Source organism: Nicotiana sylvestris, chromosome 7 (assembly GCF_000393655.2).
Source record: "Nicotiana sylvestris chromosome 7, ASM39365v2, whole genome shotgun sequence".
Lineage (NCBI taxonomy): Eukaryota > Viridiplantae > Streptophyta > Magnoliopsida > Solanales > Solanaceae > Nicotiana > Nicotiana sylvestris.
In genome coordinates this window covers 49340998-49413086 of record NC_091063.1, presented here as the reverse complement: position 1 = coordinate 49413086, position 72089 = coordinate 49340998, and the positions used below count along the sequence as shown (strand labels likewise).

Below are 72089 nucleotides of genomic sequence, written 5' to 3'. Positions count from 1 at the left end.
CAATCTCACAGACTATCTAAGAATACTACAAACAGGGTCCGAACAAAATAGATACATGTCTTTCTCTGAAGTAATAAAGAATAGAAGAAAAACTAGAAAGGAAGGGGATGCCAAGGCCTGCGGATGCCTGCAGGACTACCTCGGGTCACCTGATGAACTGAAGGCAGCAACCTCACTATGGTCCAAAAGCTACAGCACGGGATCTGCACACTGTGCAGAGTGTAGTATCAGTACAACCGATCCCATGTGCTGGTAAGTACCCAGACTAACCTCGGCGAAGTAGTGACGAGGCTAGGACAAGTCTACAAAATAAACATGTGTAGTTAAATCATATACAGTGGACAAATAAAGGCAGAAATTTACAATTAAAGATAGGAGAGGGAAAACATGTTGCGGGGAATATCAGGTAACAACAGAAAACCAATAGAAAAATGTAAAAAAAGCACTAATTCAATTATCAACAAGAATCAAGAACTCAATAACACGTGCACGGCATTACCCTTTGTGCTTTTACACTCTTCCTCACCATAAAAATCAATAGAATCGGCACGGCATCACCCTTCATGCTTTTACCTTACATAATCATGGCACAGAATTATCCTTCGTGCATTATCACTCATATCATGGAACGACATTGTACATCGTGCGGTACGGCATCACCCTTCGATCTTTTACCTCACAATATCAGCACGACATCATCCTTCGTGCATTAACACTCTCAAATCATGCACGACATCACCCTTTATGCTTTACACTCTTCCTCACCCAAGCAATAACCACAAAGCAATTTGGGAAAGGGAATCAATAATATCACAATAAAATTCTGGCAAAGGAACAATAGCATAACAACAATATCCCAGCAAGGAAAATAATATCATGAGTAATAACATCCCGGCAAGGGAGATTGTAAGGCCCCATAAAATTTCTACTCAAAAACCCGAATCTTGTGGATTAAAGAGTTAAGAAATTATGTTTTCTAGAAAAGTGCGTTTCTGCAGTCCGTTATGTGGTCGCATAATAGATATGTGAACCGCATAGTCGCCGCAGAGTCAGACAGTGTGACGGTTAATTTGACGTCAACTATGCAGCCAATTATGAGATCGCATAATCGATATGCAAGACGCATAGTAATTGTATAATCCCCTTGGAAATTTTGGTGAGAAGTAGTTCTGCGGTGTTTTATACGACCGCAGAACAGGTATGCGGACCGCATTTCTGTTGCACACCCAGACAATTTGTTCAGGTTTTTGGGACCATTTTTGTGGTCCATTTCGTGGGCCGCATGTCCATTATGAGGTCGTAGATTTTGTCGGAGCTCCTATTTTCTAACTTTTAAAACATGACCCCATCCCATTAAAAACACCCCCATTAGACCCTTTTTATGTTATTTTGTTGCAAATAGAGTGAGAGAGGGAGTTCTAGAGAGAGAGAGGGTGATCTTCATCAAGTCCCCACTCAATCCTTGCCTAAACCCTTGAAGATTATCAAGTAAAACTGCTAGACCTTCACCCCAAGAGGTAAGAACTTGAGCCCTAACCCTCGGTTTCGAAATTCACACTAGAATGAGTAATTATCTTGGGGGTTCATGGGTATAAGAATGGATTTTCTTGCATGCATAAAAGATAATAGGGTATGGGGAGGTTATGAACTAAAAAGATAGCAATTAGGGTGTAAAATGATAGATATCTCTCACAAAAGGGTCTTATAATCACAATGCACACCTAGTACTTGATAATGTGCTCAAATGAGCTAGAATCTTAATCATGTCTCTAATTCTTGGTTCAATTTGTAATTTTCATAAAATAGATTAAAGTTTCTAAGAGTCCCGGAATTTAGTAAGAAATTAAGGAAAGCTTTATTAAGGTATGTATGGCTAAAAACCCCACCTATTAGAAATTGAGCTTTGTTGGCCTGTGTATGTGCGAATGCGGTAAGACCGAAAACTTGACTGGTGTATTGATTGTTATTTTACATGGATTGGTTTTGAAATTGTATATATATATACATGAAAGGTGTGCCTCATTGTGTGCAAAGTACTATTCTAGATATTTAAGGATATTCAAAGAATATGAGCCACGTGTTGAAATTGCCTAGACTTCACGTCAAGATTTAAAACTGAGATTGTCATGCTAATTATGTGAAATCTTACCTATGCTTATAGCTTGAGTTGTTTTTGTATGTGCCTATGATCATAAATTGTAAGATTGACATTGAAAGTGGAAATGATGTGATAATTGTGGCCGGCGCTGAATTGGTATGACATATGTGAAATAAAGATTCAAATGAGATGATTAATGAGAAAGGAACAATGCCTAGGTAAGGCGGACTAACCAATCGGGCCATGATCGGACACCATGCCGCACACATGGTGGTAATGTACTGATATTGAATTCCGGAAAAGGGAAATGAGACGGTGGTTGAGGTATATGTCTCAAATGAGGCAACCTAGCCGATCGGGTCATGATCGGACTCCGCTCAAGATAGTGGTGGTATTGAGAACAATGATGAACATATGAAATGCCCCAAACTAAAGTTACGGAAATCACGTGAAAGTTGTTTGATTCATTATTTGATGATATGGTGTTCGGTTAAAGCTTTGATTGTCTCTTGTGATTTTCTTAAATTCTTGTATGATAGTTCTTTCTAATAAGATGGTGTTTAATTATACATACTAGTACTGTTCCATGGTACTAACGTCCCTTTTTGCTGGGGGCGCTACATTTTTAAATGAATGTAGGTGGCTTCATAGCGGACAGTGCCGATCGCGCGTAGCGGGGTATTCTCCTCTCATAGTCTTGGTGAGCCCCTTTTTCCTTCAAGAGGTTATGTTGCACATCTTTTGTTGTAGATTTTCACTTTGAGGTATAGTCGGGGCCTTGTTGCCGACGTTATCGTAATTGTATTTTGTATCCTTAGAGGCTCTGTAGACGTTTGTGTGGGTTATGTATGGGTGTTGGGTGGGTCTATAAACTAAGCTGTAATCTCAAACTATTGTTTCTCCAAATGGTGACTGTATGTAATCTTGGAACTTAACTATGATTTAAGGTTGTAATATGAAATGATCTATCAATGTTGAATGTACAATCTTTCCTATTGTCTAAGTAAATGAAAGCATGGTTCCCTTAATCATATTGAGTTGGGTAGAAAGTGTTAAAAAGGCTTGCTCAGTTGGGATCACTCGATTGAGCGCCGGTCGCGCCTTCCGAGGTTGGGGCGTGATAGAGATAATATCAAAAACAATAATATCCCGGCAAGGGAGACAATATCATAAACCTCTTCTCTTTTCCACAATTACTTCATAACTCAATTTTCAACTTGAGCCAACGCTCTACAATGTTCAATTACCAATAATACTTTCACAAGCCTTGTTCAACAATAGAAATCATCATATAAAGTATGAACAATATGAAACGGAGTCACATTGATCATAGGATAAGACTCACGGGCATGATTGACACCGATATATAGATACTCATCACCGTGCCTATACGTCGTACTCAACAATTAACACATAGCAAATATGACACAACTCCTAATCCCTCAAGCTAAGGTTAGACCAAACACTTACCTCGATGCTACGAACACAATTCAAGCCTCAACTACCGCTTTACCTCTTGTTTCCACCACCAATTCGCTTGTATCTAGCCACAATTTGCTTAACGATATCAATAAATTCTAAATGAATCAATTCTAATGCATGAAAATAGGTTTTCTAATGATTTCCCCAAAAAGTCAAAAATTGACCCCGGGTCCACATGGTCAAAACCCGAGGTTCAAACCAGAACCCGATTACCCATTCACCCATGAACTCAAATATATAATTTGTTTTGAAATCAGACCTCAAATCAAGGTCCAAATTCCCAAAATCTAAAAATTCTAAGTTCTACCCAAAACACCCAATTTTCCACATGAAAACCCTTGATTTTGAATTGAAATTATGTGAAAAGATGTTATAGATTAAAGAAAATGATTTAGAAATGACTTACAATTGATTTGGAGAAGAACTTTTCTTTGGAAAATTACCCAAGAGAGCTTAGGGTTTGAGGGAGTTTGAAAAATAAAGAATTTGTGGCTAAGTTATAATTTGCACAGGCGCAGATATCGCATTTGCGATGCCAGGATCGCAAATGCAAATCCGCAATTGTGGCCAAAGCTTTGCGAAGGAAGGCCTGCCTCTGCTTTCTTCGCAAATGCTAATAACTGTTTGCAATTGCGATGCCTGCTAAGGTCGCATTTGCGACGTAAGCCTCGAAAATGCGAAGGTTCCCTACCCCAGCCCATCATCGCAATTGCGATTGTTCTTCGCAAATGCGAGCTTACATTTGCGAGCCAGGCTTCGCATGCAGACCTGCAACACAACAGCAGTTTTCCTAAGTTCAATTTCACTTCGTGGCCTATCCAAAACTCACCTGAGCCCTCGGGGCTCCAAACCAAACATGCACGCAAGTTCAAAAATATCATACGGACTTGTTCGTGCAATCAAATCATCAAAATAACATCAACAACTATGAATTAAACCCCAAATTCATGAAATCACTCAAGAACATTGAAATTACTATTTTCTCAAATAAATGTTTGATTTATACCAAACAAACTCCAATTCTTACCAAACTTCACAAATTAAACTTAATTATTATTTCAAACTTGTACCAGGCTCCGGAACCAAGATACGGGCCCGATAACATCAAAAATTACATCAATTCACTTCGCCTTTCTATTTTCCAGAAAATAATTTTCTTTAAAAATTCATTACTCGGGCTTGGGACCTCGGAATTCGATTCCGAGCATACGTCCAAGTCTCATATTTTACTACGGACCCTACGAGACCGTCAGATCACGAGTCTGGGTCCGTTTACCAAGAATGTTGACCAAAGTCAATTTTATTCAATTTTAAAAGTCAATTTTCTTATTTTACTTAGTTTTCACATAAAAGCTTTTCGGAAATGCGCCCGGACTGCGCATGCAAATCGAAGTGAAACAAAAATAGGTTTTTAAGGCCTCAGAACACTAAATTTACTTTCAAAACGAGTGATGACAAAAGGTCATCACACAAATCAATTAGCACAGCAACACCCTTCTTTCGTTTAACTCATCCTCCCAAATTTACGAGTAACAGAACCAAACAGATGACAAAAATATCGATAACAGGAATTTCAAAGTAGGAAATATACAATTAACAACAACGGACAAGGATACATATATGGGCACAGTATAAGACTAAGCAGAAAGCACGTGAATAATAACAACAATTGGAAAACAAGGAATATCAACTTCAATTAACTAGCATATTGGAGGCCTAAGTACAAATATAAAAAATAAAAAGTAAACACATAATCTTTACAAGTTGACAAATAATAGCATAAATGGCTAGCATGGTGGAAGGCTTATACTAAAGTGCAACAGAATAGATACCACATGAATATAATTATAAAAGTAGGAAATAGACATGGTATTTACAAGTTAAGTGAGTAAAAGGTATGAGCAATACAACAACAATTGAGATAGAGATCAATGACAGGACAATCGCAACAAGTCACATCAGATCTATAATTATAACAATAACAGTTCAAAGTAAAGACATGAACGTATACGCCGAAAACTAATATCAAACATAATGCATGTCCCTCATCCTTGCCTGCACGAAAACACCCATCGTACCATGACCTCATGATAACATACAAGCATAACAATATAAATGAAATGGCACGACATCACTCTTCGTGCTTTTACTCTCAAATGATATGGAACACTATCACCCTTCGTGCTTTTACTCTCAAATGATATGGCACGACATCACCCTTCGTTCTTTTACTCTCAATAATATTGTACGGCATCACCCTTCGTGCTTTACACTCTTTCTCACATGATAATGTATATAAAATGGCACAGCATCACCCTTCGTACTTTACACTTTTCCTCACATGATAATATATATAAAATAGCACGGCATCACCCTTCATGCTTTACACTCTTTCTTACCAAGCATATCAATATCAATAAAATGACAAGGCATGAAGTATAAATAACATCAAGGAGAGTGTTTTAACGGATATTCCAAACAAATTCCAAGTCACATCTTTTCAATTCAGCAATGATTCAAAACCCTTTAAGAATCATATTATTCAAATACTTCCACAAATCTCACAAATGATCCATTACTTAATAGAGTATAGTATTTCAAGAATATCGGCCGTAGTAATGTAATAGTTATTTCGCATAGAGATGACCGAATTAGACACATTAATGTATTCTCAGAATTTCCGTAACGTTTGATCAAGTTATAATAAGCTAAGTCTTGATTTCTATCATCTAATATTATGTTCTTAGCATTTAAGAGTCAAGTAAGGCAAGAAGCAGGAAGGTCACGAAGTTATACAAACACAAATGTAACATAATTTACCCCCGAGTATGATTAACCTTGGCACATACTTATACGCTCATCACCTTATACATGCATCACCCCCGCATGTAGTAAACAATATCAAATAGGAGGAAAAATTCCCTCAACAAAGTTAGGCAAGACACTTACCTCGAACAAGCCAATTACAATATCGAGCAAGCCAAGCGATGCTCTAAAAATGCCATCACGCACGTAGTAACCTCCGAACGGCTCAAAACTAGCCAAAAGAAACTCAAACACATCAAATAAAGCCCAAGGAAACAATTTCAAATGATAAAGATCGAATCCTAAATCAAATCCCAAATCTGACCAAAAATCACACCCGGGCCCATGCCTCAAAACCCAATAAAACTCATAAAATCCGACAACAATTTAATTACGAGTCCAACCATACTAGTTTCACTCAATTCCGACTCCAAATCGATGTTCTAAACTCAAAAATTCATATTATGAACCTTTACGCAAAACCCCCAATTTTTCTGTAAAATTCATCAATCAAAAGCTAAAATTGAAGATAGATTCATGGAGTATAACTAAAACCGAGTAGAGAATACTTACCCCAATTCATACGGTGAAAATCGCCTCAACTATTGCCCAATTCCGAGCTCCCCAACGCAAAATATGTTAAATGAACAAAACCCTTATTTTAACATTGGTCTGCCTCGTTTCTTGTGCCAAATAATCTTGCAACTCTCTTTTGATGCCTCCAATGGATTCCCTGTGAAATTCTAGTTAATTTAGGCTCTTGAATCACTCCATTTGACCTTATATTGAAGGAGATATGTTGGTTTCAATAATTGGAAATAGAGCAGATTTTTAAATACGAAGTCAGTGACAATTTCGTAATTAATCTGAAAATCTGGCAATCCAATTCTTAGTAAAATAACCATAAACTCCGCATACCATATCCAAATTCGACGATTCTTTTTGCTATGGCTCCATAATTACGATACAGATCTAATGCTTCAATAAAAACAGAAATTGGAGCTCATTTGCTTAATGTAGTACCATTTATGTTTGAAAAAACAACGTCAAAACATAAAAAACACGAGCGCAATACAACCCAAACATATCTGAAACTCACCCGAGCCCCTCGGGATCACGTCCAAACATACCAATAAGTCCTATAACATAACACGGGCTTACTCGAGGCCTCAAAACACACATAACAACATTGAAACGACGAATCACACCTCAATCCAAAAATCAATGAATTTGAAGCTTCAAACTTTCACAACAGATGCTGAAACCTATCAAATCACGTCTGATTGCCCTCGAATTTTGCATACAAGTCACATTTGACATTATCGAGCTTGCTCCAACTTCCGAAACTAAAATCCGACCCTGATATCAAAAAGTCCACTCTCGGTCAAACTTTCCAAAAAATCCAACTTTCGCCATTTCAAGCCAAATGCAACTACAGACCTCCACATCACAATCGGACGCGCCCCTAAGTCCAAATCACCCAACGGAGCTAGCAAAACCATCAAAATTCCAATCCGAGGTCAAATATTAAAAAGTCAAACTCGGTTAACTCTTTTAAATTTAAAGCTCCCTAGTTGAGAATCATTCTTCCAAGTTAGTCCTGAATAACCTGAAAACCAAAACTGACGATTCACAAAAGTCAAAATATATCATACGGAGCTACTCACGCCCGTAAACTACCGAGCAAAGTGCAAATGCTCAAAATGACCAGTCAGGTCGTCACATCCTCCACCACTTAAACATACATTCGTCCTCGAACGTGCCAGGAGTCGTTCCATAGATGTCAAATCATGGTGTAACCTACTAAGCATAAACCTGGTGGTGATTCCATGTCACCCTGCTCCATATAAGCCCGCCAACACAACATAACTAGAGATATTTACTTCAACCTTGCTCCTTAAAACTTAGAACCCAATCTCTATCATCTAGAATTCAATACGAGACCCGAATCCCTCATCTACACATTGTATAAGCCTGGACAAGCTGTATTAAGTCATAACCATAACCCAAGATGTAATCACATGATATACCCCATCACTTCGGCACTCACAGTAGGAACTGATGGCCACCATTACTGCCCAAAAACAAATCTGGTGCCGGTAGCAAACCTCACATCGGTTAGAACCTCGTTCAAAACCTTCATACCCTATCGATGATGAAAGAAACACGCATAACCCCTTAACCATTCATCTAATCAATAAGCCTGGAAACTCACTCACCCGACCAGGGCCATTGTCCAAATCCTTAACAACATATAGTGTTATTCTTCCAAACCTTCCTTATCCCAATACAATAGCACAAATCTCAGGCCTAGAAACCTCATCTCAGCCAATACAAGTGATAACTTAGGGATTCTAGTATATTTTATACTCCTTTTTGCTTGGGTTTTGGACTAAAAATGTATATAAGTAATCCCAAAAGCTTACATGTTGTGCTTGTTTGCAGTGTTTGGTCAAAAAGTGACAAGGAAGTCAAAACCAGCTCAAAAAGGAGTGAAACCTGCTCAAGTACCAAGAACAAGTCTAAGCACTACTACAACAGTAAATCCACCACTGCAGCAGTAGCCCCACCACGACCGCAGTGCATTTGTTGCAGTCCGCGATGGAAAAGATCAAAGAGATGCAATTTTGGAAGCTCAAGCAATGCGGTCCGTGGTAGATTTTTCGCGGCCGCAGTAGCCTCTTCACAGCCGCAATCCATTTAATGCGGTCCGCAAAGAGGGGATTCAGAGAGCTGGGAGTTTGGAAGTTGGAAGCCACTGCGGTCCGCAGTGAAGCCACCGTGGCCGCGGTGCATTTTGTGCAGTCCGCGGTGGCCAGAATCAAATACTTATAAATGAAGCCAAAAAGACTCACCGCGGCCGCGATGTATTTTTTGTGGTACCTTCGTCAGAGGTATTTTTGTCAAGAAAATTCAGCCTTGTATAAATACTTCTTTTTCACATTTTAGGGTATCTTAATCTGAGCAGAGCACGTGAATGGCGGTTTTAGTCCATTTTCAGTAATTTATAGCTAGTAACACTGAATCTTCAATTCTTAGTTTGTAATCACATTATATGGGTTATTCTTCATCTAAAAATCTAATTTCTTCCATTATTATAAGTAGCTAGACCCATTAGCTAGGGTTGTTGCCCAACCCCAGTGTGGGTATTTGATGGGTCTTTTGTTTTAAGGCTTAGATGTTTATGGGTGATTGATATTTGGACTGATTTGTGTTTTCCATGCTGAATTAGTGGTTGCAAACACTAATTTGTGCCTTTTTGACTTGGGTTCTTCTTGAGAAAGAGAGCTTGAGTCTAGAAAAATTAGTCCAACAAGGAATTGGGGTGTATTCAAGAGATTGGTAACCCCAATTAAAGGGTTAAACTTAGAGATAGTAACACCCAACTTGAGCCTATATTGCTTGCACAATTTTAACACCCAATTGGTCTTGAGAAAGTCAATTAGGGCAAAGTCACTCAAGCTACCGAGAGGTATAGAGTGAGTAGTTTCGTGCATTGGCTATATCGCAATCCCCAACATAACAACTTTGACTTAGGCTTTAAACCCCGTTAATTATTCACCTAGGAGAAAGTCACTTCCCTAGTGCCTCTTTAACCATTTAGAAAACCTTACAAGCATTCATACTTAGTTTAATTTTGCATCTCATTAGCATAAAATTAGAAGTAACAAACAAACAAATATGATTGGATGTGTAATTAAGAGCACTACGCACTGCTAGTTTAGATAGGAATCCAAATCCTAAGCATTCTAGCTCCCTGTGGATTCGATCTCGACCTTCTCGGGTAAAAGCTGCATCGACCACTCTTGCCACTTTGTAGTGGTGTAGGGTTGGACCCGATCACTTTTTGGCACCGTTGCCGGGGAGTTAACGGTTTTGGCTATCTATCTAAATAGTTTTGTGTATTTTTTTTTCTTTCCTTCTGTGTTACTAATTTGTGAGTATCGCAAATTCAGGTATAAAATGGCAGCAAACAACACACCTCTTTGAGATCTTCCATCGGGGGAGGAGGTAGATTACAATATTGATGATGAGGTTCCTATAGTGCCTCAAGCTCAAAGGAGAGGCCGTTAGGCCAATGATAATGTTCTAGACCCTCCCCCGCCACCTCCAAGAGTGGCTCCTCGGTGCTTCCAAACCAAGGATATGCTTGTTAATACCCAATTTTTCCCTATATATATATATATTTATATACATATATACCTTCAAAATAGCACATATATGCATATATAAGCATGCACAAGGTTTTTATAATTTTCCTATATTTTTAAAGGCTTTAAATTGATTTAATTCTTCCCCTTTTACTTATAAAATTTCCAATAATTGTACATCAAATTATTGTTGTGGTAATTTAGCCATCTAAATCCTATATTTATGCCAAAATAGTTCTTAATTATTTTTGGTGCATTTTTTACAATTGCATTTGCATTTTTAAAATTAATTTGCATATATTTGCAATACTAGCCCTATTAACGCATAATTACATTTATATACATAAAATGATCTTCTATATTTTTAAAATATTAAATATCTATTTTAAATCATTTTAGTACACGAAATTATTTTTTAGAAATGATCTATTTTTTATTATAAATTATATAGGGTTAAATTGGCTATTTAAAACTTAGCCAAATTATATTTCAATTTTATCCTCAATTCAACCCAATACCCAGACCAATTTTAGATCTAATTACCCGACCCAGGCGGTAAATACACCTACCCGGCCCAAAACCCATCAGATCATGGCCGTTGATCTTTCAGATCAACGACCCATATTTGTTCTTTCCTTTTTTATTCCAAACGACCCCCTATCCCTAACCATTTCACCATATCCGCCGCCATAAAATCCACTCTGCCCTCAAAACACTCTCAACCTAACCCTAATCTTCAACCGCCGTCCTCCGATCTCCGGCCATCTTCGGTGACCTCTCATCGTCTCTTAAGCCTCTAATGGCTTCTCTCATGCCATGCTTGCCTTCTCTAAGGTCTTCAAGGGCACAGGGCCATGCCGACTTGCATCTAGGATTCATCCCATGCCTGTTCTTGGCTATTCCAGTTTGATTTCAAGAAAAATCATTCTATATTTGCTACGATCCTTGGAATTCTGGATAGGTTTCTTCATCTCTATATGGGTTCTTTCGAAAGCCTAATTTCTTTTCTATACCTCCTATATCTGTACAAATCTAGGATGATTTGAGTTTGTTTCTTGAATGTTTTACACTATCCTCGAGGTTCTTTACAAAAATCATGTGATTTCAAGTGTTTTTTCGTCTTCTTCTAAAATTAGAGTTTTCAGAACTTCTTTTTAAAACCTTGTTTAACTGATTCTTTCTGTTTAAATTTCTATTTCTTGCATATCTTGACTGATTCTATGAGTTTACTATATCTTTAACTCATCTATGGTGAAAGTCCTAATCTTTAGGGGTTATTCATTTGGTTTTGTGTATCAGCATGACTGACCGATTCTCATTTTTGAGTTTCTGTGATTTCTCGTGACTATATTACCTTGATATGTTTTTACTGAGTTTCTTAGCCTAAATTTACACTGATTCTATATGCTTGTGTCCATCTTGACTGTTCAAGACTTGCCTCTTTCTCATTGAATCAGTATTGTTTAACTTTCATGCTTGTTAGAGTTGTATGTCGACTCTTGACTATCCATGTCTTATTTTATTTATACGCCAACTCTGTTCACAACTCTCTCTCTCTCTAACTGATTCTGAATTCCCTGTTTCTTGGTTTGGTTTGAAAACTTTCCTTTAAACCTTCGATTCTTTCTGTTTAAACTTGACCTGTTTGCTTATTCATGCAAACCTATGTTATTTTCCTCAAATCAGTGTTATTTCGAGTCCTTGATTCACTATGCTGATTCTCAATTATTTCCATATTTTGCAACCTTATTTAGTTTTCTTACCTTATTTGATTAACCGTGTTATTTACTGATTCTTCATCAACAGTTTCCTTAATTGAACCCTTGTGTATTTACCCCTAATTGTCTACTCTGTACCTAAGACGCACTTGATTTTCTTTCCTTAAATATGTCCTGCTCTTTACCGTTGGTTAATTACCCCTTAATTAAGGGAAGACTTGCTGATTTTGTGCCAGACTGATTCTGTGGCTTCCTTAATTGTTGAAGACTAATTTCCTTTACCTTATTTTACTCTGCTCTCAACTATTATATATACTCTCCTCTATTCTTACTCCCAGACACGGACACTAGTTCAATAACTCTCTCTTACACTTATAAGCTCTCTGCTCTTTCTTGTTACTTGCTACTTTTACTAAACTAGTTGGCTGTAAGCCAAGGCTAGTTATTGCACTACACCTACTCTATACTCCGTGTTTGTTCTCCTTAACTGGTATGTCTTAGTTCAATTTCAAGTCCAAAACCCTATGTGTTCTGCTACTGCTTCAGTTCATTGATTTCCAGTCTTGTTCCTGCTTGCTATTTGGCTATTCAACGTGTAACTAGCATGTCTGAATCATTGTTTCACCTAGCATGCCTAAATTACACTACTTAATCACTAGCATGTATGAATTCTGTCTTGTTCAACTTGTAATTAGTATGTCTAAGGATCTGCCTATTGCTTTATCTAGCAAGCCTCAACCTAAGTTGTCTTATGTATGTCAGTATGTTTTGATCAATCTGTTTACTTAGGTTTTGGTTTAATCTGTTTTGCTAAGTATCTCTAGGTAACCCTGTTTCTATGTTTAATTTGTCCAAGTGTAATATGTTTCCACATGGTTGTTCTGTGATTCATCCTCTATGTCTCTACTTCCAGTTGTATGACTAATTCCTTAATCCTATAAAACTCTAGAAAAGCTTCTGTGCTCCTGTTGTTATTGTCACACCCCGAACCTGGGCCTGGACGTAACACGACACTCAGTGCCTGACTGCATGTGACCGAGCGAACCAACTGGCTGGCTGAATCAACATGTGGTATCATAACATACTGAATGCGGAAGATAAACTAACACATGCTGATATACTGAGAGTCTGAATGATATAAATCAAAGTAGGAAAATACTAATACAATTTCTGAAACATATTTGTAGCAAATATAGCTTAACATGAAAAACTTGAGACTCTGTCTAACTGTTACTCTAGTCTATGAAGCCTCTAATGAAATACTAAAAACACTAACTATCTAAAAATACTGAAGACTGTAAGGTAATGATAATGTCTCGAAAGAACTGGGAATCACCAAATAGCTAGTACGAGAATCCTACCGCTTTGAGTCATCAACTTGTAAATCATTACCTGCATCTTGAGATGCAGGCCCCGGGAAAAAGGGACGTCAGTACATTTGAATTGCACTGGTATGTAAAGCAACTGAAAGAAAGAATTGTAAATGCTGAAACTGAAACTAAGCTGATAATTGAGAATTGATAATTAATAACTGAAATGATAAATATTGAAACTGAAACTGAAACGATAACTGATAACTGAACTGATAAGTGAACTAAACAAAGGAAGCAATGATATGAATACTCCCTCTTCTGAATGATGAACAACATGTTTATCTGAAAATTAAATTGCGGCCTCATGCCCAATATATATATATATGCACAACTGCGGTCTCGGGCCCAAGTATACATATACATAACTGCGACCTTAGGTCCAAAATGCATAAAACATAAACTGCGGCCTCAGGACCAAAGATGCATAAAACATAAACTGCGGCCTCGGGCCCAAAGATGCATAAAGCATAAACTGCTACTTAGGCCCAAATACAGGTGTTCAACATTCAGGAATTTAAAATTAGGAACTGAGAATCATACTGCAATACATGATAGTGAAATACTGAAGCACGTTGAGTTACATGATACTGGAATACTGGATCACACTAAGTTACATAATACTGGAAAAATGAATCATTCTGAGTTACATAATACTGGAATACTAAATAGGACTAGAATGAGACATGTATACTTGAACTGATTATGAACACTGAAACTTCAACTATTTATGACATGTTGAGTAAGCTATACTAAGACTTAGGGACTTCAAACCCAAGTCTATATTGAATACAAACTGAGCTCACAAGTTCAGAATGAAAGTCATGAACGAGTTATAAAGCTAGAGAATAGAAGTTCTACAACTATTCAAGGAACTAGGCTTAACTATATTTCTGAGGCAATTGATACGTCGTAAAAGAAATGTAGTGTAGGGAGAATCATTAGCATTCCTAAATATAGAAAGTTAGTCTGACATACCTTAACTTCCTGCTCTTGAGCGTAATACAACATTCACCAACAAAGTGGCAAAAGGTACAAAATGAAGAAAAGGAAAGGCACAAAGAAAAAGAAAGAAAATAAAAAGTCAAAAAGAATGAACAATGTAGAAGAAATAAAGGAATTCAATAAAAATAAAGAGATGAAAGGTGTGGAAAGTTTAGAAAGAGGAAAAAGATTTGAAATGAACAAAAAATAGTGACAACGTATCTCTCTAACCCCTAAGAAAGAAGTAAATTACTCAAAAATGTCAAGAGAATGTGTGCCAAAATGAAGGAAATGAAGTGATTAAGGGAAGATGGAACCTACTTAGACCAAATATTTCCTACCCTGAACCAAAAGCCTTCACTATATCTCCACAAAAGCCTTATATGATCTTGAGTTGAATGAAGCTTACATTAGTGGTAACTCACATAAGGGGCAAGCTTATGGTACTTAGAATCAGACTTGTGACCTTTCTTTGAGAGAGATGAGTGTGTTTTCCACAATCCTCGTTCTGAGTGCTACAACCTAAAAGTGAGGTTTGCTTATGGAGAGTTGAGGAGTATGAGTTTGGTTCCACAATGACCAAAGTAGTAGAAAGAGTTTCCTTGATGAGTTGAGTCAACTCTTGATGATTTTGTGTCACACTAAAACCATGATGCTTAAAAGGTTGAATGTTATTAATGATTCATTTGATTTGGGGGCAATTGTTAGTCCTAATTAATGCTAGATGAGGTCACTTTAAGTCAGCTGAATTTCTTGGTTTTATTCTTAAGGAGGTGGGAATTACTTTGTTTGCTTGAGGACAAGCAAAAACTTAAGTTTGGGCGAGTTGATAACTAGGGATTCTAGTCTATTTTATACTCCTTTTTGCTTGAGTTTGGACTAAAAATGTATACAAGTAATTCAAAAAGCTTACATGTTGTGCTTGTTTGCAGTGTTTGGTCAAAAAGTGACAAGGAAGTCAAAACCAGCTCAAAAGGAATGAAACCTGCTCAAGTACCAAGAACAAGTCAAAGCACTGCTACATCAGTAAATCCCCCATTGCAGCAATAGACCCACCGCGACCGCAATGCATTTGCTGCGGTCCGCGGTGGAAAAGATCAGAGAGATGCAATTTTGGAAGCTCAAGCATTGCGGTCCGCGGTAGATTCTTTGCGGCCACAGTAGCCTCTTCACAACCGCAATTCATTTTATGCGGTCCACGGAGAGGGGAATTAGAGAGCTGGGAGTTTGGAAGTTGGAAGCCACTGCAGTCCGCGGTCCATTTTGTGTGGTCTGCAGTGAAGCCACAGCGGCCGCGGTGCATTTTGTGTGGTCCGCGATGGCCAGATTCAGAGACTTATAAATGAAGCCAAAAGGCCTCACCACGGCCGCGATGCATTTTCCGCGGTCCGCGGTACCTCTGTTAGGGGTATTTTTGTCCAGAAAATTTGGCTTCGTATAAATACTTCTTTTTCACATTTTTAGGGTATCTTTATCTGAGCAGAGCACGTGAACGGCGGTTTTAGTCCATTTTGAGTAATTTATAGATAGTTTAATATTGAATCTTCAATTCTTAGTTTGTAATCATATTATATGGGCTATTATTCATCTAAATATCTGATTTCTTCCATTATTATGAGTATCTAGACTCATTATCTAGGGTTGTTTTTCAACCATAGTGTGGGTATTTGATGGGTCTTTTGTTTTAAGGCTTAGATGTTTATGGGTGGTTGGTATTTGGACTGATTTGTGTTTTCCATGCTGAATTAGTGGTTGCAAATACTAATTTATGCCTTTTGACTTGGGTTCTTCTTGAGAAAGAGAGCTTGAGTCTAGGAAAATCAGTCCAACAAGAAATTGGGGTGTATTCAAGAGATTGATAGCCCCAATTAAAGTGTTAAACCTAGAGATAGTAACACCCAACTTGAGTCTATATTGCTTGCACAATTTTGACACCCAATTGGTCTTAAGAAAGTCAATTAGGGCAAAGTCACTCAAGCTACCGAGAGGTATAGAGTGAGTAGTTTCGTGCATTGGCTATATCGCAATCCCCAACATAACAACTTTGACTTAGGCTTTAGAACCCGTCAAGTATTCACCTAGGAGAAAGTCACTTCCCTAGTGCCTTTTTAACCATTTATAAAACCTTACAAGCATTCATACTTAGTTTAATTTCACATCTCATTAGCACAAAATTAGAAGTAACAAACAAACAAATATAATTGGAAGTGTAATTATGAGCTCTACACACTGCTAGTTTAGATAGGAATCTAAATCCCAAACATTCTAGTTCCATTTGGATTCGATCCTGACCTTCTCAGGTAAAAGCTACATCGAGCACTCTTGCCACTTTGTAGTGGTGTAGGGTTGGACCTGATCAACAAATAGCCCTACCGACAAGTGCCAACAATAATCATATGGAGTCCCACGCAACCCGATTTTGTGCACCAATAATTAATAATTCAGACATGACAGATAACAGTAAAAAAATTAAATAAGAAGACTACTAAGCAAGTTAAGCAGGCAGGGAAATTTTAGCATTTTACTATGAACTATTTTCAACAAGGTGAAAACAAAATACACGAAATAGGAATAAAGAGTCACATTTCATCACTGTACCATTGCGGCGTGCAACCCGATCCCATCACATCAATCCACATAGGATACCCATCGAGCCATAATACTCGGGCTCAGTGATCATATGTGTGTCAATATCAAGCACAACTGAGTGCACAAAATATAACTGTGGGAAATTTTTTTAGGAACAAACAATACTGAGAAGGACAAGCACAACTATGGTGCAATAAGCAAATCAACATCACAAAGGTCACCTTGCCTATAATTCCATGAGTCCTAAACTGAATCACAATATGCGTGCGAAGAATCATGTAACCCTCACATCCCGACATAGTATAAGAGAGAAACATATAACATAAACCAAGGCGCGAATAACATCCATTCTGCCCGATGATATACATATGGTAATAACTGCACAAGAACATACAGGTCCGATCTGATACTGAATACACATTCTCATTAGGCTCAAAAGCAACCCCCAAAACCAATTTTCGGTCATCCCCCAAACATGCAATTAACCTTCCAAAAGTCCATAGCAACTTTTCCATAACACCTACTATCCATCATCCAATCCTTGACATTCTTCACAACTCGCAATCAAGGAATAGTATGCCAACAAGAACATCCAGTCTCTGAGCCTCACGAATACCATAATCTTCATATCCAATCTGAAAACTGCTACTCAAATGGATGACATATAACTCATACCCTCTCACCTTGCAAAACAAAATACTCATAAGTCAAAACACAATGTATCTGCCAACAGGTAAACTCTCCTCTAGTGGGAACATATAGTGCCAGCAAGACCTTAAACACTCGAACATGCTAACTCGAAACACTACGAAAGTCTCATAGTCAACTCTGAACCATAAGCAAATTGAACACCTCATCACTGGAGAATCTTTCATTTAACTCAATCTAGGAGAACACCACCACACACAATATAGCTTCTATACCTGTAGAAAACGTCAACTCTGACCGTGGTCATAACCATGATAAATTATCCGAAACTCAGTAATAGATAATCAAGTAATCAAAACCAATCGCCTCTAACTCAATCGAGTCACGCAGACTGTCAACCCAAAAGTAACTCAATCCGATATGACCGCCCTAAGAGAACTTCCTGGGAACCCGAAGCTATTTCTTGTATCACTCCAATATTGACATGTAGTCCTTCCTTGACAAGGAAATACCGTAGATTCGATTACCATTCGCTACCATTTTCAAGCCCCCCCGTATATAAATTCAAAAGTCCTTAAAGGCTACATAAGACTTGGAACTTGGCAGAACCTTCTCGAAAACCACTCATCTTACTCTGATCTTCAATACACAGCTAATACGCCTCAAGCAACCCATGCTTCACCAGCATATGACCATTCGAAGAAATAATCCAACAATCCATTGGTCCGAAAACTGATATGACCCATGATCCTACAATCTGATCTTCATTAGCGGACTCCACCACTTAGCTCGAAGCCATAGATCAGCTCATCGGCACCCCAAAGTACCATATATTCATAGCATGCCCCGATCCCTCACGACTATTTAGCTGAATACTTTAAAAACGCATGCAATACTGCTCATAGAATACCCTGAAAACTCTGCTAAGCGCTTACCCATCATTGTAATAGCCAAACAACTTCCCTAAATGCTCTGAAATGATCACATATGCACTCCATGGAATGGAAACCTCACACAAGACACACGATCCAAACTCATCATGTAGGAGATGGCCCACCGGTTATACTCAAATCGACACCTTGCCATGAACCTACCTTAGTCACAATAGTCAGGCCACCAGTCAATCTTCCTAAATATTTTCTTACTAGCCAGACATGTGAACCCGCCTCATACCACAAATGAACGACTAGAAGATTTAACACTACATCCACTTCTGAGGCTAGACAACACATCATAATCTATTTGCACTATCACCGATCGTCGGCACATAACGAATATTGAGTGCACAACACCACATATAAGTGATTGGGAGGAGTCAAAATCGTAGCTTTCAAGCTGAAAAAAGGCCGCACGATAAGGGGAGAAGAAAGGGAAATTTTTCCTAAATGCCATGTAGCCTCCAGAAGATACGTATGGACGTCATCATACCGACCCGCAGGACTCTTCTAGACACTTGCTCATGACTCATAGAACCTACAAACCTAGTGCTCTGATACCACCTTGTCACAACCCAAAGTTCCCTGGTCGTGATGGCACCTAACTCAACCCGCTAGGTAAGACAACTAACAGACAATAAAATTCAACAGAGATTATAAAAAAATAAAGAATAGATAACTGAACATTTACAATTTATCGAAGACCTGGTAGTACGACTCATTAACTTCTAAGACTTGGAATTTACAAAGCCGATACAAATAAATATACATTCTGTTTGAATGATACATAAACAGAATAGTAAAATCTAAACTGCCAAGGACAAGAGGCAGTTATACCTCGAATGCGCGAACATATTCCGAATCAGCACCCGACATCGCCAGCAGCTCCGCTCTAGAAATTTGTACACATCATACATAAGTATAGTATCAGTACAACCGACTCCATGTACTGATAAGTATTTTATCTAACCTCATCGAAGTAGTGATGAGGTTTTTAGTTAAAAGGTGCTTATTGTTGTAACATGTACATTAGATTAACAGTAAAAGCAATTCAAAGCATAAAAGATAAAAGTACCATATATAACTCTGCGAGACACCCAACAATTACTGAAAGGAATCACAGTAGAAGATTTACAGTCTTTCCTGGTATGAGAAGTATATCCAAGATATCAAGTCAAACGGCATGGTAACACTCTTCATGCTTCTATCTCTGCCTCACCATATATAAAATGATTTTTATGACAAATCAATTAGCACAGCAACACCCTTCGTGCGTTCAACTCATCCTCCCAAATGTACGAGTAATAGAACCAACCAGATGACAGAAATATCGATAACAGGAATTACAAAGTAGGAAATACGCAAGTAACAACAACGGACAAGGATACACATGTAGGCACAGTAAAAAACTAAGCGGAAAGCACGTGAATAATAACAACAATTAGAAAACAAGGAATACCAACTTCAATTAAATAGCATATTGGAGGCCTAAGTACAAATATAACAAATAAGAAGGAAACACATAATCTTTACAAGTTGACAAATAAGAACATAAATGGCTAGCATGGTGGAAGGCTTATACTAAAGTGCAATAGAAAAGATACAACATGAGCATAATTATAAAAGCAGGAAATAGACATGGTATTTATAAGTTAAGCGGGTAAAGGGTATGAGCAACACAACAACAATTAAGATAGAGATCAATGATACAATAGCAACAGGTCACATCAGGTCTATAATTATAACAATAACAGTTCAAGGTAAAGACATGAACGTATACACGGAAGACTAATATCAAACATAATGCATGTCCCTCATCCTCGCCTGCATGAAAACACCCATCGTGCCATGACCTCACGATAACATACAAGTATAACAATATAAATGAAATGGCGCGGCATCACCCTTCGTGCTTTTACTCTCAAATGATATGGTACGGCATCACCCTTCGTGCTTTTACTCTCAAATGATATGGCACGACATCACCCTTCATGCTTTTACTCTCAAATGATATGGCACGACATCACTCTTCGTGCTTTTACATTCAATAATGTGGCACAGTACTCCCTTTGTGCTTTACACTTTTCCTCAGATGATAATGTATATAAAATGGCACGGCATCACCCTTCATGTTTTACACTCTTCCTCACATGATAATATATATAAAATATCACGGCATCACCCTTCGTGCTTTATACTCTTCCTTACCAAGCATATGGATATCAATACAATGACAAGGCAGGAGGTATAAGTAACATCGAGGAGAGTGTTTTAACGGATATTCCAAACAAATTCTAAATCACAACTTTTCAAGTCAACAATGATTCAACAACCTTAAAGAATCATATTATTCACCTCCACAAATATCACAAATGATCCATTACATAAGTATAGAGTCTAGTATTTCAAGAATATTGGTCATAGTAATGTAATAGTGATTTCGCATAGAGATGACCAAATTAGACACATCAATGCATTCTTAGAAATCTGTCAAGTTTGATCAAGTTATAATAAGCTAAGTCTTGATTTCTATCATCTAATATTATGTTCTTAGCATTTAAGAGTCAAGTAAGGTATGAAGTAGGAAGGTCATGAAGTTCTACAAACACAAATGTAACATAATCTACCCCCGAGCATGATTAACCTCGGCACATACATATACGCTCATCACCTCATATATGTATCACCCCCGCATGTAGCAAACAATGTCAAATAGGAGGAAAAATTTCCTCAATAAAGTTAGGCAAGACACTTACCTCGAACAAGCCAATTACAATATCGAGCAAGCCAAGCGGTGCTCCAAAAATGCCATCACGCGCGTAGTGACTTCCGAGCGGCTCAAAACTTTCCAAAAGCAACTCAAACAAATCAAATAAAGTCCAAGGAAATAATTTCAAATGATAAAGATCGAATCCTCAATCAAATCCCAAATCTGGCCAAAAATCACACTCGGGCCCATACCTCGGAACTCGACAAAACTCATAAAATCTGATAACCCATTCAATTACGAGTCCAACCATACTAGTCTCACTCAATTCCAACTCCAAATCAATGTTCAAAACTCAAAAATTCATATTATGAAACTTTAGGCCAAAACCCTCAATTTCCTCTTTAAAATTCATCAACCAAAAGCTAAAATCGAAGACAGATTCCTGGAGTATAACTAAAACTGAGTAGAGAACACTTACTCCAATTCATATGGTAAAAATTGCCTAAAATATTGCCCAATTCTGAGCTCCCAACTCAAAATATGTTAAATGAATAAAACCCTCATTTTAATACTGTTTACCGTGAAAATGGTAACAATAATTAAATTTGTAAATGGGATTCTAAAAATACATGATCTATTTTTATGTTAGTTGTTTAGAGCAGTTGATGCTAAGAATATGAAGTTTATGGCAGAATACAAGCTAGAAACGGAGCGATAACCAAACCTTAAGGCTTACTGTCCGGGCTTGTTTACAAAGGGGATACAGACTAAAACAGGGAGTTGAACGAACCAAGAAACCTGCTGCCCGAGTGTAGGATTAGTCGATGGGAGACCTCGAGGTCGACGTCTAGGTCGATCTCGAGCTATCGGGGGCAATCGGGAATGGGATAACAGCTAAGATATGATTAAACAAGGCTCTTTATGACCAATACCAAGCGATAGAATGAAGAACAAGTAAGAAAGCAATAGATATTAAAGTGGCCTCGGATCAGTGAGAGCAAGCAAGTTAGAAAGAAGGAAGAGCGAGATATTATTGCACTTGAGGAGAAATAGTTGGAGCAACATCAGCCTTTTACAAGGTGGCGTGGGTTCCCTTTATATAGGAGGGGAACCCGGCTATAGTACATGGGCATTAATTGTAAAGTATGGAGATGTAATGGTTAGACGCGACGCTTCGGCGTAGGCTCTGGGTAGGTCGGCCCTGTCAAACTTAGTCGTGTGCCTAGGGAACTTCCCCTTCTGTTCTGGCCTCGTCCTTTATTTTCTTTGAGTCGGGCCCCGATGAGCCCCGAGGGAGGGAACTCGGTCGTGGCTTCACGTCCTCGGGGTCTCGAGGCATTCTTCCGAAGTGGCTCGATAGCTAAATCGAGTCTTCTGATTTCGCCGCATACATATAGTCTCAGCGTTTCCTAGAACGAAGCGATAGGAAATGATTCTGACACCTAACTTCTCGAGCTTCTTACGGTGACATCGCACCAATGATATAACCTGTGGCGCGAGTTTTTGTGACAACCGGGGTGCCCTGTGGACTTTAACACACTGTCAATTCTCGTTCTCCAAAGTGAGTGTACCGGCGTCGATTTGATTTTTCAAGAGCGCAATAATTGCATTCGCCGGTCAATCTTCCAAAGCCTTGATGATCGTGTCGTTACCCCTATAAATGGGGGTGCCTTGGCGCTGATTTTTCTATACTAGTACCTTCATTGGCTCACTTGCCCATTTCTTCTTATCATCTTCTTTTATCTCTGAACATCAAACTTGGGACTCATGGCCTTAAGGCCATTTGGTGGAGCTCCCGTATATCGTGTTGTGGACTCTTGCCGGGGCTTCCCTTTGTCGAGCATAACCATGCCATCCTACTGCTGCTGTGGTTGCTGCTACGTCTGTTGTTGTTGCTATTGTTGGCCCGAGACGACGACACACGAGGTTCAACTTTCCCTGCTCATGAAAAGCTCTTCGGATTACATACCGTTGCTCAAAAGGGGTCCCGGATTATACACCGCTGCTCACCTTCATACCCCGGCTCGACATGGTGCTCTGCCTTCAACTGGGGGCTTGCACGGCTAGATGTTCTAAGAAGTGGACTCTAAGTAGCCGTGCAAGCAGGACCGATGCTTGTTCGGTCCACTGTCTCTCCGAGGTTCTCTTGGCTTTTACTTCACGGGTGCATCCTTCTGTTTCTTCCCTTTTTGGTGTAGAGATCTTCTGTAGGCATTTTTAATTGTATGTAAGGACCCCTCGAGGGCTGTTGTTCATGAATTTTTATGAATATGAATATACTTCATTGACTTCTACTTCCGATTCTTGCCTTATAACTGCATGTTCTCGTGCCCTTTGAGGCATTTGAACGTTTTCCTTTATTGTCGACCGCTGATATCTAACTCTGATGCAAGCGTTCTCTCTGATCCCCTGTTGATTGACATGGCTCTTTTTCGAGCCCATCATCGTACCTTGGACCAAGCCTGAATTGATCTAATAGGTTCGAGCTGTCGGGCCCTCCGAGTTTGCATGTAGATAGTACGTTAAGTTTTTGAGCTTTCGAGAATGACATTCTGAGTGAAGGTCAGCTTCGGGTACCTGGGGGTCTCTTTTATACTTGACGCAGATAGCTTTTTAAAGCATAGGGGATAGACTCCTGTTGAGGGATTGCCTATACTCAGGCGCTGCTTCGAGCCTTCCTGGAGCCTACGTGATCGAAACTTCGCGTGCTTATATTTCCTTTTTAGAAAAGAAAACCATGAGATCAGGCATCGCCTCGGGTCGAGTGATGGCGTTGAAAGCTTCCCGAAATCTGACTTCTTTTTTGGCGGGGATCCTAGAGGTCGGATGTTTCCTCGAAACTAGAGTCAATACGGTCGACTCCTTGAGGCCTGGATTCTTCATTGAAGGATGCCTTTGGGATCGGGTATTACCCTATCGATCTGTATTGAGGCCGTTGGCCCCTCGGGGTTCACTCCGGATAGGTGAATCATCGTTGTTTCCCCCATATATGTGGGCGGCTTTGGCTTCTTCAAAAGGACTCACTATTTTAGATAGCTACCCTTCTGCCTTGGCATAGGGTTCTTCATTTCTTCAGGCGCGAAAAGTGTTGGAGCACATTTTTGCCTTAGTTTGTCGATTCTACCATAGCCATGGTAACTACTTCGGAGCCGGCCCAACGGGGAGGAGAGAGTTCCACGCCCAGCGTTCAGGATCCGCGGGAGTTCCCTCTGAAGATTGTGTCTTTGATAAGAGAGGAACATCTAGAGATGATGAGGAGATATTGTGGATGGAGAGAAGAGATACCGTTGAAGGCGCTTTCCCCGAGTGAGAGCATTACATACTCTGCTAATGGATTCTTGAGCATGTACCTATATCCCTTCGCATTTGGCCCCTTTGATAGAGTCGTGCTCGATTTCTGAAAATATCGGGTTGCCCTGGCATAGATACATCCATCATTATGGCGAGTGGCGCTGATGATGAGGCTCTTTGCGGAAAAGGTTGGGCTTGAATCCACGCTCAGTCACCTCGTCAGGCTGTACCGGCCCTTTCATCACCGAGGCCTGCTAACCCTACAGTGTCGTTTGTCCACGCCCTTTGTTGTTGATAACAAAGAAGATGGGGATCGAGAGTGGGCCAATTGGTTCGTCCGGGTCCGGACGGCCGACATTATCCCCATGGAGCTTATGCCATTTCCCGAGGGATGGAATTACGCACTTGAGTGGAGTGCCTGGTGCTTTCTTAGGTTTTGCTTATAGCGAAAGTCTGTTGAGTAACTATTTTTCTCCCCTTTTGCGGCAACTTCATGGACGACGAGCGAAGTTCTCGATTTGCCCGGCTGGGTCCGGAGGTTGGTGACCCATTCGACCTGCGACGAGCGTCGATGGCGAGTTGTGTCCCGTAACAGATGGGAAGAAAAATACCAAGGTATGTGCATACGATGCCTTTACCCTGGTCTTCGTACATTTGAGATGACACTTTCCTTTTTTTTTGTACTGGTATTACCGTTGCAGGCATCAAACGGCTCCTTGGGGGGAGGATATGCTCTTCCGGAGAGGGGAAAGAATCGTCGACCTCTGAGCTAAGGGATGATGGAGACAAACGGGATCCGTACCCGCAGTGTGACGGAGCTCTTAGTGGGGCTGAACGGGCCCGTGTCTTCGAGGAGAGGGCATCGCTCCGGCCGGTCATTCCCGAAGTGTTTGATTCTCGGATGGCGGTTCCTCCGAGTGAATATGCCTTGCCCGAGGTTGGTTCTCCTTGGGCCGAATGGGCAAGATCAACAGGAGTGTGCTCTGACTTCGAGGAAGTCCACCGGGTTCACTTTATGGTGAGTTTAGGTGTAGTTCTTCTGTATTCCGCGTCCTCCTTTCTTCATCGGGTTTTCCTTATGCAGGCCTATGATAGGCTCAAGTCCGAGATGCTCCATCAAGGAGCCAGGCTTTGGAAAGTTCTGGACTAGGGTGAGTCCTTTAGTCCCCTCAGCGAGGAAAAGGAGGCTGAGTTGCTGCATTGGCGATATGAGGCGTATCGAAACTCAAATTACGAGAGCTATTTAATGGAGCAGGTAACCTTTCGTAGCATGCACTTCACTCTTTTGGCCCTTAAGGTTAACCCTTTTTTCCTATATTAGCTGCAGAAAAAGACGGAGGCCTTAGAGTACCTCAAGGGCGACATCGACCGTGTTAGGAATGCTTGTGGCGAGCTAAGGGCTCAGGTGCAAGCTCAAGCTTTAGAGGAGAGAGGTGCTTTGGCCAAGGTTCCTGCCTTCGAGGCCCAACTCCACTTGGCTCGTGACAACGCTATACTTCTAGCAGATATGATCGGTAAACTCGAGTCTGATCTCTCGAAGATCAAGGCTGAGATAATCGATGTCCGGGTTGACGCGGCTAAGGCTGTGCACGGATCGGATTTAGCATATTTCGGATTCGGATTTCGGATTTCGGATTCTGAAAAGGGCAATCCAAATCCGATCCGAATTAACATTGGATCGGATCGGATTTGAAACTTTGGATCGGATAAATTTTCGGATTGTCGGATCGGATTGTTAATTTTCAGAACTTCTTCGAAGTATATAAACAAATATATATACACAACTGGACTTAACAAAACTGCACAGTTTGAGTACCAAATTTCGAATTGTCTGAGTTTAAAAATGCACAGTCCTAGTAACAATGTTCGAACTTAACAAAACAAAACAACAATCTGAAATTTACACAACTGGACAGTAAACCAAAGTACCAAACTGAAGACCCCAAAACAAAACACAATCAATTGTCTTTCAAACCAAATTTTCATAGCAAAATAAAACAAACCAAACTACTAAAGTCCCAACAGTTCTTTAAAATATTACACATAACAAAAGAGTTCCAAGTTCCATGTTTTGGGAAGCCGCAACAGTCAACACAAACCAGCAACTAGGCCAAATGTAGCTCTCAATCTCAGATTCTCAGTAGGACTGTGAGACAAGTTAAAAATCTGCAATTTCAAACAATACAAAGAGCATTTTCAAAGAAAGAGAAAGATAGCTCATGGTCCAGAAATACCTGTATAATACAAAGAGCTTGTATAATGAAATACATGAGACTGAGAGCAAGTGTATAATGAATCAATACAAAGATCATTTTCAGAGCAAGTGTATAATGAAATACCTGAGCTTGTAGCCTTGTACAACAAATGGAAAATCACTATATGTCGACAATGCAAGGCTCTCTTCCCGTATTCATAAATTCTGTATAATAAGATAGTAACACAAGAAATTAGTTTAGAAGTAATCTAAATAAACATACAAATAAAGTATACATTAAACACAAGTAATAAGATAGGCTTACCAGCTTCAAGTTGTTCAAGATTATCTAAATCTTCTTCAATTTTAATCGAAGTTGTTGATTCATTACGAAGCCAATCTTGGACACACACAAGAGCTTGAACCAATCTAGGAGTCAATGAACTCCTAAATGGATCAAGTATGCGTCCGCCGGTGCTAAAGGCTGATTCTGAGGCAACACTAGAAATCGGAATGGCTAGCACATCACGTGCCATCTCAGCAAGAGTGGGAAATCTAGGTGAGTTCAACTTCCACCACCCCAGAATGTTAAACTTTTCATGGTCTTCCTCAACATCTTCACCCAAATATTTATCTAACTCCGTTTTAGAATCAACTCCGCCACATTTCTTATGCTGCTTTAAATCTAGCATGAATTTTGAGAGCAATGATGAAGAAGATGGAGAAGATGGACCAGAAGATGGAGAAGATGGAGAAGAAGAAGATGGACATGAACCAGAACCACCATTTTTCATTGCATACACATTAAACAAAGTATCCATGTATGTTTTCACATCCTCTTGTATTTTCAAACCTACTGTTTCTCCAAACATAGAACCAAGTGCAAATGAAAGAGTATTAAACTTATGGCGTGGATCAAGCACACATGAGATAAAAATCATTTTGTTCATCTTATGTGGATCCCCCCAATACTTGTCAAATTTTTCTTTCATATTCTTTGCCATTTCTCTCAAGAAAGCATCTTCATTTTGCATCAACTCTTTCAAAGAAGAATCAACAACACATATTTCAAGAAAGTGCACATTAGACGTAATATAAAGTGTACCTGATACTTTCAAGGTGAGTTCATAAAAAATTTCCAGAAACTTCACAATACGTCTTACACTATCCCAATCACTACTTAAAAGTGGACCTGCAGGTTGTCCATCCTCACAAATGCAGTTAGAAATACATGACATCAAACCATAATCAATATCACAATACTTTGTAAAGGCTTCCTCATAAACTGTAGCAACCTTCAACATCAAATATGTGGAGTTCCACCTAGTAGGAACATCCAAGCACAATGATTTTTTAGAAGTTATCCTATCAAGATCACAACATTCTTTAAACTTTTTCCATCTTGCGGGAGATTGTCTAATGTACCTAACAGCTTGTCTTATTCGTTCAACAGACACACTCCCATCTCTCAACCCATCTTGAACAACTAGATTGATGATGTGAGCCATACATCTCACATGAACATGCTTACCTTCCATCAAGTTAGTGTTCCATCTAGTAAATTGCTTGGATAACTCTCTAACCATCACATCATTAGAACTCGCATTATCAACTGTCACAGTAAATACTTTATCCACTCCCCATTCAAGTAAACACTTTGCAATACCACTAGCTAAATCTTGACCTTTATGACTAGTAATTGGACAAAAATTCAATATCCTTTTATGTAATTTCCAATTATTGTCAATGTAATGGGCTGTAACACACATATAATTAATTCTTTGAATTGAAGTCCATGTGTCAGTAGTAATACATATTCTCTGTTTTGATTCTTTAAGAATAGACTTCAAAGCAAGTCTAGCTTCATGGTAAATCTCAAGACAATCCCTAGTCATAGTAGTACGAGATGGAATATGAAATAAAGGTTGAAGACTTCTAACAAAGTCTCTAAATCCATCTTTTTCAACAGAAATAAAAGGAAGTTCATCTTTAATAATCATACGAGCTAAAGCCCTCCTACATGCCTCTTGATCAAATTTCCAAGGGATAACTGAAACATCACCTGTTAGACCTTGCGGCTGAAAACCTAATGTTGTCTGGCTACCTTCTGCCTTGTAGGGATTGGTCGGACATTTGGGAATATGCAATAACAAATTGCTTGTGCCGCTATGCTTAGTATCATCTACATATTCTTCTGAACAAAACTTGCACCTCGCTTTTTTCACACCCTCGGAATCAGTGAACTTGTTGAAGTAACGCCAAGCCATTGATCTTTCTTTAACCATTTTTATTTTCTTCGAACCAGGTTCAGATTCAATGTTATTGGTTGTTGAATCTGAATCAGTTGAAGCATTACTTTCACCAACTGTTTCAACAATTTGAAGTTCATTCACTGTCTCTGTTTCGTTTTCCATCTACCAAAGGTCCAAAACAAACAAAAAAACCTAAATAAAATCAGAAATAGATGTTGTAATAGAAAAAAAACTAAATAAAATCAGAAATAGATGTTGTAATAAAATCAGAATAGAAAATGAAAGAGATAAACAGAACATAAAGACAAATCGATACATACATAAAAATTGAAAAAACAGTATGAACAATAGTAACTAATAGTGAAGAAGAAGATTACTTTACTGGCTTGATAGTTGAGACTTCGACACCGAGAGGACTGACTACTGAGTCACTGAGATAAAGAGTGAAGAAGAAGAGAGGCAGAACCGCGGAATCTAAGGCGACTGAACTCTGAACTCTGAAGAAGAGAGGCGGAACCGCGGAACAGTATGAACACTGAAGAAGAGAGGCGGAGCGGAACCCTGGACTGGTCAGTTCACTATGAACTTTGAAGAAGAGAGGCGGACTCACTGGTGAACGAACAGCTAGGGCTGGTGAACGACTCAGTGGTGAACGAACAGCTAGGGCTGTGCACGGATCCTAAGTGAAAGAGGCGGAAAAGAAGATTTAGGGTAGGAGAAATAGGAATAGTATTTAGGGTAGTATAGAACTATTAGTATAGTATACTAACTTAACCGGGTTAAGTTATTTAACCCTAAAGAATTTAACTATTTATATATAGGCCCATATAATTTCGGATTTCAGATCGGATCGGATTAAAATCATGCCAATCCGAATCCAATCCGAAAATTCGAAATTTTATAAAACATAATCCGTATCCAATCCGAAAATCCGAAATCCGAAATCCGAAAATCCGAAATAGAGTATGTCGGATCGGATTTCGGATATCCGATCCAAATGCACAGCCCTAGACGCGGCATTAAGCCGAACCAAGGCTGATTAGGAGATGGCGATTCGTATGAAGGACGTTGCTGATGCCCAAGCCGAGCTGAAGCGGACCCTCGACCGGGAGAGGAGGATCAAGGAATATATCCGTTGCAGATCTCGAAGATAGGTCAGCGCAAGGGGTTTCGTTCTCTTAGAGGAATTAGCTCGAGCAAGGACAGACAAGCATGACGCTCGGTCACTTCTTGCTGATGTCACGAAGAGCGAATCTGGGGCCGGTTTAGCCATAGCCTTTTGGAGTGGAGTGTAGATATTGCCATCTTGTATTTGCTGTTTACATAGCATGTTTGTAGACGGAGAGCGTGCCTTTCGCGCATACATAAAATGAGAGAAAACTTGAAGCTTTACCTCATTTGTATCTTTTTCCGTATTGCTTTTGACCAGGCGGTCTGGTTTTGGTGTTTGGCGGGAACCTCGTGGGTCCGAAGCTAATTAGGCAGGCCCCGAGGCTTTTAGGTGCAATTTTTTAGGCGAGCAGGCGTTGGGGCCTCTGCGCTTTGCCCAGCTGTTTAGGCTTATTCTCCGAGTCAGGCCTCGACTCGAGCTTGCCTGACCTTCAATCTTTTGTGTCCGTGTGGGCGGATGATAATAGTTTTTATTTCTCGCCCTCGGGAATTTGTTATTTCCACTATTTCGGGTTCAGTCTCCGAGTCGCATTGCGACTCGAGCTTTAATTGACCCTCAAGTTTTTTTGTGCCTGTATGGGCGGATGGCGATGATTTTTATCTCTTTGCCCTTGGTCGTTTGTTGTTTCAACTATTTTGGGTCCAGTGAATTTGTTATTCCTCTCGTTAAGGTCTTTTTGAAATGATTTTGCCTGACCCGTCATCGGTTCTGGAAGAACCTCGATTTCAAGTCGTTATCGGCGATGTTTGAGCACCTCAGAAGGTTCTTAGCTCGTAGGTTGAGTAGGTCGAAGCCTTGTGATTTGGAGCTGACATGGTCGAAGCTCATTTGCTTGTTGAGGGAAGCATGTTTTAACCGGTTTTTTCCGAAGTATATTCGGAGTAATGGCCTACAATTTTGTTTAGCGACGGTCGAGAGTCCCGAGTCGCGTTAATTTGGTTGTATTAGCCGTTTTGACCGTAGTCATATGTGTTTGGCCGAGGCCATTTTTGATATCCAACGATAGTTTAGGCGTCTACACCAAAGGTATGCCCTTTCGGGATTCTTACAAATGCGACGTAAGCCTAAACTTCGGGATTTTGAGTTTCATGCCTATTGAGGTCTTACAGTTTGTCATGCTTGTTGAGGTTTTACAGTTTGTGTTGCTATGTAGAATAGATCTAATTATACCAAGTCTGCCCGCTCGGGGTGTTACAGTTTCGGGTTTTCCAGTGCATGGCGATTAATGGCAGTCTCTGAGTCATCGAGTTTGCTTAGGCTCGAAGGTCATTATTCGTGAGCTCGAAGTTACCTTGCTGGGGCTTTATGAGCCCGGAGTTCCGACCCTGGGGTCGTGTGGGTGCCAACTTGTTGATGCTAAGTCTCCGAGTATTTCGGGATGCATTCGGTGGAGGGGTCCCTTCCGAGAGTATACTGAGATTTCCTTGTTTGGCATATGAGATGCTGAAAAGATATTCTTTTGTTGCTTGGCATAAACACATATCGTTTCATTGTTCTGATCTCAGCCCGCGCGGGCGCGGCTCCTCGGACCATTTGGTCCGGTATATGATTCCTTATTGAAACCGAGTCGGTCGTTCCCCGGCTCTTCTGAGTGGTCGGCGCTTTTCAGAGAGAGGAGGGGTGCCCTTCATCGTTTGATTGCAGAAGGAAGGATTGCGATCTTGTCGGATCCTCCTCAAGGGGTACGTTGTTCCGCTAAGAACCTCGCTAGTGAGACCCTCTTTTGGGCGGAAGTCCGGTCGAGGGAGAAGAGTGTGACGGGTCATGTTAAGGCTTTGGGGTCCCCGGGTAGAGTTAGCACTTCCGAACGCCCTGGCCGGATGCCTGCACACAAATTAGTGGAAAATAACGAAGGAGAGAGGTAGGTTTTCTTTATCGCGAGGTGTGTAGGCGATGCTCCGGGGTTTGATATGTTCCTACTGCTTCGGAGTATGGGTTCTAATTCGGCCCTCCATCGTGTTTAATCGGACTTTGCCGAAAATGTGGTTCGCTTACCCTTTGATTCTTTCAATAGTGGAGATGTTGGTGCTGGTGGTGTGTCATGTGATGCGAAATTTCCTTTTTTCGTGTATTGCTTTCCGCTCACGGTTCTAATTCCGTCCATTGCATGGAATTTCATCCTTCGAGCGAATTGGGGGCGGCGTTGTCTTCATGCGGTATGCCCGTGGCCGTCTGAGTAAGACGCCCGTGCCTTGTGTCCCCTTTATCGGTATGGGATTCGGCGTTCCTATCTGAGCCAATCGTGTTGTATCGAGAGAATGGTCTTTCTTCTTGCTGTAGAGATCGCCTTCTGGAATCTGTTAAAGGTTCAAGAGGTGGTCGTGTTTTGACCCGGCAGTCCGAGCCGCCCTATTAACCTCGGCCCAACAACGTCGATGTGTTGATCAAACCACCTGAATTCATGAACACATATTTTATTTGAAATAGGTCAAATGAGGGAGAAGGTTGCCAATGCGTCAGTGTGGGGCCGAGGCAAAGTCTTAGTGTCTTTTTTGCTGGATGAAAGGACGTCCTCTGGAATATATCCTTGGACCCGTTTTTCCCTGATGATGAACATTTTTACTTTCCATTTTATGAGTCCTTGGAGGGTGTCTCCGTTCCACCACTATCGTGGCGATACGTCGCGGCTCGTTTGCTTCGTTCTTCCTGGTTGCCTTCCTTTCTCGGGGCTGAATTCGAGCCTGATCGCTCGACAGTACTCAGTGGCGATTTTTATTGAGCAGCACATTTGTTTTCCTCCTGAGTTGGTGGCCATCTCCGACCCCATGGTCATGCGCGCAATGCGGTTCTTGCTCCAGGTTGTAGTTCCGTTGAGGGGGACTCGGTCGAATAGGTCTGAGCCGTTTGGCATCCCTAGTTTCGCTTATGGGGAACACGATGTTTGGTATAGCGATGCTGAAATTGTACTCTAATGGGAAAGGTGCCCCTGCCGGCCATAACTCGTAGAATCTGGCTTTGTTGAAGATTCCTCGAGGACGTTGCCCTCGGGCCATTTCCCAATCGTTGCGAGGTGGATTACGTCTCGGGGCGTTCCCCCTATCCGCGGCGTACGGGTGGTACCTCCATCTATTTGGCATTAGTTTCCTTGTCGGGAACCTGCTTGGGTATACTGAGCCCGAGGAGGCTCCCGGATGGTCGTCCATGGCCCTGATTCGCGACTGGCGCCGGATACGGGCATCCGACCAGATCTTGGCTGGGTACTCAACTATGTTTCGTTTGAACTGCCTTGAAACCGTTGGGCTTGGTTTGTTTAGGCTTTGGGCGAAGGCCTGTGCTGCCCGGTCATCCGAGACCGGGGGCAATCTCGTTCGTTCTATCAGGAAATGGGGTGCGAATTCCTGTGGCATTTCATTCTCCCTTTGTTCGGCCCCGGGTGTGTCGGGCTCTTTTGTCGCTGCTTCGATGGCACCGGCGTGTGTATCCACAGAGGAATTTGTTGGTACGGTAAACGAGTTTGTGGGGTTAGGTGTTAGGCTACGACACCACATCTTGGTTCCTTTTGAGAATGTTTCCCCGAACCTCTTCGATAAGACGGGCTCGAACTCATCATCTTGAAGGTCGTTGCCTCTTCCCGCGCACGCACAAACGGTGATGTGATCGTCGGGATCTGAGGTCCCGTTGTACTTAGGGAGTTCTAGCGTTACGTACTTCCGTGAAACGAGTTCCGGGACCACTTTGGGGGGGAGGGCCGTTGCATGGGCTTCCATGAACCTGACCCGGTCCTTTTGGAGAGATCCCTGAGCATCTTTGCTATGGTAAGGTTGGTTATCGATCTGTCATCGCTTGATCTCTCTAATATTTGTTAGGTGGGGGGGAGCTGTTTCCCGCGCTGCTGTGTTGGGAGTCTCCGGGTGACTTTGCAACTGAGCGATAGCCAACTGCTGTGCCTGCAACATTTCAAAAATATCGTGAAGACTTACTTCCTATGCTTCTCGAGCTGGGGTTTTTTGGGCTTCCTGTCGGTCGATATGTTGTATGCTCCCGTCGGTGTGCGAGGTTTCGTCGACCTGCTGCTCGTCTTGTGAGCCTACGTCCACTGGGATCGGCCCAGATGCGTTATCAGGGTTCTGTGGCGTCGCGCCAACGACTAGAGCAGCCACACCATTTTTGCCGTGATTTTCGAGGTAGTTGTTCTCAACCCGCTTTGTCGAGCCATACATTTTGACCTGGAATCAAGAGATCTTGGACAAGAAAAAGTGTGAAAGATAACATGCGTTTGAGCAATGAAACCAGCAAGAAAATTATCACTATTATTTTTAGCCTCACGGTGGGCGCCAAACTGTTTACCGTGAGAATGGTAACAACAATTAAATTTGTAAATGGAATTTTAAAAATATGTGATCTATTTTTATGCTAGTTGTTTAGAGCAATTGATGCTAAGAATATGAAGTTTATGGCAGAATACAAGCTAGAAACGGAACTGCACCGTTACTGTATAGCGCCACTTTTTGTGGCGCTATATTAATTAAAGGTTGACACATCTTACATAGCGCCACTATTAATGGCGCTATACCCCTTATTACCTGACTCCACCAATAATTTCTGGGTTCAATAATTCAAAAGCGTATAAAGCCACTTTTTGTGGCGCTATATACAAAAAAAAAACTTCTCCGGCTAGCCATTTCCTATATAAACATCGTAGAATCGCATATCTTCATTCAAAAAATTTTTTTAACTCTTGTTGGTTTCTATTGTTGTTAAATTCTCCAGCATTTTTTTATTATGTCTGAAGAACGTAGAATAAGAGTATCATTATATTGGGGGGGGGTGAGGTTGTGATGGAGAATAACTCTGTGGGCTACAGTTTACTTGCTAAGTATAATGTTAAATTGTCACTTTCAATGGAGTACGAAACATTGATATCGTTGTTATGCAAAAAAAATGAGTGTGAGAAAATGTTCAGTGATACTCAAAGTAACCGGAAGATATCCGTATTCCGTTACGCCGCAAGGGGTTGCTTTTTACTCAGAGTTTAACATCGACGATGATGACACTTTGAGTGATTTCCTGAGGACTCCGGACGAATGCCGGGAATTTCTTGTAACCACAATGTTGGAGATGTACGTGAAGGTCGAAGACGTTCCAAAAAACGAGGTTGTGTGTAGTAGAGCTAAAATACTACACAATACTACGCTACAAAGCTCTAAATTTTACTACACTAAAAGGGTCTACGTTTTACTACGCTAAAAAGGTCTACATTTTACTACGCTAAAAAATAATCTAAACTAAACGGCATAAAAACACATAAATATACATGAGGATATTAACAAACACATTTTTAGACTAATTTACATATTTTTATACAACACTAAAATTAAATCCGGATAAAATTTAACATGCTAGTTTCGGAAAAAATAAACACAAACCGAAATAGAACACATACAAATCAAGTAATATGCATTGTTATAAAAGTTTCAACTTAAAATAAATCGAAATACCTCGATTTAGTAAATAGATCGAAATTTTGACTCCGGAAGAGTGAATCCACAATAACACGAAGTGGGACAACCAATCTTCAACTTTTATGTGCCGGGGGACCCAATTTTTATTTTTTTTAAATGGGGCAGAATCGGGGGGGAGGGGGACCGGAATAAAATAATGGAGATAAAACGAAGAAGAAGAAGACGGAGGGATTTTTAATAAGGCGTATAACGCCATTAATAGTGGCGTTATGTCAGCCTTTAATTAATATAGCGCCACTAAAAGTGGCGCTATACAGTAACAGTGCAGTTACAGTTACTGTATAGCGCCACTTTTTGTGGCGATATATATAGTTTGGTAACTTTTTTTTAACACGTATTTCCGTATTTTGAGGCAAAAAGAACCACATTTTGGTTCCGGACTCGTAAAGTAAAGTAATATATTAATATGTTGGTTCGGTTCCAATTTTTTTACTCAATACCAAACCAAACCTCATTGAATTTTTTAATCGGTTTGGTTTGACTTTTCGGTTTGGTGTGATTTCCGATTCGGTTTGTACACCACTAACCAAACATAATCTAAGCCTGAAAAGTTGCCAATTCCTATTATAGTCAAAGCTTTCTATACATTATCGTTTGTTTTGACATGTTTTGGCTTTAATAGTTAATGGCTGTTATACACCTATAATGACATTTACGTTTAAATATTTTTTGAATGTTATCAACAAAAATTATCCAAAAAATAATTTCTTTAATGTTACATATAAAAAATAAAATATTATTTAAATTAAATATTCAAAGATATGCATATTTTACTAATTAAATATTAAAAAGGCTAATATAGTATTAATAAATTCATAACTTTACAGTAATTAAGAATTGTTAATAAAATTCTTTAATTACAAAAAAAGGAACATATTTTAAAATAACTAGAAGGTTAAATTCATTCAATATTGATGGAGAACTCTATAATTGTGGCTTGTTTTGTGGATTCCAATCTCTACTGGCGATATAATACTTGAATTGATGAAGATTTGTGTTCAAACTTTCAGCAAAAAGGTATCTAATACCTTTCCATTGAAGACAATCTAAGAGCTTAACAGTTGCATCTTCTGTCTCAATCTAAGTAGTAGTTGTTTGAGCTCAAAATCTTTAAATTTGTTATTGGTGATCATAGAGATTTTACATGATTATTATAGATGAGTAATTTTATAAAGAGTGTGCTGCTATAAAGATGAATGTTGCTTTTATTAGGTAAAAAATTATTATAGAGGAATAAAGTATAATATAAAAATTTACTTTCGAGAAAAACTTTACTTGATAATAAATAACTAATATATAAGAATGTTGTTACAGAGAAATCAGACGGTTATCACCTTATGTCAATTGCCTCATCTGCGCTTGGACTTATTGGGCTGCCCAATTAACCTCACAATTTCCTGGCCCAACAGTACAGTCACCAATGAATAGCAAGGTTTGGTCTCAATAGCTTTTTGCACAAGTACAGCACAAAAAAAGTCATAATATACCGTCCATTCTCCAACAGTAACACGTGTCCTCCATCGGCGCCAAAAGTGAGATTTCATTTCATTCATTCCTAACAAAAAATCTGTTATGCCAAAAAGATATCTTTTCTGATTATTCTCTTTCTACAACCAAAACCCTAATCCATACTACAAAGGTTCTTCTTCTTTGCTGTTTGATTTTTCACGCTGTTTTTGGCTGCTGAGTAAATTGCAATTCTGTTCATTCTCAATTTTCAACAGTTTTGCTTATTATTTTCAGGTTTGACTATGGCGGATGAAAACATTACCAACGGCGAGGTTTATGACGACGCGCCGGTGGAGATCGCCGTCGACGAAACATCTGATGCTGTGTCGAAAACCTCTGCACTGAAACAGAAGATAGCGGCGCTAGAGCAAGAGAAATCCCAGCTTCTTCACGAGAATGATGTGATCAAACAGAGGATCGAGAAACTGAAGAGCTCAATCGAGGAATCTCAGAACGAAAAATCCGAATTGCTGAAGAAGGTGGAGAACTTCGAGTCGGAGAACAAGGTTTTGGGATCAGTAGCCGCCAGAGCCGCTGAGCTCGAAACCGAAGTCTCTCGCCTTCAACACGATCTCATCACGGCTATGAATGATCTAGAAGGTTCCAATTCCGAGCTCTCAGGGGTAAAATCGACATTAGAGGATTTAAAGAGCAGCGAAAATGAGAAGACCGTGAAACTGGACGCTATTGAGAGCGAAAGGAATCTGTTATTATCGAAGTTGGAAAAACTAGAAGCAAGTGGAAATAATCAGAGAGGAGAAGTAGAAGTGAAAGAAGAAGAAATTAGGGGATTAAAGAAGCATATTGAGGAACTTGAGGGTACTGTTGTGAATAATGAGGAATGGGAAAAGGAGAAGAAAGAGCTTCATATGGTGAAAGAGGAATTGGAGAAGAGGGTTAAGGAAATGATCGCAAGAGCAGCTGAGCTGGAGAAGAAATTGGAGGAAAAAGAAAAGGTTATTACTGAAAGGCTTGTGGCTAGCAATATTAATGGCATTCCTGTTGGTGATTATGATAAGGTTGGTTATTTTGGTGCTGACGTGAATTTGCCAGTGGTGGCTGCTTCATCAGTTGTTGCAGTTGCTGTGATTGGAGTTGTTTGCTATCTTAAATACGGACGAAAAGTGTAAACCCTTAGCTTGGTCTTCAATAAGTTTACAATTTTGATAGCGCTTTTATTATCTTGGGCTATTAGTTAACTTTTTGATCTTACTCGATAATAGATTTAAGGTATTATGGTTATTAGCTAGTGTTGTTGAAGTATGTTTATTCGCTGAGCTGGAGTTGATTGACATATTTTTATTGGTGCTTCTTTACTCATTTCCAGGAGTTTGAATACAATGGTTTTGTTGTTTTTGCGATGTGGTGTAATTGCTCAAAGAGTTGCTGAATCTGTATCTAGTAATGTGTTTGTGTTGAATGACTTCAATTTATTGTCTCGGCTTCCTATAGTGTTGGTGCTATATCTCTGTGATGCGAGTTGTTTCTATGCAATCACACGCCAACCTTTTCGTGGTTTCAATTTCCCTCTGGTCGATTTCGTTACTGATTCCCCTTCCACAATTGTGCTTCAATGTGGAGAAAACAAGTCAATGATCCATATTCTGTACATGTCTTATGTTGCAGTAATGCTTCCTTCTTTGAAAAGTATATTCTGCTTTGCCATGAACTTGCTGGGCTCTAGTTTGTTTAATTGGTTATTACCATCAGCTTGTGAATATTAGCACCTCCAATCTCCTGCGTGGGTCCTTTTTTTCCCCATTGTTTTTATGTGAATCCGGAGTGACTCTTTCCAGCCTTAGGAAAATAAGTTGACTTAAAGCTCTATCCATCATATGGAGTAGAGTGTTCCCTCACATCACAACTGCCTAAATTTAGAGCTATTTGTTCTTCTGTAAAAAAATAACTGCTCCGAGGAAGCAGGTCTGGATGAGCAAATAGCTGGCTATTTTTATTGATTCATCCCTCAGTATCGAGCTGCATATTAGTCCGTGAAGTGCTAAACATGGCTTTATATGTATGTTTCTGTTTTATATGTAGCCTGAAAATTCACGCCGAGTACCTGGTTATGCATATCTGGATATGTTCAAATTTATAATTCTTCAGATTTATCTGATATTTCTTTAACATTGGCCATTTTTCTGCATTTGTCTTTCAGCTGTGTCAGTTCTTGAATTTGGATAGGTGGTTTCACGTTCTTAAGATACCAGTTAGTAGCCCGTAGGGCTTAGTTCAAGTGGCAAAGGTTCACGGACTCAGGTTCGAGCCCTGTACTATGCAAATTAAGCCTAGTATTTAGGTGGCAAAGGGTAGAAGGAGGGGCACCATGATTCCTGAGTTTCAAACACTGTGGTTAGTCCTAAGTGTTGACCCAAGATGGATTTCTCGGCCATTAAAAAAAAAAAGATGGCCAGTTAGTTGTTGGCCTGCTGCCTTTGAAATGCAGGGTAGCTACTACTCGTGTGTGGTGGTGTAGCTTAGGCCTCTGTGGGTCTGTTGGAAAGTTATCTTATTCCGCTCTTGTGGTTTTAAAGACGTTTCTTGAAATCGTGCTAGAGAAGTGACTGCTAGCTGAAGTGTGATAATAAAAACCGGTCTCTTTACCCTCTTATATCCTGAGCATCAGGTTACGATATTGGTTCTTATATGTGTTGACTAAAACACTGTGTTGAATCAGGGTCTGATTGCAGTTTTGAAAACTGGTGAATTCTATACTCAGGATCTTGAAAATGGCTCTTGTAGATTCTCCTAGTAGGTCTAGTGTCGAATAGGTTACTAGATTAAGACTCGTATTTCAGGCTTAACCTTCTCTGCTAAGATGAATATACAAGACTAGACTCGGTTTTATTTACCAGTATGTAGGTAAACTTTAGGAATCTAGAACTGCCAATCCCGGCCCAGGCAATAGTAGTTTCGACTCCCAAGAAATAGAGCATCAGATTGCTAAAGATTACCTGCAGTAGCATAAAGAAAAATAGTTGTACAACTAATTTCTACGGTGACAAAAAGAAAGCACACTGTTAAACTTCTAAATCCTAGCTTTATAGCTTGTGTTGGTCCAAATTCCAGAAATGAAATGCTTGAACCTTATACCGTCCCGACAGGTATTCTCGTAGCTTGAAATATTTTAGCAAACAATCCTGTCATAGTTATATATTGCAATGGCTGAAAGTAAATTATCAAATACAGTACAAACTTTATTCATTAAAAGCCAAGCTACTCAGAAAAAGTACAACAACCATTCTTTACAATAGTTATGTATAAGTTCTGCTTCAAATTAACTGCAGCATGTCCCAACTTCATCACATATTAAAGCTATAAAAAAAGATCGCATAAGTTCTTCAAGTTACCAGCTCAACTTCCTTTAACTTGGAATAGCATGATTTTTTATAGGATGATCCAAATGAAAACGTGAACGTACAATTTGAGAAGAAACAAAAAAAATTCAGCTGCATTATACTGCCTCTTTTCTCCCAAACTTATTCGATCCCTTTAAAATTCTTTATCACTATTTTCAAGTGAAGGGACTTTGAAATCAAATAATCTTACACTTGACACCCTGAATATGCAATCGCGTAGTGCGGTATATGGTATGAGATATGTGTTTGACCGAAAAGTCTTAAACCTTTTTGTTAAACTAATTAGATGAATGATAATAGGTAAATTCTAGTTAAATATAATAAGTTCTAGATTTGAGATTGGTGGGAAGTAACAACCTATAAATCGCATTTAAAGTTATTTAAAGCAAATAAGTAGTTTAATGATATTTTTGTGAATAAATGAAGGAAGGAAGACAAACAATAAATATGATGAATGGCAATAGCTGTAAATAAAGAGAATAATTCACCTAAATGTGTAACAAGGTGGATGATTCTTTTTCTGACAATGATGTAAGATAGCCAAATGTGAGAACATTAAACACTTTATCGGATCTAGTGTGGGAAAGCTTGGAATAACACAGCAAATCGAATCTTGTATAAAGATAATGTTAGTAGTTATGTGAGAGTCAATTTTTCTAGAGAGAACTTATCAAGATAGATAATTGGATCTCCCTATTTCTATCTCTCCTCCTACTTATATGTGACATTCCCCTTACCTAATCAAAGTACAAATACAGAGAATATTCCTCTGAATATTCTTTAGAAATATCTTATTGCTAAACTAGCCGTCTTGACCAATCTGAGTGCTCGACCTCGGCATTCACTGCTCGACTTGCCAATGTTGCTTTTTAAGCGTGACCTCGGCCTAATTGATTCTTGATTTCCCTATTTCAGGCGAGGTCTATTCGATTAGATTTTGACCCATACAGTTAGTCCATCCACCCGTCGAGGTTGCTTTTGGGCGAGCTCGGTGGGCGGACTTCGCCAGTTGTAATTTTGAGAAATCTGAGCACATTGGCCAAGGAGTGACCCTTTTATGGTGAGGTGGTGACGTGGTGCTTCAAGAGCCACACCTGACCGTTACATCAGTTTGAAATGACAGCATTTCATCATGCGTCATTATGGCGCATGTTTCCCACATGTTACATCGTTTCCCGTGCCTCTTCCATTTCAAAATTAATGAGGCGGCGTTTGGGCTGACCATATTCTTATAAATAGGGATAGACACTCCTCATTTGAATTGTTTCATCTCTAGAGCTTTTGAAACCTGAGTTCTTTTCTTCTTCGAGTTTCCAGTTTCTATGTTTTCTTTCTCCCTTCAGTATTTTTTGATATTGTCATCTCTTTCACCTTTGCATTTCTTTTTCGCATACAATCAGAAAAATGACTAGTGCTTCCTCTGATCCTATAATGTTGGTTGTGGAAGCACCTCCTCATGAGGAAAGAGCAGCCATGGTAGAAGATGAAAACTTCCCTACCATGGATGAGATAATTCCACGTTCCGGGAAGGCTAGGTCAGGCTTCAAGAACCTACCTGAGCGTGAACCTGAACCCGTCGTTCCTGCGATGGATACGGCAGCGATCACTGCGTTTAGGGTTAAGTGGTGGATCTCGGCCCACGTTGAAATCATCCCCGCTGGTAGTGATGTAGTGCAAATACATCGCCCATGGTACTGCGCATTTTATGTGTACCCGTTTGTCGTTGGTTACACGCTTCCTCTTCCTTCCTTGGCGGAGGATTTTTACCGTTTTTACAATGTATGCCCAGCTCAGCTCTCTCCGTACATATACAAGCTTTTCCTTATGCTTATCAAGTACGTGGAGCTGTCCAACCGTGGTATTTCTCTCCGCCATCTGCTTCATCTCTTTGCCCCAAGTTTTCATAGGGCACGATGATTCATATGCGCTACTGTGGGATCAAGGGGTTGGTGGTGAAAATGGAAGATAAAACTAATCGTTGTTTTTAGGAAAATTTCTTCTACGTGAAGGTAGAGCACGTGGTATCAAACCCCAGCGGATTCCCCGAGTAGTGGAACTTTGCTCGTAAGTATTTTTCTTCCAAATGACTTCGTTGTTTATTTTGGGTAATCTGATCGTTCTCCTTCTATTTTTGCAGCCGAGCGGGATCCTCCTTCGCCAATCGTTGACATTTGCGATTGGGTGAGTCAGGTTTTGCCTCACACTGTGGGGATTCGTGAGTGGTCGCACTTCAATGAGAGGTTTGGGCGTAGACCTACGGCCGGTGAGTTACCTTTGATTTTTATTGTTGACCTTTATACCGTTGTTTCTATCTTCTCCTATTTATCTTTGTGTATAGGTCGGAGGGCTTCAAGGAGGGCGACGGCTCCTACGCCTACTTTTCGCTAGTTGGGTATTTCGACCGAGCACGTACTCGCTATAGCTGCAAGAGAACCTGCTCAAGCCGCTGTTATTCTTCAGACCCTGGCCTCACACGGTCTTAGTAGCCAGGTTACTGCCACACTTGTTGAAATTCCAGCTTCTACAGTGTTTCACTTGGTCGATGAGTCGGACCAGGGCAAAGATGGAGAGGCTCCACTAGAAAGGCGACGGGTAAAGGCTGATAAGAGAGTGGTCGGAGAAGAGCCGGTGGGTAGTGGACCTGAGTTGACTACGGCCGAGCCGGGGGCGGTATGGCCTTGGATGTGGAGACCGTACCTCCTTCAAACGTAGAGATCACCTTCATGGAGGAAGGGGGCGACCAGAAGTGGATGTGATCACTCCTTAGAGTGGTCCATCAACATCAGGGCAGGCCAACGTTCCCTCTTCGGTTGAGGAGAGGGAGAATAGAGTGATCGTAGATGATTACGAGTCTGGCTCCGATGTCGATCACGAGGAGGCGAGGATATTCAACGAAGGGCTTATGCGTGTCGAGTGAGAACGGATGGATCCTCTCGCTCGATCATAATTCCTTTGGATTGCGATTTGTTGGAGGATACAGTGAGCATGTTCCCCTCCATTGCTCCTCTTTGCTCTATCTCCGAAAACATGACTCTTCAGGCGCTCCGGGATTTTGACTTGTCACTGGGCATATCCGGGATGGCTCTAAGGGTAAGTTTTTGTATTATTTCTGCAACTTGCATCTTTTTCTTCTATTTACTGGTTTTCTTCTTACTCTCTTTTTCTTTTTCAGACTTTCATTTTAGAGGTTGAGAATGCCCGCCGAGAAGAGAGGCCAAGGTCATTTTTCAGAAGATGGCTGCGAAGTATATCCGTTATCATGACAAGTACTGTGAGATGCGTGCACGGCTTAGAGCAGGTGGTAACCCCCAGTCCCTTAGGAAGGAGTTGGATTTGAAGGACGAGGAGCTTGTGCAAACTATTGGCAGATGCAGTGAGCTTGAGGGGTTGCTCAGGGCCAAGTACGAAGAACTCTAGGTAAGCAAGGGGGTCGTGGCCGATTGCGTCGACCTTCAAATGCAGGTGGCGACCTTGCGGGATAAGCTTGAGAAAAGCTCAATTAGAGTTGTCGGTCTGAGTAATGAGTTGACTAAGAAGGTGGCCGAATTGGTGAGGTCCGAGGAGGCTCGGCTAGCGGTTGTGGCAAAGGCGGCGGCATTAGAGAGTGCTATCTGAGTCCTTAGTTCTGAGCGTGCAAACGATGCAGAGACGGCTGTGCTGAGGGAGTCACGACTTGATGAGTGGATTGGTGGTCGTGAGAAAGAAGTTGAGAGCCTATGTGAGCAGGTCGCTGCCCTCGAGGTTGAGACGGCACAGTTGTTGGTTCGACCTTCTTCCTCTCGTGCTTCCACTTTTCCCAATGTTCCTCGTGATTTGTACGAGATGTGGATCCATGCTGAGGCAAATCTGGACATATATAGGAGATTGATGGCGGAGGGGAAGGTTCCCGATACCGACTTCAAAGATGCTCGTGTTAAGGCACGTGATGCCAGGCTTGCTTGTGGTTATAACCCGCCACGCCGGGGAACAACGATGATGAAGAGGACTTGGACGAGCTTGCATACAATCCTTGGTACGATGATGAGTACGCTGATGGTGCAGGTGAAGGTAGAGATGGTGCTGCTGGGTCGGGTGGCGAAGGTGACGATGGCGCAGGCGGAGATGATGCAGTGGGACTTTTTTGTACTTAGTTTTTTTTTTGCTCTTTTCTCTTTTTCTCTCTTTTTTTTGGAGGGGGTCTTTTTGGCCCTTTGTAAGATACTCTATTTTGGAATGGAATGACTGTTGTCTTTTAACTGTATGTTTTGGCTCTGATGTTCTAAACGTCAATACCACACAAGAGGGGGTGATTTGTGTGGTACCCAATTTTTCGATCTAGAAGAACCTGGTTCTTCTAGGTGTTCTAACTACCACTGTTGCGGAATTAAAAGTACAGAAAATAAAGAACACAGAGATTTTTACGTGGAAAACACCTGGCTCAAAAGGTGAAAAAACCACGACCTACTACTCAGTAGGATTTTCCCAAACATCCACTAAAATCACTAAGCCAAAACAGCATTTACAAAACCTCTTTGTAAACTTAAGGATTAACTCTAATCCCTGTGTAGCACACAGCCTCAACTGTTGCGACACCTTCAAGTTAGCCTATAACTTGAACACTCAAAGTACCTATTACAAATGCTTCTATGAAAGCTGAAAAGGTACAACTTTAAACCACCTACTACAATTGAACTAAAATAAGAATAAACACAACGGAACTGGTTCTTCTATCTCGTTCAAGTAGCTTCAAGTGTGCACACTTAAATCTCATATAAATTGCCTTGCTCGTTTGCTCTCAATTTTGTTTAACTTCTGCGTATGTGCAACACCTGTAAAAGAGAACAATCACTGTTATTTAATGAGTTAGTAATCAGAGTTTGATTGAGACTCAATTGTTGATCTTCCATCGAAGTTGAGTCCTTGTACAATACAAACTCCAACCCTATACTTTATCCGGATTGTGTCCTCTTCCCATAAGGAGACTTTCTCTCCTCATCCAATATGCAACCTTTTCGATCAGTTCAGGAGATATTGCTGCTTGATCACTGAGACTTATCTCCTTCACGTGTATCTCTCATGTCTAGGTTGATAAATATTGTGCCTCACATGATGGTCCTGGTCCATGACTGAGTTTATTTGTCATTCTTCAAAACTTCACTTGAACTTGGGCCAACAAATTCCCCCTTTTTGATGATGACAAACTCTGTGCTTTTACTAATCAAAGAACCTGTAGGAACTCAGCTTGACTATCAACACATTAACTTAGAATTTTAACTTATCATCAAGGACCAAGTTTAATTAGGTTATAAATATCACATTATTCAGAATAAAGAGTAAAGAACAATATCTCTTCCCCCTTTTGGCATCATCGAAAAGTTGCATATATTGTGAATCCCAGATTTTAGTAATTACTCATGGACACTTGGGCAACTGCAAGTGAAAACATGGATGAAATCATCAATAATAAACAAACATATTCAAACTATTAAGATCAGAATCTTCATAGAACAAGAGAAACAACAGTTGTCATTGATAAGATATGTTTCCACCAACAAACCACAAAAAGAAAGAAAAACTTCTAAAACATGAGCAAAAAAACAGAAAAAGTCCTTAATCTAGGTCACTGGGGTACTAGACTGGTTCAGAAGTCAACAACTAGACATCCTAAGGCTTGGAGTAACTAGAGGGCTGGGTTTGGAGAAGGTTGAGCATATTCTGAAGCATCCCATCACTCTTCTCCTTTTCTTTTGCTAGCTCAGTTCTAAGGCCATCTCTTTCAGTTTCTAGTTCAGCTACACGAGCATGGAGCCTAGCAATTTCAGCATCCTTAGATCCACACTCTTGAACCAAAGCCCTAACCTTGCTGTTCACAAGTGTTTTCAGAGATGAACCAGGTTCAACTGAGGTGGCATTGACTGAATAGTCACAGGCCAGAAGAGTCTTGATGCGAAAGTGTTCCTTGCTTGATGCCATCTCCCATTTCTTCAAAGGCACATTCAGCCTGTCCAGAACAGTAGTCAATATGAACCCATATGGGGTGGCATGAGCCTTGGAGCCATTTATGACCCTGTCCAGTAATTTGACAATAAAGGCAGGCCAATTGATCTGCATTCCTCTCACAAGGCACTCCATAAGAACCAGGTCCATGTAGTTGGTAGTCTGCCTCCTCTCCTATCTGGTCAGTAGGCACTTGTTAACAAATTCAAACAAGACCTTGTGTTCAGGCCTCATCTCACTTTTCTGCACAAACCTGGCTTCAGGCACATCTTTAGCAGTTGCGACATCACAAAAATTCCTAGTGATTTGAAGAGCAGTAGGGAGAGAATCTACACATGGTCACCTTTGCCTTGTATAATCATCATACCCCTCACTAGGTATGTCTAGAATCTTACCCAATTTGAGTGCATCAAACTGCACCCTTACTCCTTTCACCAGACTAGTGACTACCCCATTCTTCACTGTGGCATTGGCCATAAACTCAATCAATTCTTTCCTAGCCAGCCTCCCATCCATTTCAAGGACCATGTCCTTCCAACCTTGTACAGCTAGGGCATCCACCAGTCTTCTCATTCCTGGCTCATCCAGATCTCTCAACAGTCTTCCTTTCAAAAAAATTCTTCTGCCAAAGATGGCAAACCTATTTTGTTCCTTTTCAGATTTCTCTTCTTCTTCTTCTCCACTCCATTCTTCTTCTTCCTCAGTAATTTTTACCTGCTTACCTTTCACTGCAGATCTGGTTCTTTTGTCTAAAGAGGGTTCAACATATACATCTTCATAGGAAGACTTCTTGGAAGAAGCCTTGGCCCTTTTTGGTTTGGGTGTAGGAACTTCCACAGTTGTTCCCCTTTATTGATGGACCAGTTCCATCTCCTCTTCTTTTTCTTCTGCAACCTTAGAACTCTCCACAACCTTTGCTTTTCCCTTCTCCTTCTTTTTCTTCTTGCTTTCGCCTAGAGCTTTCTGTAACTCAGCTTCACTTTGTTTGACCCTGTTTCTAGTGGCTCTTCCCTTAGGTACTGAAGGTATAGTAGGTTTTGGGAATGACATTTTGCTTTTCTTTGTTGGCTTGGAAGAAGTTGGAGCCTTTTGTGTGGAAGCTTTTCGCTTCTTTGGATCATAACTGGCCCCAACCCTCTTCGGAAGATCAGCCAGTGTTTCCTCAGCAGATGAACCAGGTTCGTCTTGTTGCTTGCTTAGATGCACAATCCTTTCAGCCGCCTCCCCAGAACCACTTCCCCCCTGACTTGTTGCCACCTTCTTCAACACCTCCACAAATAGCCAGAACTTTTTCTTTCCCATTTCCCCTCTCATCACCACTTGCTCCCTCTCTCTCTTTTTCTTTCTTTTTACCCCCACTTCTACTAGATTCAGCCCCCTTTACATCTTTGACAGGACCAACCAAGACAAACCTATTTTCTATATTTTGAACCACAGTAGAGAATACCACACAAGAACTTACCTCACCAGGGGTTTCTTGAATTTTATCAGTGTCAGAAGACCCATGTTCTTCACCTTCGCTGGCAGAAATAAAAGCTTCAGACTCAGAGCTTGAGTCAGATTCTTGAGTAGGACTTTCCTTCCTCTGTCTAGCCTTCAATTTCTCATTTAGAACTTTTCTTTGAGCTCCAGAAGCTACAATTTTTCTGGCCAACATTTTCTGCCTACGAAACCTAGGGTTTGGGGTTTCACTAGGGGGTGTAGATGAGGATGTATTAGAAGGGGATACTGGTGGGGGAGTGCCAGGATTATCTTGGGGGTTATTCATGGTGGATTGTTTCTTGAGAAAAATTTGGGAATTTTTGGAGACAAGAAGGGCGATCAGAACTTGAGAAGAGTTTTGACGGTTTTGGACTAATGAAGAAGAGGTGTGGTATATATTTAAATATGATTAGAATTAAATGCAGTAACGACAGCTTTTTTAGAAGTCAATTAGAAGTCTAATCAAGGTGTAATTCCGGTCTCTTAGTGATTATTAGGCATCACAAGATTTTAGGCAAAAATCCCGGTTTTTAGAGTTCTAGGGGAGCAAAACTGGTTCAATGCTCAACGAATAGAGTTTCTGGGAATTTGATGAATGTAGGACTTCTGCTCATGATTGGAAAAATAATCTTTCTAATTGTGTAGAGTATAGAAAACATATCTGAGCTTTTCATATGAACACATACTGATGAACCAGGTTCTTTATATAGAACTCTCTTGAACATGTCTCAAATGCCAAAATAAAAGAAACTTTGTAAGAGATCGGTGAATCACATGTCACAGGAGTATACTAATTAAAGTATGAAACTGAGTAAGAATTGATCTAGATATTTACACAAAGTTAGAACTCCTAACCAATATTTTTAAAATTGTGCATTCTCAACTGGACCTATTAGCTGATCTTAATCATCCCTAATTCCAACCTGTTCCTCTCAAAGTTTTCTCTACTTAGTGCTTTAGTGGAAATGTCGGTTATTTGTTTATCAGTAGCACAGAATTCTATTGAAATCAATCCTTTCTCATAGTTATCTCTTAAGAAGTGGTGTCTAACATATATGTGTTTAGTCCTCTTATGATGAACAGGGTTCTTTGTCATACTTATAGCACTAGTGTTATCACAGAATATTGGGATACATCCCACTTCAATTCTAAAATCTACCAGTTGTTGTTTGATCCATAGAAATTGAGCACAACAAGAAGCAACAACAACGTACTCAGCTTCAGCAGTAGATAGGGCCACAAAATTTTGCTTTTTGGTAGCCCATGACACAAGACATGAACCAAGGAAGTGTGCCATACCTGAGGTGTTTTTCCTGTCCACTAAGAAACCTGCATAATCAGCATCAACATATCCTACTAGATCAAAATTACTACCTTTAGGATACCAAAGACACAGATCAGTGGTGCCTTTCAGATATCTCAGTATCCTCTTTACAGCAGTCAAGTGGGACTCTTTTGGATTTTCCTGAAAACGAGCACAAAGCCCTTCACTGAAAACAATGTCAGGTATGCTTGCAGTAAGATACAAGAGTGAACCAATCATACCCCTATACAACTTTTGATTAACTGATGAACCAGGTTCATCAATATCTAATTTAGTGGCAGTTGCAATGGGTGTGTCTATTTCTTTAGAATCCTCCATTTTAAACTTTTTGATTAGCTCTTTTGTATACTTCTGCTGATGGATCATGGTTCCATTTGGACTTTGTTTGATCTGCAAGCCTAAAAAGAAGTTAAGCTCACCCATCATGCTCATTTCAAACTCATTCCCCATTAGTTTTTGCAAAGTCCTTACTCAGCCTATCATTGGTAGCCCCAAATATGATGTCATCCACATATATTTGCACAACAAGGAGATCTTTACCTTTTCCCTTAAAAATAAGGTACTATCAATTTTACCTCTTTTGTAACCATGCTCCAGTAGGAATTTGGATAGTCGTTCATACCAAGCTCTTGGGGCCTGCTTGAGCCCATAGAGAGCCTTGTCTAACTTGTACACATGCTCAGGACATTCCTTGCTCTCAAACCCTAGAGGTTGTTTCACAAACACTTCTTCCTTTAGGTAGCCATTCAGGAAGGCACTTTTGACATCCATCTAATGAAGAGTGAATTCCATGTGTGCTGCAAAGGCTATGAGGAGTCTGATTGCCTCTATTCTTACAACTGGAGCAAATGCCTCATCATAGTCTATGACCTCCTCTTGGCTGTATCCTTGTACCACCAGTCTTGCTTTGTTTCTTATAACTGTTCCATCTTCATCAAGTTTGTTTCTGAAAATTCATTTTGTACCAATGACTGATCTGTCCTTGGGTCTCGGAACTAGATGCCAAACTTGACTTCTTTCAAATTGGTTGAGTTCATCCTGTATTGCATTCACCCAATCTGCATCCTGCAAAGCCACAACAATATTTTTAGGTTCAATAAGAGATAGGAAAGCATCAAAAGCATAGAGATTCTTTAGCTGTGATCTGGTTTTGACTCCAGATGTTGGATCAGTAATAATGTTCTCAATGGGATGAAAACTTTGATACTTGTGAGGTTTCACAACCAACTAGTTTCTGCTATATGTCTCTCCCATGTTCTGTTGCTGAGGAACAGGTTCATGAACAGGTTCCTCTAGGGGGTTTGATTCAATTTCTCCTTGATTAGTTCCCCCTGTCAGGTTACCCTGATTTGAAGGACCTGTTCCATCACATGTTCCTTCTTTTGATGCCACTTTGACTTATGTTGGGGATTCAGTCAATTCCTTTACCAATCCAATGGCTTCATCTTCACGTTCCTGTCTCTCAGAAAGAATGTTAGTTTCATCAAATACTACATGTACACTTTCTTCTACCCACAGAGTTCTTTTATTAAACACTTTATATGCTTTCCTATGTGAAGAATATCCCAAGAACACTCCCTCATCACTTCTGGGATCAAACTTACCTAGGGAATATTTTCCATTATTGTGCACATAGCACTTGCAACCAAATGCCCTAAGATGGGATATGTTTGGTTTTCTCCCTTTAAGTAACTCATAGGGAGTCTTCTCTACCATAGGTCTAGTCATGCATCTATTGATTATGTAACATGCAGTGTTTACAGCCTCTGCCCAGAAGTTGTGGGGCAATTTACTAGAAAGCAGCATGGTTCTAGCCATGTCCTCAATAGTTCTATTCTTCCTTTCAACTACGCTATTTTGTTGAAGCGTCCTAGGGGCAGACAAATTATGATCTATACCATTTTCATCACAGAATTCAGCAAACTTGGAATTTTCAAATTCAGTTCCATAATCAGACCTAATGGATGCAAGTTGATTTCCTAATTATTTCTGAGTTTTTCTAACAAATGCAATAAACATGTCAAATGCTTCATCCTTGGAGGTTAGAAATAGAACCCAGGTAAATCTAGAATAATCATCGACAAACACCATTACGTATTTCTTTCCACCTCTACTCATGGTTCTCATTGGACCACATAGATCCATATGGACCAGTTCCAACAACTTGGTTGTACTTACCATTTTCTTGCTTTTGAAGGATGATCTTACCTGCTTCCCCTTGCACATGCCTCACAAACTTTGTCTTCCTTGAACTTGATATTAGGTAACCCTATCACCAAGTCTTTGGAGACTAATTTGTTTAGCTGATTTAGACTTGCATGACCAAGTCTTTTGTGCCACAGGAGGGGATCATTAACCAACACACTTAAGCAAGTGAGTTCATTTTCTGAGAGAGTAGACAAATCTACAATGTAAATATTGTTAACTCTTTTTCCCTGCAAAACAATCTTGTCAGTGGTAAGGTTAATCACAAAGCATTTGGTAGAGGTAAAAGCTACAAGATTACCTCTGTCACACAATTGTGACACACTTATTAGGCTATATTTCAAGCCATCTATCAGGTAGACATTCTCTATGGAATGAGAATCTGTTTTGCCTACCTTTCTAACCTCAATGATCTCACCTTTCTTTCCATTACCAAAAGAGACATTACCTCCTTTTAAGTCCTCAAGTGAAAGGAACTGGTCCTTGTTCCCAGTCATATGTTTTGAGCAGCCACTATCCATATACCATATTTGGCTCATCCCTTTCACTTGGACCTCTTGTTCATCATATGATTCTTCGATGGCCATCAGTGCTTACTCTTCTTCAGCTTCATCTTCTGAGTCTTCATCTGAAGTTTCTCCCCAAGCAGCAACCATAGCCTTGGTTGAACCTTTGTTCCTTTTTGGTTGAACCTGTTCCTTCTTCCTGTTCCTTCGTTTAGCCCTTTCTTTCTTCCACTCGATTTCCCATTGAGGGCGGATCTTGATCATGTGATCAATCTTACCACACTTGTAGCAACCCTCATTGGTCTGTTTCTCAGGAGCTCTTGACTTGTTGAAGGTTGTACCTCTTGAAGAACCCTTTCCTCTCATCAGGTACTTTTTGAAATCTCTAGTGATCATAGCCATCTCATCATCATCCAGATCTGAACCTTCAGCAATTCTGAGAGCTAGGCTTCTCTCCTTCTTGGGTGTATCCATCTTCATGGTTTGCCTTCTCAGTTCATAAGCAGTAAGATTTCCAATCAGTTTATCCAGTCTGAGAGTAGCAATATTTTTGGATTCCTGAATGGCAGTGATTTTGCTTTCCCATGAGACTGGCAGAACCCTTGTCAGGATTTTCTCAACCTTGTCTTCTTCAAGAATAATCCTTCTAAGAGACTTAAGTTCATTTGCCAGTATAGTGAACCTAGTATACATCTCTTGGATAGTTTCTCCTTTCTCTATAGTAAAATTCTCATATTGAGAATACAACAGTATTTCTCTCGATCTTTTTACTTGAGGTGTTCCTTCATGAACCACTTGCAAAGTGTCCCATATCTCCTTAGTAGTAGTACAACTTTGGATCCTGATGTACTCATCTGGACCTAGTCCACACACAAGCCATTTCTTGGCCTTAGCATTTTTCTCCCACTTTTTTAGGTCTTCAGCAGTGCAGTCAGCCCTTGTCTTTGGCACATCCACTCCTTCCTCATTTTTCATTTTAGTTGCCAAAGAACCATCAGTGACTATGTCCCAGAGTTCATAGTCTTCTCCTATGATGTGATCCTTCATCCTATTCTTCCACTAAGAGTAGTACTGTCCATTGAACAGTGGAGGCCTGGCAGTGGATTGCCCTTCCCAGTTCCTAGGTGGTGCACTCATGTTGATCTTTTCCTAAGGTGTTAGCCTCTTCAAGGATAACCTGCTCTGATACCAATTGATGTTCTAAACTTTAATACCACACAAGAGGGGAGTGATTTGTGTGGTACCCAATTTATCGATTTAGAAGAACCTGGTTCTTCTAGGTGTTCTAACTACCACTATTGCGGAATTAAAAATATAGAAAATAAAGAACACAAAGATTTTTATGTGGAAAATACCTGGCTCAAAAGGTGAAAAAGCCACGACCTTCTACTCAGTAGGATTTTCCCAAACATCCACTAAAATCACTGAGCCAAAATAGCATTTACAAAACCTCTTTGTAAACCTAAGGATTAACTCTAATACCTGTGTAGCACACAGCCTCAACTGTTGCGACACCTTCAAGTTAGCCTATAACTTGAACACTCAAAGTACCTATTACAAATGCTTCTATGAAAGCTGAAAAGGTACAACTTTAAACCACCTACTACAATTGAACTAGAATAAGAATAAATACAACGGAACTGGTTCTTCTATCTCGTTCAAGTAGCTTCATGTGTGCACACTTAAATCTCACATAAATTGCTCGTAAAATTGCCTTGCTCGTTTGCTCTCAATTTAGTTTAACTTATGCGTATGTGCAACACCTGTAAAAGAGAACAATCACTGTTATTTAATGAGTTAGTAATCAGAGTTTGATTGAGACTCAATTGCTGATCTTCCATCGAAGTTGAGTCCTTGTACAATACAAACTCCAACCCTATCCTTTATCCGGATTGTGTCCTCTTCCCATAAGGAGACTTTCTCTCCTCATCCAATATGCAACCTTTTCGATCAGTTCAGGAGATATTGTTGCTTGATCACTGAGACTTATCTCCTTCACATGTATCTCTCATGTCTAGGTTGATAAATAATGTGCCTCACATGATGGACCTAGTCCATGACTGAGTTCATTTGTCATTCTTCAAAACTTCACTTGAACTTGGGCCAACAGGCTCTTTTTGTTTTTCTTCGTACCTTTGTAAGAGTTCTTAACTTGGTTGACATGACCGAGGTCAAATGTTGATTAATTTGAGCGAGGTTGAACACTGGTTGATTCGAACAAGGTCGAATGTTTAATAAATTTCGAACGAAGTTGAATGTTAATGGATTCTAACAGAGTCAAATGTGAGTCGATTCGAACGAGGTCAAATGTAAGTCAATTTGAACGTCAAATGTGAGTCGTTCGAATGAGTTCGAATGTTGATAAATTCGAGCGAGGTAAAATATGAGTCTATTCAAACAAGGTTGAATGTCTAACTCTTCAAATGATTCGAACGAGTTTGAATATAAATAAATTCGAGCGAGGTTGAATGTGAGTCTATTCGAACGAGGTCGAATGTCTGACTTTTTAGATGATTTGAACAAGGTCGAATGTGAGTCGATTCGAGCGAGGTCGAATGTATGATTTTTTAAATGATTCGAACGAGGTCGAATGTAAATAAATTCGAGCAAGGTCGAATGTGATTCTATTCAAACAAGGTCGAACATCTGACTCTTAAATTGATTCGAACAAGGTCGAATGCGAGTTGATTCAAGCGAGGATGAATGTCTGACTCTTTAAATGATTCGAATGAGGTCGAATGTAAATAAATTCGAGCGACGTCGAATGTGAGCCTATTTAAACGAGGTTGAATGTTTAATTCTTTAAATGATTTGAACAAGGTCAAATGTCTGATTCTTTAAATGATTTAAACGAGGTCGAATGTAAATAAATTCGAGCGAGGTTGAATGTGAGTTTATTCGAATGATGTCGAATGTCTGACTTTTTAAATGATTCGAACGAGGTCGAATGTTTTGACTTGGCATAATATATGAACTTGGTGGAGATAAATTCATGCGTGCATATTTTGCTTTGTTTATACATCTATTGGAGAAGTTTACATACATTGGAGAAATTTAATACATTGTAGTTTGCATGTTTTTCTGAAGTCCCAGTTCATCTAGTCCCTTCATTGGTCGACCTGGAAAAGTAGTAGATAGGTCGAGCAATGAACTTATACTAAAAACTCTGAGACACTCTCTTCGTCACCTCGTTAAAAACCTCCCCGAGAAAACCCAATCAGGACAAAACTCGGGTAAGGGAAAAAAGAGTACGACTTGAGAGACGTCTATCCTTAGAAGTTAAAGTATTTGAGGTGGACGACATTCCAATTGTTTGGTAGTAATTTTCCTTCCATTGTTTCCAGTTGGAATGACCCTTTGCTTGCTGCCGCTGTGATTTGTATGGGCCATCCCAATTGGTTCCCAGTTTGCCTTTTCGTGGGTCTTTGCTTGCTTGTGTTTTGTCTTTGAGTATGTAATCCCCGATTTTGAGTGGCCTGACTTTGGCTTTTTTGTTGTAGTAATGCTATGCCTGTTGTTTTTGAGATATTATTCTTATGTAGGCCATGTCTCTTCGCTCTTCGGCTTCATTGAGGTCTTACATTCTGTTCTCGTTGTTGCTTTGCCCGCTTTCATTTGAGTATCTCAAACTGGGCTCCCTGACCTCGACTGGTATCATTGCATCATTCCCATATACTAGTGAGTATGGTGTTTCCCATGTGCTTGTCTTTGGTAAGGTGCGATATGCCCATAATATTTTTGGTAGCACTTCCGGCCACAGTCCCTTGGCATTTTCGAGTTTCCTTTTCATGGTGTTCAATATTGTTTTGTTTGAGGATTCTGCCTGACCGATGCTTGCGGGGAGATTTGGCGTGGAGGGTATTCTTTTGATGTTCCATTTTTCGAAGAACTCGGCGGCCTTATTTCCAGTGAACCGGGGACCGTTGTCGCAACTGATTTCTTTGGGGATGCCGAAGCGACATATGATGTTTCTCCATATGAATGTGATTACTTCTTGTTCACATATTTGGGCGAATGCACATACTTCTACCTATTTGGAGAAATAGTCATTTAAAACTAAAAGGAATACTACACTACGTCGTCCCTCCGGGAGGGGTCCGACGATGTCCATTCCCCACTTGATGAAAGGCCATGGCGAAGTGACTGAATGAAGGTGTTCGCCCGCTTGGTGAATCATGGGGGCATATCTTTGGCATTGCTCACACTTTTTGATGAAACCGGTGGCTTCCTTCTTCATCGTGGGCCAATAGTAGCTCGACTATATGAGGCATCTAACGAGAACTCGATTGCCGGTGTAAGCTCCGTAGTGGCCTTCGCGTACTTCTTCGAGGACATGCTGTGTTTGATTTGTCCCTAAGAACTTTGCTAGGGGGCCGCCAAATGTTCTTTTGTACATGTCGTTATTGACGATGCTGGTCTCGCCCAAACCCACACCACAATTAGGTAGTAAGTCGGTCGAAGTAATAATAAATCCGAACACATGTCGGGGTTGATTACTCAAGGAGTTAGATATGTGATTTGGTATATAACTAGAGTAAATGTATGACGTGCCTTAGATTTCATTTCCACATATTCATTGGTTGTTTCTATTTCTACTTTTAGCTAATGATTGTAATTAATAAACTAGAAGACAATGTTTTTGGTTTTGGGTATTTTTCAAATGATAATGGATCAAGGGTCGTGACTTCCACCTAGGTGGATACCTAACGGGTTTTAAACTATAGGTCAAGTTTGATTAATCAGGATCTTGGTATAGTAATCACACGAAATTTCTCACTCTATACCCCTCGACAATTTGAGTGATTTTGCCCAATTTGGCTTTCTCAAGCCCAAATGGATATTGCACAAATCAAGTGATGTATGCTCAAGTCGGGTTTTACTATCTCTAGGTTTGACCCTTTAATTGGGGCTATCAATTTCTTGAGTTCACCCTAATTCCTTGTTAGCCAAGTTTTCCTAAACCTAGTCTCTCTTTCTCAAGCAAAGACTAGGTCAAAAAGGCATGAATCAATGTTTGCAACCATTAATTCTAGAATTTAAGCATAAACAAGGCTAAATATCACTAACCCAATCACGAACAAGCCCTAAAATAAATACTCATTAAGTACCCACACTAGGGTTGAGCCGCAACCCTAGCTAAAGATTTAGCTACTCATGAAAAATGAAGAAATGCAAGAAGAAATTAAGATAGATTGCATAATAATTGATTAAACAAAGAAAATCTAATGTTTAGAAGTCAATCTAGTATAAATATACTCAAAGAAGTAAATAAAATGGCTTAGTTGCACCTCTGTAAACTAAACTTAACCTAAAAATGACAAAAGGTTCTATTTATACTAAGCTAAATATTATCTGACAAAAATGCCTTTGTGAAGGTTGTGCGGCCGCATAATTTTGGTGTGGTCCGCACAATGGGCTTCTGCGGCCACGCAATTATCATGCGGTCCGCAGTCTTGGGAATTTGGTCTTGGAACTTCAGGCTACGGTCCGTATAAAAGTGGGTGTGGCCGCACTTAGGATTATGCGGCCACACAAAGTGATGCGGTTCACACTCCTTTATTTTCCAGCTCTCTGAATCTTCAATCCTGCGGACTGCATAATAATGGATATGACCGCACTTGATATCTTGCGGCCGCACAATTTCAGTGCAGTCTGCACTCCCTAAGCTGGCCAAAACACCACTCTCTGAATCTCCCTTCTGCGACCGCACTAGAATTGTGCGGTCGCACTGCTAGACTTTTTGCCAATTGGTTCTTGTTCACTTTTGACTCATTTATGAGTTGATTTTAACTTCTTTGGCTCGTTTCCCAATGTTCCTGCAAGTAAGCACATTTTGTTAGTTTCTGGGAATACTTTTAAGCATTTTTGAGCTAAAACACAAGTAAGAGAGAGCAAATAAGCGGTCAAAATCCCTACTTATCAGACGTTGTACCTTGCCGCCTGCATTGGAAGCTTCTTGGCTTCTTTTTTATCGGGTGGGAGCACTCCATCCTGCAAGTATGAGATAATACGATTATGCCAGTCCCAAGTCAGGTTTATAGAGCGTACCTCGATTTGGTCTAGCGATGAATGGAGGAGAGTGACCACGTCCCCCTCTCCTGTTATTCGTCGAACTCAGGTAATAGTTTGTAAATCTAGATCTGATATTTCTGTAATCGTTGCTTCTTATTTTGGAAAGTCCTTGTGACCTGATTGATGACGAGTTTTGAGTCGCATCGAAGGATGACTAGTCATGCTCCGTATTTGAGTTCTAGTTTCAATCCTACAATCACGGCCTCATACGCGGCCTCGTTGTTAGTCATATCAGGGCATCGTATGGATTGGCGAACCACTTCGCCTATTAGGACCTCGAGCACGTGTCCTAGTCTAGATCCAGATACGTAGAAGCACCATCGGTGTATAGGACCCACAGGTCACATACTTCGGTAGAAGTAATGGCGATTTCCTTCTCGACCTCGGATATTATCTTCGCACTAAAGTCAGCGACGAAGTCGGCAAGAACCTGCGACTTTATCGCTGTTCACGGCTGATAGGTTATATCGTGCTCGCTCAACTCTATGGTCCACTTGGCTAATATACCCGACATTTGGGTTTGTGCAAGATACTTCTTAAAGGAAAAGTTGTGACCACCGAGATTGGGTGGTACTGAAAATAAGGTCTAAGATTTTGCGAAGCTGCGACCAGGGCCAGAGCTAACTTCTCGAGGTGGGGGTACCTCGTTTCAACGTCGACCAAAGTTTTGCTATGTAATAGATTGGAGATTGCGTACCTTTATTTTCTCATACCAGGAATACACTTACTGCGACATCGGATATGGCAGAGTAAAGAAAGGAGACGTTCTCCAGGTTCTGCCTTAGCGAGCAACGGTGGCGAAGATAGGTAGGCCTTCAGTTCTTTCAAGGCATTGAAGCATTCGGTATTCCATTGGAGTCCATTGCCCTTTTTGAGTATGCCAAAAAATTTGTGGGACCTACCGGAGAACCGCGAGATGAACCTTGGCAAGGCGGCTATTCAGCCGGTCAGTTTTTACACTTGTTTTTTGCTGGTAAGATTTTTTGGGATTCCTTCTATGGCCTTGATTTGGTCGGGATTGACCTCTATGCCTCGTTGTGATACCAAGAAGCCGAGTAATTTCCCAGACATCATGCCAAAAGCACATTTCTCGGGGTTTAATTTCATGCCGCACTTTCTGAGTATGTCGAAGGCCTCCCTCAAGTGGTCGCTATGGTCTTCCTTTCTTTTTGACTTGACCAACATGTCGTCAATATATACTTCCATGGTTTTGCCGAGTTGTTCTTTGAACATTTTGGTCACTGATAACTAGGGATTATGGTTCACTTTACACTCCTTATCACTTGAGTTTTGATTAAAAATGTATACAAAATAGTCCCAAAGGGTTACATGTTGTACTTGTTTGCACGGTTTGATCAACAAGGTGACAATTAGTCAAAACCAGCTCAAAAAGGAGTGAAACATGCATAAGTACCAAGAACAAGTCCAAGCACAGTGCAACAGCTCTACTGCGGCCGCATGCCATTTAGTGCGGTCCGCAGTGAAGAGATTCAGAGAGTGCACATTTTGGAAATTCAGGCACTGTGGCCGCAAAGCATTTTGTGCGGACCGCAGTGGCCTCTTTGTGGCCGCAATCAAGTTCGTGCGGTCCGCAAAGACGGAGTCCTGAGAGTCGGGGTTTTTGAAGGTTGATGTCAATGCGGTCTGCGGTCCTTTTTCGTGCGGACCGCAATAGAAGCCACCGCGGCCACGGTGCATTTTATGCGGCCCGTGGTGGCCAAGTTCAGAGAGCAGATATTTAAAGTCAAGAAGCCTCACCGCGGCCGCACTCAATTTTGTGCGGACCGCACTACCCCCGCAGGGTATTTTTGTCCAGAAAATTCGGCTTAGTATAGATACTTTCTTTTCCCATTTTTAGGTCATCAATTGTAATATGACTTTGAGCTGCGCTCGTGAACAGTAGTTCTTAACCATTTTGAGTAATTTTAGAGTAGTTTTATCATTAAATCTTCAAGTATTAGCTTGTAATTAAATATTATGGGTTTTTCTTCATTTATTTTTTTTATTTTTTTTCTATTATCATGAGTAGCTAGACCCATAAGCTAGGGTTGTGGCTCAACTCTAGTGTGGGTATTTGATGGGTCTTGAGTTTTAAGGCTTGAATGTCTATGGGTGTTTGATATTTGGACTAATTTTGTTTTTCATGTTGAATTAGTGGTTGCAAACACTAATTGTGCCTTTTTGTCTTGGACTCTTCTTGAGAATGAGAGCTTGAGTCTAAAAAAATTAGTCCAACAAGGAATTAGGGCGTATTCAAGAGATTGATAGCCCCAATTAAAGGGTTAAACCTAGAGATAGTAATACCCAACTTGAACCTCAATTGCTTGCACAAATTATCATACCCAATTGGTCTTGAGAAAGTCAATTAGGGCAAAATCACTCAAACTACCGAGAGGTATAGAGTGAGAAGTTTCGTGCATTGGTTATATCGTAATCCCCAATATGACAACCTAGCCTTAGACTCGAGAACCCGTCAAGTATCCACCTAGGAGAAAGTCACTTCCCTAGTGCCTCCTTAACTATTTAGAAAACCTTTCAAGTATCTTACTCTTAGCTTAATTTAGCATCTTATTAACATAATATTGGAAGTAATCAAAAGACTAATGATGTTTGGAAGAGCAATTAAGAGCAATTACGCATCTCTAGTTTAGATAGGAGCCCAATTCCCATTTCTAGCTCCATGTGGAATTCGATCCCGACTATTTCGGGTAAAAGCTGTTTCGACCACTCTCGCTACTTTATAGTGGCGCAGGGTTAGCCTCAATCAGTCACCAGCCTCTGGTATGTTGCCCCCGCATTTTGTAACCCTAACAACATCACTCTGTAGTAGTACGTTCCTTGGTGGGTGATGAAGGTGGTTTTTTCCTGATCCTCCTCCTCCATGAGGATTTGTTTGTAGCCCGAGTAGGCGTCCAAGAAACTTAGCAGTTCGTGCCCGGCTGTAGCGTCGATGAGTTGGTCGATGTGAGGTAGCAAGAATGAGTCTTTTGGACAGACTTTGTTCAGGTCGGTGAAGTCCACGCACATTCTCCACTTACCGTTCTTCTTTTTCACCATGACTATGTTGGCGACCCACTGAGGGTACTTTGATTCTCTAATAGAACCGTTCATTAGTAATTTCTCAACCTCTTCACAAACTACATCATTTATTGTCGAGTTGAACTTTCGTCTGATTTGTCTTATTGAGGGGTAAAATGGGTCGACGTTCAACTTGTGAGTTGCTATTTCCCTTGGGATACCTGGCACGTCTGCATGAGAAAAAGCGAAAAGGTCCACATTATTTTTTAAGAATTGATGAAATTTACCTGGATCTTGGAGTTTATGGCCGATGAAAGCTTTTTTGCTGGGGTTGTCGTCGTTTAATTGGAAGGGGTCGAGGTCCTCTACGATTGACCCCGTGGCTTCTATGATTTCAGGGGCGTGGATGGCGTCTTTTGTTTCCTCGCCATCCCACCCCATCTTTGTTAATTGCTATGCTTCCTCGGCTTTTTCTTTCAACTGTTAGGTGTATCTACAATCTTGGGCGATGCAGTAGCATTCTCGGGTCGTGCGTTGCTCTCCCTAGATGCTGAATACTCCCCAAGGGGTGGGAAATTTAATGACTTGGTACAAACTGGAGGGGACAACTTTCATGCTGTGTATCCACGATCGGCCTATGATGGCGTTGTACGTCGTATCCTAGTCCATGATGTGGAACGTGGTCTCCAAGGTAATGCCGCCGTGATTTCTCTAGATGTCTGCTCAACTGCATTGTAAAAACCTATTAGCGTGATGCAACGTGGCACTATTTTGTCCTCAAGCTTCATTTGGGTGAGAACTCGAGGATGGATGATGCACGTGCCGCTTCCATCATCAACCATAATACTTCTTACATCAGTATCAAAAACACGTAAAATAATGACTAGGGCATCATACCGTTCGTGGGTGATTGACCGCTTGAGCTTGTGAGTGGTGGTGAACTTCACGATGTTGATAGATGCGTCGTCGCCTCCCCCGATGATCATTTGAATGGTTCGAACTGGGGAAGGTGGTTTGGGCTGCCCCTAATGTTGTTCTCGCCCTCGTGTAAAGTTGGCCCTTCCTCGATCGCTCATCAACTCTTTTATGTGCCCTTGGTGAATCATGTTCATGACTTCTAGTCCGATGGCGATACAGTCCTCGGTCTTGTGACCTCGTTGCTGGTGGAATTTGTAGAGGGTGTTTGATTTTCTGGTGCTTGGGTTGGACTTCATTTTCTGCGGCCATTTTACCTTTGGGCCGAGCTTTTCTAATGTGTAGACTATTTCTGAGGGGGAAACACAAAAATTGTGAGCTTATAACAAGGGGGCATACCTCTTTCATTTCGGTGGGTTCCTGTTTGTGGTTTGGATGGACCTTCGTTGTGACGTGGAGGTGGCATGAGGGTGCCTCTGACATAAGGCTGGTGTCTTTCTTTATTAGGTCGTGACCCTGCTAGATCTCTTCTGTTGTTGTTTCTTTAGTCTTTCCTAGATTCCATTTGGACCGAAGTCAGGCATTGAGTAGGCCCGTTGAGATCATCCTAGTCTGCTCTTACCTCGGCACAGTAGACATTGTGTATCTCGTCCTAAGTGGTTGGAGGGTATTTCATGAGTCGACTTAGTAGTTTTTTGGTCGCCGTCGACCCACTTCTGCTCAGCCCATTCTGAAAAGCGGCCACCGCTATTCCTTCAAATACGTTCGAAAGGGTCATTCTTACACGGTTGAACCGGGCAAGAAAATCCCTGAGTCCCTCGCCAAGAGATTACTTGATGGCGAATATATTGTTCATCCTTGCCTCCGCTTTCTTGGCCCCGGCATTGGCGGTGCCGAACTTGTCGGCCAGTTCTTCGAACGTTTCTATAGAGCGTGTAGATAACTGCAAGTACTAAGTCAGGGCCCCGCTGGTTAGGGTCTCTCCTAAATTCTTTAGCAATATGGGCGATACTTGCTCTTTTGCGAGGTCGTTTCCTTTCACTGCAGTAACATAATGGGTCACATGATCCTCCGGGTCCATCGTGCCGTCATATATTTTCAAATATGGTGGCATTTTGAAAGTTTTTGGTATAACATGTGGTGTGGCCTCATTGCTATATGGTTGCTCCACGAACCGACCGACGTCCCATTTTGGTAGGAGTTTTGGGGCGCCCGGTATCTTATCTACCCTTTCTTGATGCTCCTTCATTTGGTCGGGAGTCCTTTATTCTCGTTCTCCATCTCTTCCATTTTTCTAAAAATGGATGTGAGGGCATCATTACCTGCATCATTAACAGGGTGAGTGGTACCTGTTGTGGGAGGTTGGGTGTGTTTCTCATTGGTTGTTGTGGCGATGTTGACTCGCACACTCTCTCTGCTCGCCCTCTGAGCGGGTTTGTCTAGTATGCTATTCAGTGTATTCGTTAGCCATGCTTCTAGTAGCTTTTTTACTGCTAGTGGTGCTTCTTCCGTAGTGGACATAGAGGCTCCCTTTCCATGAGAAGCGGTAACGCTGCCATGAGGAGGGGGTGAATCACTTCGCCTGGGTGAGGCATTTGGTGTCACGTTCTCCTCGTCCTCTCCGTGAACTCCGTCGATAGTATTTAGGAGATTGGCGGTGAGATCGGCTATCGCCTTTCTCTTTTCTTCTCATTGCCTGCCATATCAGATCTGTGCAAACAACGAGATACGAGACTGTGTAGAGTTTTGTGTTTTTTTAGATTTAGAAAAAAATAAAACTTTTAACTAGAAAATTCCCACAGACGACGCCAAATTGTTTGACCAAAAGTCTTAAATCTTTTTGTTAAACTAATTAAATGAATGATAATAGGTAAATTCTAGTTAAATATAATAAGTTCTAGATCCAAGATTGGTGGGAAGTAAAAATCTATAAATCGCATTTAAAGCTATTTAAAGCCAAAAGGTAGTTTAATGATATTCTTGTGAATAAATAAAGGAATGAAGACAAACAATAAATATGATGAATGACAATAGCTGTAAAGAAAGAGAATAATTCACCCAAATGTGTAACAAGGTGGATGATCCTCTTTCTGACAGTGATGTAAGATAGCCAAATGTGTGAACATCAAACACTTTATCGGATCTAGTGTGGGTTTGCTTGGAATAACACAACAAATTGAATCTTGTATAAAGATAATATTTGCAGTTATGTGGGAGTCAACTTTTCTAGAAAGAACTTATCAAGATAGATAATCAGATCTCCCTCTTTCTCTCTCACCTCCTACTTATATGGGACATTCCCCTTACCTAATGAAAGTACAAATACAGAGAATATTCCTCCGAATATTTTTTAGAAATATCTTACTGCTAAACTAGCCGTTTTGGCCAATCTGAGTGCTCGACCTCGTCATTCACTGCTCGATTTGCCAATGTTGCTTCTTAAGCGTGACCTCGGCCTAATTGATTCTTGATTTCCCTATTTCCGGCGAGGTCTATTCGATTAGATTTTGACTCATACAGTTAGTACCTCCACTCACCGGAGTTGCTTTTGGGCGAGCTCGGTGGGCGGACTTCGCCAGTTATAATTTTGAGAAATCTGAGCACATTGGCCGAGGAGTGACCTTTTTATGGTGAGGTGGTGACGTGGCGCTTAAAGAGCCACACCTGACCGTTACATCAGTTTGAAATGACATCATTTCATCGTGTGTCATTATGGCGCATGTTCCCCATACGTTACATTGTTTCACACGCCTCTTCCGTTTCGAAATTAATGAGGCGGCATTTGGGCTGACCATATTCTTATAAATAGGGATAGGCACTCCTCATTTGAGTGCTCAACCTCGGCATTCACTGCTCGACTTGCCAATGTTGCTTCCTAAGCGTGACCTCGGTCTAATTGATTCTTGATTTCCCTATTTCAGGCGAGGTCTCTTCGATTAGATTTTGACCCATGCAATACGAGCTACAATATACAATTAATACTCAAATAAATAGTGGATACCGTTATCATTATATTGATTAAAAGTACAAAATCCACATTTGCCTTAAAAACAAGTAACCATCGGAAAAGATTAGTAGGTGGTTTTATAAAAGAAAATAAACTGGAGCGAGATGATGATAATTAGTACATATAGATCTTGAGTTGGAACTTTGAAAAAAGCCTTGGAGTAATTTGAACCAGTTGCACTGTAAATCGTAAAAGCAAAGCGCCAACCCGTGCACATCAACATGGCTTTCTCTTCATAGTAATTCGTGCACCTGTGCGAAACCCCTTCTTAAACCCACAGAAACATGAGAAAATATTGGGACATGAGATGAGAGAGTGTAGTGTTAGGGACTGGCTATAAAAGAAGAAGACAAAGAACAGAGCTTTCTCCTCTGATGGTGTGTGTTATATAAAAGGGGTTGTGACAGAAAATCCTTTTGAATGCAATTTTTTCTTTACTCTTTGTCTTTCTCCTTAACTGTGGAAAACCATTGACACTAATTAGGGTTCTTACCTACTCAAGTTTATGGCCATGGCATTACTGCTACATTTTCTCCGTAGCTGGTTTTTTCTTCCCTCAAGGTAACAAAACTACTAGTGTGCTTTTCTTGTAATTCTACTTAGCAAGCTTTCATTTGGGTCTCTTCTATTTGTTCTTTCTTAAACTTCTGAAAATGGACAGAGTCAGTTAAGCATATGTATTTTCCACCAAAATGGAAAATTCAAAGTAATTCCTTCTTTATATCACTTGCTTGTTTTAATTTAGTCCCACAGAATCAGAGCTAAAAACAGTATCTTTACATTATTCTACTTGTACAACGATGGAGAAAATGGTACTATATGTATATTTTCCAGTGGAAAACATTTTCCTCCATAACAAACGGTTCAAAATTTGTTTTCCTTTGGTCATCTTGCTGATTTTTTGATAGTATTTTTCTGAATGGAAATTTGATGATCTTCTGTCATGTTTCAACATGGATTTTCTCATGTTCTGTGCGCTTTTCCAATTAGAATTCCTTATTTAACCCATTATCTACTGTTATACTTGAAGTCACTAGCATATAGGCAGAGAAGATTTGTTATGTGTAATGTGTTATCCACCTGTGCCCAACTTGGCTCAATCCTGTAGAGGTGCTTATTGTGTGTATTTTGAGCAATCAGAGGTTGTAAAATGGGAAAGTTGGGAGTTGCAGGGCCTGATATAAAATCCGATGCAAGTATAGGTGTTAAGCCAAGGTAATAGTGAACCAACGAGGCAAAAGAAGAGGCGAAACTGCAGTTGTGTTGGACTAGAAGTACTCTGTATATTCCAAATTAAATTGTTTCTGTTCTGGATAGAATCTTCCCCACTTCCCAAAAAGGAAATTTACTCCATGAACAATTCAACATTTTCAATATTCTAGCCAAGATTACTTTTCCGCACAAAGAAATTGTCCAGATTCTTCACAAAGTTAACTTTATCTACACTTATTTCATAATATTGAGATTGTTGAGAGATCCTTTCCAGAGCATAAATAGTAAACTGGAGATTCCTGTTTTATTTTCTTCTTCTCGATCTATTTTAGAGCGGAGAAGTGGAAAACGCTGGTGCGAGTAGATGTATCATGTAGAAGAAATGCTTGGGAGTTATTCTCAAAGCATATCTTGTCTACTGGAGATTTCTTTTTCTTTTCTTCCTTTTTTATCCATCTTGAATAGGAAAATAATGATCTGCTGGGGTGTCACGACCCAAGCCCGTGGCACGTATTGTCTGCTTTGGACCTAGGTCCGAACGAATTTGTCTTTCGGGCTACGCCAGATCGAGCCCCAAAGGTGCGTGTACAATTTGAACTTGTGTTATGCCTTTTAAAGCTCTTCACTTTCCTCTCTCATTCCGATGTGGGATTCGCTTAAGGTGGCATGTGCACACCTTTTTCAGAAGCTTGTCATCCTAGAATCCTGCCAGTTCTGCTTGACCCGCCCTCCGTCATGGCATCACAAGGGGAATGGTTCTAGGTCCTAGGTGTCTTAGATAGAACCTAAACCAAAGGAAAATTGCAGCATTTCATATTTTTGTTTGGTCTCAAATATCATGTAAGATTATCGTTGGCTTTTCGGTAGGAGGAACCTGGAAAACTGGTGAGTGATTTTGGCCTAGTTAAATGTGAGGCTATGCACTAGTTATACCGCCGATAGTTTATCCTGCACTAGATTGGAGGCCAGTACATTCTGGATACTTGATCAAATGTATCTATATGTTTTGAAAATGAAGTGTTCCTTTCTCAACTCTCATATTCCTAGTGTTTTGACCTGATGCCGTTCCTTTATTTGGTTTCTACTTCTGCAGGACAAGTAGATATGTAGGATTAAAGCTTGCTTCAAACATTTTGAGGTGTTCAACGGCTAAACCTGGTTGAATTTACTGTTCCTTTACTTTCCGTGGAACATGTGAACCCTGATCTTGTAAGTACATTGTTACTTAAGTAGGGAATGAAGCCATTGGTCCGCGAAGGTTGTCAATCTTTGTATTATGTTGAAAATACCCATGGTAGGATATAGAGCAGAAAATTTAGTTTGCATATTAAAGCTACTCTGTTTTATCTTTTCTGAATTTTGATATTTAATTCAATTGAGAATCAACACTCAATTAGCTTGCCGGTGTGTGATACTGCAAAAGGATAATTTGGTTTATTACTTTCAACAAGCGTACTGTCTGAGTAGTTTTTGCTCTTCAATTCATTCTAGCATTGGTATCTCATGCGAGAAATATGACTGAAAATGAAGAGCATCATCAACTACTAAAATACAGATTCTAAAACAGATATATGCTCTATGAACAGAGGCGGATTTAAGATTTTAATTCTGTGGATTCAATATTTAAAGTTTTTAGCATTGGACCCATTATATTTTTAAAGTTATGGGTTCATATATACTATTTATTACAATTTTAGTGATTATTACATATAAAATTATGTTGTGCGCCGAAAGTACTGGGTTCAGTTGAACCCAGTATAACTCTATGTTGCATCCGCCTATCTATGAAGCAAGGCAGCAAATATGTGAAGGTTGATGGTTGAGGGGCATAATATACTTTCTGATTAAGATTTAAGGATTTGTTTCAAAATTTGAGTTATTGTTAAACCTTTTTATGTGAAGATCAGTTAATCTTAAGTTTATGAGTTGGTAAGGATGTTTGACATATGAGCTAGACATGGCTAGATAAAAGCTTGGAGGAAAAATATACTGTCAGCGCTAGAGTTTTTGACTATTCAAAGTTGGAGAAGGGTTTCAAATTGTTCTGTATTTGCTGCATGACATCTAGTAGTGGTAAAGAGCAAATCCTTAGGTGGGGAAGCCTTTTCTTGAATTAAACTATGGCTGGTTTGTTATTCCCGATGATAACTGTGAGAAAGTCATAGTTGCCTTGAGTTAGAAGTAGGAAGAATCAAGAGCTTTTTTAATTAGTGATACTAGCGAAGTTATTAGAATGTAGTTGACATAGTAAGGAGTCACTATGATGTTCGGAATACTTAGAGGTGGGTTTGTATACTTCACTTCTAAAGAAACTGATCCCTCTAATGACATGTCATAAAAAAGTTGGTCTGCTTTTCAATTCTTTGTTTGCTTCCTGAAAGTAGTCATTGGTAACTATTGGCTGGTGGTTATTATCGATGACTAGTGGGTGTTCTGATTGTCTTATTGGTCTATTTTGTTTGGTTTCTCCTTTCTTTCTTGTCCTCTTCTTCAGATATCTGATGCACAATTTAAATGTCGGTTTCTAATCTGTTATTACACCAAATTCAATTCAAAAACTGGAAAAGCTATGCCCTTAAAACACATTCTTTGACGCCATTTAGTATGTTAACAGCAAGTATTATGTTGGTGTTAAAATGAATGGCCAGGTAATAGTAGTAGTTCTGGAAACAATGTGAGTTTCTTTATTTTTATCGATTCCAGTAGCCTAATAGCCAGGGTAAATTATGATGAATTCTACAATGAATAAGCGCGAAAATAAGGTTTTTAACTGGCCTGAAGTAGGAAACTAACACGCAAAGATGGGCAGGCCTGGTGGAAAAGTGATTCATTATTGCAATTTCTGTTTCACGATTACAAAAAGAATAAAGAATTTAATCTGCTCACACAAATAATTACACCGCTGTTCTTTTTTCCTGATATCACATAGTAACAATTAAAGAATGAAACAAACACCGGAAAAGTTATAGACGATTTGAACTACTTAATTCTCAGAACCTAGAACGCTTGCATTCAGGAGGAATGCCTTGAGAGAACCTTTGAGTATCTGCACAGTAATTGTATGTCATGTACTTCTGCTGCACCCATCTAAGCCTATTTCTGCCGTTACTGTCCAGTTCTTGAGTTTCCCATGCTTGATCATTACTCACTAAATCGGCGGATTTAGAGCCTCCGCAAGACGAAGTAGATGATGCAGCTGACCAAACACATGCATTTGTATTAAAATTCCTGTAAGAAGCTGTGAATGGAGCCATGGACCAATCCGTTTTCACTCGCCCGCCTTGTGTGCCCAGTCATCAGCATTCCAAAAATCTGGACAATTAGACAAACTAATCCCCAAATGTCAGACATGAATAGTACGATGAGTAAAAATTGTTATCTAGTGAAGTATGTTTTGTATTAAGAAGGAAGTTTAATTTGTAACGTACATGATGCGTTGAGAGTTCCAAACAATAGAGTAGGTGTGAAATGATGTGGTTGGATCAAACCAGAGGTGAAACTGTTGTTCTTTATTGCCTTTTCCTTGAGAATAAACGTTGGTGTGAACTGTGTAAGGCTGGCCAGATGAATTTCCTAGAAACTTGAAATCAATTTCGTCGTGCCCTGCTCCTTGAGATGACAACTGCAGATTACACAAGCCAATATTTTTACTTGTTAATAACTTCAATCAAGTATGTTCCATAATACTAGTTGAGAAGTAATGTAAAACTCTGTTTCATTATATATACTTACGTAGAAGGTGGTGACAGTGCCAGCAGAATTTCCACGTTCTAGTTTCAGCTGCATGTCGAACCTTCCGAATAAAAACTCATTCTTGGATTAAAAGCCGGAACCTGAAATTTTGTCAAGGGACAAGGTGAGAAGGGACCACCTTCTTGTATCTGAGCCTGCTCGTCACCCCAAGTGACGGTCGCATCTTGGTAAAATTTATCAGCACAAGCAGGGTATAGGAGTAAAACTGCAAGAATAGAGAGCTGTAGAAACATTATAGAAATTCTTGAGGAAGCAAAGGAAAATGACATTTTTGTGCTTTAATTTGAAGAAATGAAGCAAGAGATGTTTGTGATTTGTGTTTGAGATTGGGACACACACATATATATATATATATAGTTGTGGAAAGTAGAGTTTGAGAGAGGGAAGGAAGAAGGATCGAAGAAGGGAATTGAAGAAAGCAATTAGCTGGGAATTGAGAGGATGGAAAATGACGTTTAAATAACGCGTATGTATGTATGTATGTATGTATGTATGTATGTATGTATGTATGTATGTATGGAGATTAGAGAGGCTGCGGTTTCGGATGAAAAAGTATAGGGAAGTATTGCGGGGGGGGGGGGGGGGGGCAGCCATTTGATCCGTATGGGTTGGTGAATGAATAGGTTCTTCACCAATTGCCCACAAGGGAAAGATTGACATTAATATTTCTACCTAACATGCTAATGTTTCTGTACTTTTGTGCTTTACATGTTCTGTGAGCCCACCAATAACTCTTCTACGCTTAACTGATATAACAATAATTCAAATTTGTAAAACGCGCTTTTAAATTGTGTTTTACTTTCAAAAATTTGAACCCCCCGGATTGGGCATTGCCTTATTTAAAGGCGTTAAGGGTTTTGAGAAAAATCATTCAGAAATACTCCAACTTTGTGATAAATTTTTCTTGTTGTTAAATTCTCAAGCTTTTATCATAATATCTGAAGAGCGAAAAGTAAGGGTTTCATTATATTGGGAGGAGGGGGTGAGGTTATTGTGGCGAATAATTCAGTGAGCTATAGTTTATCTCCACAGAGTCATGTTAAGTTGCCACTTACAATGGAGTACGATAAACTGATATCGTTGTTATGCAATAAAATGAGGTTGAGCAAACGTTCGGTGAATCTTAAAATAATTGGAAGATATCTGTATTCTGTGACTCCGCAAGGGGTTGCTTGTTATGCGGAGTTTAACATCGAGGATGACGAAACTCTGAGAGATTTTTTGGGGACTCTGGATGAATACCAAGAACTTATTTTGATAAAAATGTTGGAAATGTACGTGAAGGTTGAATACGTTCGCAATAATGATATTGTGCAATGCAGGGATAACCCTCAATCATCGGGTGGATATTTTAGAGCAGTTTTAGCCCAACAGGTTCTGGCTGAAATAGTTTGGCCGGATCTAAACTTATCTCCATAGACGAGCGAGGAGTGAGGAAATAATTTCTCTCCTACTTTACATAATCTACAAGACGACTGGTAAACTTCAATTTTCCTTTGTGTTACGATGTTTATTTTGTTGTATTGAATTTGTATTAACACTCATATATTCCACAGAGGGTACCGTCCAGATATGAATTTTACAAGTTATGAACCCACGCCTAGTTGGAATATGCATATTTTTAGTGTGTTGGATTACGGTGGTCCATCAGGGAGTCTTCACCAACAAGATAATGTCCATAATGGAATGTCAACACATTACGACTTGTAAGTGAAGTGATATAGCTATATGTAAAGTATTTATCAATTTGAGTGGCTTATTATGTTGTTGTTTGTGCAGTGAAAAAAAGCAACTTGATGGTCCTGACCTTGCTCAGTTGCCCGTAGATGATGTATTTACTCGGGATTTGGCAGATACGCCAGGTCAGGAAGATAATAATGATTATAACAAC

General features: G+C 40.2%; 2 protein-coding genes, 1 long non-coding RNA gene and 1 pseudogene across 3 annotated transcripts; 2 read left to right on the top strand and 2 right to left on the bottom strand.

The window, feature by feature from the left end:
* Positions 1-26653: 26653 nt before the first annotated feature.
* LOC138874210 (zinc finger BED domain-containing protein RICESLEEPER 2-like) lies at positions 26654-29425 on the bottom strand. The gene is made up of 4 exons (XM_070152758.1): positions 29038-29425; positions 27301-27660; positions 27121-27200; positions 26654-26947 (listed from the first exon to the last, which is right to left on the bottom strand). Exons 1-3 carry the CDS (start codon positions 29387-29389, stop codon positions 27157-27159), a joined length of 756 nt encoding a protein of 251 aa, XP_070008859.1. The 5' UTR covers positions 29390-29425; the 3' UTR covers positions 26654-26947; positions 27121-27156.
* Positions 29426-37329: 7904 nt separating this feature from the next.
* On the top strand, positions 37330-38727 carry LOC104233357 (peroxisomal and mitochondrial division factor 2-like). Its single transcript, XM_009786747.2, has 2 exons — positions 37330-37499; positions 37604-38727. The coding sequence occupies exon 2, from the start codon at positions 37612-37614 to the stop codon at positions 38497-38499; it is 888 nt and encodes a 295-aa protein (XP_009785049.1). The 5' UTR covers positions 37330-37499; positions 37604-37611; the 3' UTR covers positions 38500-38727.
* Positions 38728-65385: 26658 nt separating this feature from the next.
* LOC104233356 (uncharacterized) lies at positions 65386-67838 on the top strand. The gene is made up of 2 exons (XR_712619.2): positions 65386-65794; positions 67539-67838. It is a non-coding gene; the product is annotated as an uncharacterized lncRNA (long non-coding RNA).
* Positions 67839-69257: 1419 nt separating this feature from the next.
* LOC104233354 (xyloglucan endotransglucosylase protein 7-like) lies at positions 69258-70523 on the bottom strand (annotated as a pseudogene).
* Positions 70524-72089: the final 1566 nt, after the last annotated feature.

What these genes read in the sequence shown, in the direction of transcription:
- LOC138874210 (XM_070152758.1), bottom strand. Translation starts at nt 29,389, where the DNA reads ATGGAAAACGAAACAGAGACAGTGAATGAACTTCAAATTGTTGAAACA. An exon ending in TCAGCCGCAAGGTCTAACAG is followed by an intron (nt 27,661 to 29,037) that starts GTGATGTTTCAG and finishes AATTCATGCTAG; the next exon opens with ATTTAAAGCAGCATAAGAAA. An exon ending in TCTTGAACAACTTGAAGCTG is followed by an intron (nt 27,201 to 27,300) that starts GTAAGCCTATCT and finishes CTTATTATACAG; the next exon opens with AATTTATGAATACGGGAAGA.
- LOC104233357 (XM_009786747.2), top strand. Translation starts at nt 37,612, where the DNA reads ATGGCGGATGAAAACATTACCAACGGCGAGGTTTATGACGACGCGCCG.